The sequence below is a fragment of the Apodemus sylvaticus genome, chromosome 3 (genome assembly GCF_947179515.1).
Source record: "Apodemus sylvaticus chromosome 3, mApoSyl1.1, whole genome shotgun sequence".
Classification (NCBI taxonomy): domain Eukaryota; kingdom Metazoa; phylum Chordata; class Mammalia; order Rodentia; family Muridae; genus Apodemus; species Apodemus sylvaticus.
In genome coordinates, this window is record NC_067474.1 from 18,978,051 (window position 1) to 19,050,139 (window position 72,089).

A 72,089-nucleotide genomic window follows, 5' to 3' on the forward strand; every position below is an offset into this window, starting at 1 on the left:
AGAGCCACAAAGTATGACGCAGACAGGTGGGCATTGCTTTGTCCCAGCTGGAGGCACATGTCTATAACTTTTATACTCATTTCTGGAGTCTTTTAATTCCTAACTCTGACAAAACCTGGTATTGAGCCTTTCTTCAAAGGACTGAACCAGACCCCTTCGAAGATCACAGCTTCCACAGCTCCTCCTTGTGGAGTTTAGGGCTGACTGAGTTCATCACCACTTCCTGTCAGCTGCAGTATCAGTCTGTTGTCTGACAGAATTCACTGCTTTAAATATTTCCTTTTCTCGAGATACATAATCTGCTGAGGTTTCCAGGATGTATTTGTCTCGGGGTCCCAAACAACTGTTTGACACACTGCAGAAGTGTTTGTCGCCCCTCAAGAGAATAAAAAGTGTATTCAGTAAAGACCATATCCTGCCTGCTCCGTGCCACCTCAATGGTTGCTTTAGGCAGAATGACATCCCCCTTTAAAATATTTCTCATGACCATGTTCTCTTTAAAAACTTACATCTGGTCGTCAGCCAGCTGGAGATTTGATGTAACCAAAGATCTTAATCCAGCTAGAGAGCTAAATTCACTGAAAACAGAGGGCAAACCAGGGGCAAGGGAGATGTTTGTATTCCTGCTGTGATATAAAGGCTGACTCTGTACAGATGCGGACCGGCTCCCACCAGAGCCGTGGAACTCATGTAGCACCATAGGAAATCTGGTTTGAGGAAGAAACAGCTCGCCTTTTGGCCTGACAAGATGGAATCCTTCATTTCCGGGTATTCTCATGTTTATCCCCAAAGCAGGATTGGCTGGCAAATAATGAGTCAGGAGGAAGGCGAGCAAGCTCTGAGAGGAAATGGGGACCATGTGAGGTGCTGGCCTCCGACCGTGAGCTCACTGTGAGTCATGTTTTGTCTCCATTTGCTCCAAACTCCAAACTGCTCCAACAAAACAAATTAAAGTTGGGGAAATTACAAACGATAGAAAATCAGATACTGTTTCCAAAATACCAGGATGTATTTGGAATTCTTTTAGTAAAACTTGGATCTGTATGGAAACCATTTAGACATTCCAGAATGGTACTTCTGGTAAAAGCTACAGAACAGAGTCAAAAGGGGGAACAAAATAATCCTAGAAAATAAGACAGAGCCAACCCACCGCAATGTGCTTGTGCTTTCAAAGAACTAAACTGTGAGAAGTAATATTAAAAATAACACTCTGTATAGTAATGCTTTATTAAAATATAAAATTTCCTATTTGAAAATATATGACTTTTAAAATATAATAATGAAATGTTTTAATATCCGTGACTTCTGCACCCTTGGTTCCTACTCACAAGTCAGTCACATGTAGCTGTCCACATGCTTGAGCACCCAGAGTTTACCCTAATGACTACAATAAAGAGTTCCAGATTAAATACTACATGTTCCATGCGTCTATTTTGGTGTTGGTCTTTCCAGGGACAAGAATCAACAAATTGGAAGCTTCATGCTTTTCCTTTTGGTCTTGGAAAATAATTCAGGGAACAAACAACTGGCCAACCACTGGATAATGTATGTGAGGAAAAAATATGCCTCTTCTATAGACTTTCACATAAATTCAAATGAGTAAATAAGTATATATCAGCTGGCATATGTTGTACAGTCACAGAAAGAAATCTTATGGGGCAGAAAGATTCATGTTAGAATATGGGTGGAACATGAAAACATCTTACTGAGGAGAAAAGTCTGCTCACAAAGGGTCACATACAAAATGCAATTTATAAGAAATACTCATAGTAGGTAAATACACAAAGAAAGTAAACAGATTAGTGGCCATCCAGAGCTGAAGGATACAGTCTGGGAAGAAGTGAGAGTGACTGTTATTGGGTATAGATTCTCTAAAATAACAATCATGCTTAGAGGCAGGTGTGAAAATAGTTACATAACTTTTTGAATATTCTACCAGTCTATGGACTTGCTCATTTTAATGTAATAATTTCTCTGGCACGTGACTCATAGCTCAATAAAGCTTCTAACAGACACCTGGGAATAATGTTTAACTTGGGCCCTAAAGCCTGTGGACTTCAAAAATGAGTAAGTCTCAGCACTACCTGGATGTGTGCAAATTCAGGCTACTATATCCCACCCTGTTCATTTCTTTGTTTTTCCAGTCAGACATTTGAGAATGACACTGAAGATTTATATACTGAATTCAGGCACACTTTCCAACTACTGTTAAAAGGCTCTCTCTCTCTCTCTCATTCCACCCCTACGTGTGTGTATGTGTGTGTGTGTGTATGTGTCTGTGTGTGTGTAAGGATGGATAGGAGGCCAGAGACAACGTTGATTCCACAGGACCCACTTTCCTTGTGTGTTATTTTTTAACTTTTATTACATATTTGCTTTATTCCAAATGGTATCTCCTTTCCACATTACCCCTCTGAAAATGCCCTATCCCATACCCCCTCTCTCTGCTCATCCTAACCCCGCCCCCCCCAGCTTCCTGACTTACATTATCTTATTCTGAGGAATCAAGCCTTCACAGCACTAATGGCCTCTCCTCTCATGGATGTCTGAAATGGTGTCATCTTCTGCTAGATATGTAGCTGGAGCCATGGGTCCCTCCATGTGTACTCTTTGGTTGGTGGTTTAGTCCCTGGGAGCTCTGGGGGTACTGTTTGGTACATATTGTTGTTCCTCTTGCAGGGCTGCAAACCTCTTCAGCTCCTTGGGTCCATTCTCCTTGTGTTTTAAGTCAAGGTTGCTGCTTGTATGGGATTCATTAAGAGGGTGAGGTGGGATGGTTAAGAATGTCCAGAGCTAAGTGTGTGTCTGCCATTCTACCACTGGATTTATAAGTACAGCCTTAGCTTCTCCTGTATCTAAACTTCACATTTCTTATTACTATAGTGATAATGTGATTCTACTTCTGAAGACTTTTGCAGAGATTAAGTTTGTGTATGTCTTGAGCTTAAAACAGCACAAGTCGCACTCATTGTTGTATATCCTAGAAATGGGCTTTCTAACAAGCCCCCAAAATGGAGAGCCAGTTTACACCCACACCCTGAGCACCTGTCCAAATGTCCAGTACATAGTTCTGAGTATCTGAGGAGGTCACACATGAGCTCCAATTCTTTTCCGATTGTCACCCACTATTGTTACTCAGGACCAATAAATGTGTTTCAGCCAGCTCCAAGTATATCCTGCTTAAGGTTCCCATCTCCTCAGGGAGCTGAAGGATTGGTTCTCCATGACATGGCTTATTTACTGGAGTCGGGATCCTCTAATGTCAGATGAGCAGTGAGGATGGATTTTATTAGGATTTTTATTTATGACACTTGAAATCACCTTTGCTAGACTCGAGGATGTGAACTAATAAAGGGTACCTGCCAGACTCTTTGGGTAGCCAGACAATGAAAGCTAGAAACGAAACCATAATTAGGTTGTGGTTCACCAAAGAAAAATCTTGAAGCCTCTCCTGCAGGGTGCAGGCTGTGAGGTACATGGTACCATAGATAGTATCTTTTAGAGTCCCAGTCAGGCTTGTGCTGCTGACGGGTTTCCAGCCATCTCACTGTTACCCTTGTTTTCTATTCCTCACCCTAAATTGCTTTCCAGGATGAAGCCAGATGTGAGCTGCAGAGTCTGAGCCCCCAAGCCAGTGATGGTGTAGCAGAAACAGACTAAGAGTTTCAGCTTCTACTTCATGGAGATGAGACCTTAAACAGAGGCAGTGTGGCCCAAAGTTCTGGGAAGTTAGGAAGGGAAACAGTATCTGTACCATTGGCTGATCTTCATCCTAGCTTTCCTTTCTTTCTAAATGTTTATTTTTTATACTTATTTATTTAATTTTTTAAGACAGGTTTTTTTTTCTGGGTATCCCTGACTGTCATGTAGATTAGTCTGGCCTTGAACTCACAGATATCTGCTTGCCTCTGCCTCCCAAGTGCTAGAACTGAAGGTGTGTGCCACCATAGCCCATTATCACAACTTTTCATTACAATGACAAGAGTTTAGGAAGAAGTTTGGGTCTCTTAGCTTTTATGTGGACACAGAAGCACATCAAGACCTGGTGGATCCCAAAGCAGACAAAGGCAGAGCCCAGACCCTGGCAGACAGAGTCCACAGTGGGAGGAGATCAGGATGTTTCAGGAATGGACGCAAGGACAAAGGCCATGGCATGAGCTGCCTCAGCAGAAGTGGGCAGCACGCATGAAGGACATCTGGCACTGTCATAGTCAGGGATCCATTGCTGTGACTCAATGACAAGACAGCCCACATAAAAGAAACCATTTAATTAGGGCTTCCGTACAGTTTCAGAGGTTCAGTCCATTATAATTATGGCGGAGAGCATAGCAGCATGCAGGCAGACATGGGGCTGGAGAAGGAGCTGAGAGTTCTACATCTGGATCAGCAAGCAGCAGAAAGAGAGGCACTGGGCCCGGCTTGAGCAATTGAAATTGAAAAGCTCACCTCCAGTGTTATACATTGTCTATCAAGAGCACACCTATACATAGTGCCACTCCCGGGTAACCAAGCACTCAAATAGATGAGCCAATAGGAGCAAGCCATTCTTATGGAACTCACCACAGGCCCCAAACCAGATTTGTTTTCTCCAATAGCAAGATGTTCACAGATGTCTCTGAGTGTTTGAACGACCCCAATGTAAAGAAGAAAGCAGATAGCAGGGCGAGCTGAGCATGAAAGCAGTAGGCCCCAGGCGCCTGGGTCCTTTAACCTAAGTCAGAGTTTTATTGTTTGAATTGACTGACGCTGTGGACGTAAGTATTGATCAAACGAAAATAGGAAAGTCTGTTCATCATTGACTGTTACAGGAAAGTAGTCAGCTATCATGCCCTCAGATGGGGCAAGAAAGAACTCAAAAAAGAACAGATATAAATGGTTTATAGAGGGGAAAGGGGGAAGGTCCCAGATCGAGACTCCTTGGCCCCGAGAAACAAACAAACAAATAGAAACATGGACATCCTTGTGATGACAGGCTTGCTCTACATGGTATTGAGTTGGAAGATAAAACAAAAATTGAGGAATTTCTCACTTATTGATCAAATATTGGCCATCTGGGACTGATAGTTAACAGAACTTACTATATAACAACAGATATATTCACGGGCGATAAGCTGTGAATTTGATTTAGAAGATACCACCTCCCTGAGTTGTTTATTATAGATAAAGGCTCACTTTTCTGGGCAAGGGACTACAAGGTTGAGATACAAGTTGTTTTCACATATAGTTTCACCTACATGAAATTCATGGCCTATAATTTAGCCCCTCACCAGCTTAACTTCATTTTCATTAATTAGAAAATGATATGCTAAATTGAGCTCAGCTACAAGTAAATCTTTATTCTTACATATTAGACTTACAGTTACAAATTCTGTGTCTACTAGTTGATATTATTGATACTCTCCGTCACTTTGTAGCATGTGAAATGTCTTCTAGGTCTTAAAATTTTAGAGCTTCCTGCCTTTAGAGGCATTGCAGGTGTGACTGCTGTGTCACATATGCGTCAGTAGGTGGCAGAGAGGAGAGAGGCTATGTCTATATTAAGTGTTCTGATCTATGAACTTCTGAATGTTTCTTAGCCTAACACTCCAGGAAAAAGGGAGTCTGAAAGAACTACCAGCCTGGGTTTGCCATACCATAACTGACTCCCAGGACAGGGAAGTGAGCCAGAAGCTAAAAACAAAACAAAACAAAAAAAAGCAAACAAACAAAAATTCAAACAAACAAACAAACAAACAAAAACAAAAACCCACCTGTTTGGGGCCCCAGGCAGGAGTGATCCTAAGATAATCCTCAGCCTGCTGCCAGTCCAGCTCCATAGGGCCTAGACAGGGAGGAAACTTGAAAGGACCACCATCATTCAGGTGCCACACAGGTCTGGAGACACAGACCTTACCTGAGATGGTCCCAGTCCAGTGCCATTGAGAGGGCCCCTAAAAAATAAACACCTTAAAAATAAAAAAGTTTCAGTTTCCCAGGGAAGCAGATTGGGCTTCTCAGAGGAGCTGACAATGGGCTGTTAATCACTGATGGTTCCATAGGCTTGGAGATGAGTCCGTTCCTAAAAGTTCTCTAAGGCCTCACCAAATATAGTAAACCTAACATAACAGCCAGTCAGAAACTGGCCCACGTAACTTCCCTGGCACCCACCAATGAAGTTTCAGATCACCTAACCCTAGCTAAAGCTCTGCTAGTTTTCTATAAAAGGTTTACACGTCTTTGTCTGGGATCACCATTGGGTCTTCTTTCAGTGATTCTTGGACCCTAACACCATAATGTACAGGTGGAGCATAGAACTTTTGAGATGTTCCCAGACACTCAGAGACACAGGCTTCACTAAAAGAAAAAAAAGTAAATTGTAGAGAAATAGAAGAGAAAGAGAAAAGGGTGGATGTGGGCACATGGAAGAGGGGCAGAACTGAAGAATTAAGGGTAGGCGGGAAGAGCCTGATACGTGTAGATGGTGATGCCACTTGGGTCCATGGTGAAGCCCTGACCTGTACTGCTACCAGGAGCTATGTCTGAGTTCATGGCCCTGCAGCAGCAGGGGTCTATCATCTCCAAAGACCAGGCAGGAAAATAAAGGGAAAAGATCACCAAAGACCCTGAGCTGCTGCCTGGGACATGTTGATTTCTGAGGGTTGTACAGACTGGACCCACCTATCACCTGGGCATCATGGGAGGGTTGGCTCTCAGGAATTAACATCAGGAGAGCTGACTCCAGCCACCCCTACTGGCTGAAGCACTCATATTTTGAGATAGCTGCCCCATCCCCTCCTGAAAATCACCCAGAAAACACAGTAGAGCTGGCTCTGGTTGCAGGAGGTGTGGGCAAGCCAGCCCCACGGGGAGAGACAGCCCTGCTTCATATCTACTGTGTGCTAGTGCTGACAAGGGAATGATGCCCTCCTCTCCTCTCTTGTTCCTCACCTCCTGTGGCAGGTGGAGAACTTGCCACAGAGCCATGATAATGGGAACACTGGCCCTGTCCCTCACCTGCTGAAGCACTTGGGAGAGTAGGCCCTGCATCTCTCCTGGGCAACACTGTAGAGTCGGCCATGTTGGCATGGGCTAGGATGACCCAGCCCTGAGGGCATAAGCACAGGGAAGCTGTCTCTGCCCTTTGCTAGTTAAGGCATTGGTTGGGCCAACTGGGGCAGGGAAGGAGAGGTCACCCTGGTGGTCTGGGTGAGAGAGAGCTGGTGGTTTCAGATATCTCTCAAGCCCAGATCCAGGGCTTCGAGTTGGCCCACCCCAATATCTACCCCATCGATGAGCCCCAGGATAAAGAATCTGGTCCTACAGATCCAAAACTACGCGATCTCCATGACTCAGGGAACAATATGATATATGAGAGGAATCCCAGCGAGGTTCCAGTACTAATAGAGTAGCAGAAGCCAGAGCCCTCTGTTGGTCCTACTAGACCCAGGGGTCAATGCAATGAATGTTCGCAGCAGATAAGTGTAGACAAAAGGGAATGCTGTAGAATACCTGTGGCAGTACAGCTTCCACAACAAGATGTGCTTTTCTTTGTTGGGGATAGGTTGCAAGGATGGAGGGTGGATACGAGTGAAGGGGGAGATAAGTGGGACTGGGGTGCATGATGTGAAATTCACAAAGAACCAATAAAAGGGTTTAAAAAAAAGAGTTCAGAGTTCTTTATATTGGGTAGTCAATTATAACTGCCTAATTCTAATTCTATGGATCAGCCCTGAAGCCATAGACACACAAATGACAAAACAGATTCACTAAGTCATATTTATAGATTTATGACATATATAACAATAATAGCTAAAGAGAGACTGTCTCACCAGTGGCAGCGCTCGGGAGAGCAGGGCCTGAGCCTTGTCCAGGCAGCACAGTAGAGCTGCCCACTGTGGCAGGGGTTATGGGTGAGCTGGTCCCAAGTGCATGAGTGTGCCACTCATCTGCCAAGAGGTAGCACAGGCACAGAAGTGATGCACACACCCCTCAGAACCTCTGTCAGTCAGGAAAGCTGCCCACAGCGGCGTCATAAGCTATCCCTGATCCTTAGCAACTGCAATACTCAGGAAAACGGGCTTTACACCTCAACAGGATAGCAGAGCTGACTATGGCTGTGGGGGGACAAGTGACCCAGCCCCTGGGGGAGAGACCACAAGAGAGCTGGCCCTGCTACCTGTCTGCCGCTGTGAAGTGGCATTGGTGCTGGGGTGATGCCCTCCATTTGCCATTTGCAGTAGCTGGGAGAGCTGGCACTAATAGCACGGAAGCAGGAGTGGTAACTTTATTCCCTCACTGGCTTTAACACCAGGGAGAGGGGGCCCTGAACCTCTTCTGGGCAACATAGTGGACCTGGCCCTGATGTTGAGGGAACTGGTGAGCCCGCCCCAAGGGTGTCTGAGTGGGGAAGGATGGCCCAGCGTGCCTTGACTGGGCAGCACAGTGGCGTTGTCCGTGGAGGCATGGGTACAGGTAAGCTGGCCAGAGAGCAGGAGAGCAGGAGAGCTGACCCTGCTTCCTGCTGAAGGGGACATTGGGTGAAGTAGGCAGAGCGGTTCTGGAGAGCTCCCCCTGGTGGTGAGCATACGCGAGAGCTGGTGGGCTGACAGGCTCAGCTGCTGCCCTGGCCCAGATCCAGAGCTAGAGTAGGCCCACCCAAAAATTCTATGTTACCTGTGAATGTCTGTGACAGGTGAAAAGACCAGTCCTTCTGACCCAGAGCTGCAGGACCTCCACAGCACAGAGCAACAGCAGGATAATCAGGAGGAGGCCTGTGAGGATCCAATATCGATGCTGTCACAGAAGCCAGAGATCTCAAACCCGACCAATGACTCTTTTCAATGAACATTTGTAAGTGAAGAAGCATGGACAGAGGGACACACGCTGTCGGGTTTTTTTTTTTTTTAATTTGGGGGGGGCAGGTTGCAAGGACAAAGGATGGAAATGAGGGGATGGGGAGATGAGTGGGATTGGGGTGCATGATGTGAAAGACAATGAATCAATACATAGAAGAAGAAAGAAAGAAAGAGAAGCTTTCTATTTGAAAGTGGAAGGACGTGGGGAGAGTCAGAGCGGGCATGGGAGGAGCTGCAGGGAGGAAGGGGAGCAAAAGTGATGCCATTAGTATGTTTATTTAAAACAATGCTTCTGTTTAGTTTTTGTTTTGTTTTAAGATCTCAGAGCTCTTTGTGAGATGAGTCTGCACAGTAAAGAAGGCAGGTGAGTGGTTTTCCCAATTAAACATCAGTTCCTGCAGATACCACCCATGGTCTCTCCCTTAAAGACTCCAGCTTTTCAATTAACATTGTTACAATGTCCCTAAAGTCTGTCCTCCCCCTCTTAATTCCTAGGAAATACAAATGGAAAGTCTGTTGAGTAACCTCCCTTTTTAACATTTATTTATTTTTATTCTTTAATCCTTTTTTGCAGCCCAGACATCTTCCCCCCCTCATGGTCTGTCACCCAAACCACTCCCCATCCCACACCTTGCTCCCACATCTCCAGAGGATGTCCCCACCACACCCACACCCCACCGGGCCTCCCCCTTCCCTGGGGACTCAAGTCTCTAGAGTGTTAAGTGCAACTTCTCTCACTGAGGCCAGACCTGGCAGTCCTCTGCTGTACATGTGTTGGGGCCTTTGTATCAGCTGGTGTATGCTGCCTGGTTGGTGGTTCAGTGTCTGAGAGATCTTGCGGATCCAGGTCAGTTGAGACTGCTCGTCTTCCCATGGGGCCACCTTCCTCCTCAGCTTCTTCAAGTCTGTCCTCAATTCAACCACAGGGGTGCCTGGCTTCCATCCACTGGTTCAGTGTAAATATCTGCATCTGACTGAATAACCTGGTTTTTTTTTAATTAGATATATTTCTTCTTTACATTTCAAATGATTTCCCCTTTCCTGGCTCCCCACTCTCCGAAAGTCCCATAAGCCCTCTTCTCTCCCCCCGATCTCCCATCCACCCCTTCCCACTTCCCTGTTCTGGTATTGCCCTACACTGCTGCACTGAGCCTTTCCAGAAGCATCTTAAAAAATGTTCAACATCATTAGCCATTAGGGAAATACAAATCAAAACAACCCTGAGATTTCACCTCACACTAGTCAGAATGGCTAAGATTAAAATCTCAGGAGACAGCAGGTGTTGGCGAGGATGTAGAGAAAAAGAACACTCCTCCACTGCTGGTGGGGTTGCAAGTTGGTACAACCACTCTGGAAATCAGTGTGGCTGTTCCTCAGAAAACAGGGCACGTCACTTCCGGAGGACCCTGCTATACCAGTCCTAGGAATAACCTCCTTTTAAGGTTTCTTTATTCTTTAAATATTTTTTGTTGTTACACTTGTTTTCTCCTTCCTTGTCTCTGGAAGAAGAGAGTTTTCTTTCTTTGAAGCAACCCACATCCATCTCACGTTCGGAAGCTCCTCTTGCTCTCTCCAGTTGACTCTACTGTGGTTTCTTCTTTTCTGTGCGTGTTCCTCTCTCTCATATGTTGTTTTAGGTCAGCAGATATTTACAGAATCTTGTTCCAGAAACCAGTGATCGCTGGGAGATCACAGAAGAGCCACAAGCCTTCCTGTTCTTGGTGACCAAGTGGCCTTGTAAAGAAAGGGCAGAAAGGCTTTAAACATTCAAGAAAAAGGATTTTTTTCTATATTTTTTGTTTACATTCCAAATGCTTTCCCCTTTCCCGGTTCCCCCCTCCCCATATGTCCCATAAGTCCTCTTCTCTCCACCCATTCTCCAATCACCCCCTCCCTTTTCTCTGTCCTGGTACTCCCCTACAATGCTGGATCAAGCCTTTCCAGGACCAGGGCCCTCTCCTTCCTTCTTCATGAGAATCATTTGTTATGCTAATTGTGTCTTGGGTATTCAGAGCTTCTGGGCTAATTAATATCCACTTATCAGTGATTGCATTCCATGTGTATTCTTTTGTGACTGGGTTACCTCACTTAGGATATTTTCCAGTTCCAACCATTTGTCCAAAATTTTCATGAATTCATTGTTTTTAATTGCTGAGTAGTATTCCATTGTGCAAATATACCACATTTTCTGTATCCATTCCTCCATTGAGGGACATCTGGGTTCTTTCCAGCTTCTGGCTATTATAAATAAGGCTGCTATGAACATAGAGGAGCATGTGTCCTTATTGCATGCGGGGAATCCTCTGGGTATATATGCCCATGAGTAGTATAGCAGGGTCTTCTGGGAAGTGGCATATCCAGTTTTCTAAGGAACCTCTAGACTTATTTCCAGAGTGGTTGTACCATCTTACAGCCCCACCAGCAGTGGAGGAGTGTTTCTCGTTCTCCCCATCCTTGCCAACACCTGCTGTCTCCTGAGTTTTTAACCTTAGCCATTCTGACTGGTGTGAGGTGAAATCTCAGGGTTGTTTTTTATTTGCATTTCTCTAATGACTAATGATGTTGAACCTTTCTTAAGGTGCTTCTCGGCCATCCAAATTTCTTCAGGTGAAAATTCTTTGTTTAGCTCTGTACCCCATTTTTAGTAGGGTTATTTGGTTCCCTGGGGTCTACCTTCTTGAGTTCTTTGTATACATTGGATATTAGCCCTCTGTCAGATGAAGGGTTAGTGAAGATCTTTTCCCAGTTTGTTGGTTGCCAGTTTGTCCTTTTGACAGTGTCCTTTGCCTTACAGAAACTTTGTAATTTTTATTGTGGCCCCAGTACATTCTTGTTCACAGAACAGTCGTTCATATGCAGATAGGCCAAGCAATGGCTTCACAGTCAGATGAAAACATTCCCTTCCTACTCATGGAACCCTCTCTGACAGACACTCCTTAAATCACCTGTACTCCCCAGAGCCCTTTCTGCTTTGATCCTGTAGAATGGTCCCCCATCTCCTCCAGTGCCTCAGTGCCTTCCCCTCTGTGGAATTTCTGAATAAATCACTATGCTAATTGAACTTTTGATTTTCAAAATTTGGTGATATGGCTTTGATAGTAAAATCCCGTCACTTGACATCAAGACAAAAGCAGTCACTTCAGAAAGATTTTTTTAACCAACATCAAGTTATTTGATGCCAGGTCCTTTTAGAAGTACTTGCTAGAAACAGTGCATCAGTGTTCATTCCTAGTGACCCAACACCTCTGGCTGAACTTGAGTGGGTTCAGCATGTGAAATCAAGTGTAGTTCTAGAGAGACAGCATCCTGATAATGGAGCAATGGATAATTACCACCCTTTTGCACCCATGGAAGCAAGATCCCTGGATGGTAAAGTACTTGTTACTCTAGAAAATTTTAATAAAAACAAGGAATAAAACAGGGTAGGGGGGTGCTTCTAAGCACACTACAGGACTTAGATGAGAAAAGATAAGTTTTCCCAGGTTAAAATTCCATGGTTAGGGTCTGTATAACAGGCCTGAAAGACATGATTACTTCAAAAACCACAAGACAAAATGGAATACAGGTGATTTCTATGGTCTGTGACTTATAACTGAGCTTCTGCACAGTGACCGTCTGAACAAGTTCAGCCTTGCTGGTGGCAATTACTGCAAGACGAGCCAAGTGCTTCATTCTCCATGCTAACATCTGTCAAAGGGAAACACGTGCTGCACTAGGGTTAGAGTGTGTTCGCCACAGGCCAATGAGATAGGAGCTTTGTTCCCATCGTGGCAGTATTGAAGGGTCAAAACATTTAAGAGTCAGGGCCTCTTGCAATGGAGTTAGGTTTCTGGGAGCATTAGCCAAAATGAGGCAATAGGCTGGTGTGAAAAAGACTAAACCACATCCCCAAATCTCCCAGGCTTCCAGTCTGGCTATGTAATCTCTCCCTCTCATGTTGACTCCTACAGTGATTCACAAGTAATGCCATGGTATTGCAACATCTGTGATGCAGCACGATGACCCATGCCAGTGCCAAATCCATGCTGGTCCTGTGCTTTTGAACCTCCAGAAATATGGGCAGAATATGTCCGTATTTTGTATATAGTATAGAAAACAAACTAATATCCTTGAGAAAGACTTAGATCTAAAAAATTGGAATGGGTGTTACAGAGAGATGGTCATGAAGCTTGGGATTTATTTTTATTTTGGTTTTGTGTTTTTTTTTTTTTTTTTGGTTTTTGTTTTGTTTTGTTTTGGTCTTTTTGAGGTGGTGTTTCTCTGTGCAACTCTGGCTGTCCTAGAATTTGCTCTGTATACCAAGCCCGACTTAAACTCCCAGAGATCCTCCTGCCTCTACTTTCTAAGTGTTGATATTTAAGGTATGAATCATGACATCCTGGCACTCTGGATTCTTATAATTCAAAATGTCCCCACGCCTCTTGTTTTTAGAACACATTACCACTATTGCTGTTGGAAGACCCTGGTTTGTCTGCCCCTAACTGTTAACAATCTTTTCTGAGTTCCTGCTTCCTGAGCACTGCTGGTAATTCCCACTGTATACTTCCATCACCTCGTTCAAGACATGGTTCCTCAGAGAACCCAAAAGATAAAGAGTACAATGAGAGAGAAGCAATGCAAAAAAAAAAAAAATAGAACAATTTGTGCATTCATAATGGCATAATTCTGGGAAATGCAACAGATGGTTGAATTTAAGAATATGTGGTCAGGGTGGAGGGAATACTAGGTTTGATTAACTTGAAGTTTCTAACTTGGTCCATAGAGCAGAAATGTCAGGCTTATTGTGTTAGATTGAAGGTCTGTATTTGTCTCTACCAGTTTGGTTGGTCAACTGAAATATTGAGTCCCAAGTGACCTATGCTAAATGGGATATATGAAATGCCAGGACTTCCTTAATATGCCATACGGAAGCTTCCTGAAGGCTTAGGGATCTTAAAAGATATGAGTGGACTCTCGAGTCCACTCCTTTGCTGTGAGCCATTGAGAGTGAACAGGAAATTCTTTTCTCTGCCATTTTACGAAATAAGAGTCTGGAGAAGACCCCAGCATCTTGGATGCGTTAGTGACTCATCTCTGTGGATCTGAAATCATCTGACCTGTAAAGGATGAGTCAGCTAGAAGAAGAGGTGACTATGTCTCCGTGACCTTGGTTCTGCTTTATCTCTTCTTTCTCACCCCATAGCCACATCTTCATGAGAATTTCCTAGGACTGTTTCAGCAAAGAAAAAGAAGTTGGCCTCAGCTCACATATCCTATAGAACATGCAGGGACCACCCAAAGGTTTAGCTGTGTCACACAGACCTATATTAGATGTCTCTGAATAGAGGCAAGATGAATCCTTTCTCATGGACAGAGCTTTATGATGTGCATTTGACTGTTCATTCTGACTGAAAGAAAAGATGATCACAGACATGGGTCTGTACTGGCTACTAGGCTGGGAATAATTGTGGAATCAATGCCTTGGAAATAACCCAGCTGGAAAATCTGTGGCAAGGAGTTGAGAAGGAGTATGGAAGTAGAGCATATGTCCAAATACATATGGTGTGTGATAAAATTTGCATCTGTTGCGAGTGCTTACTAACAGATGTCAAGGTACAGTGAGGCAATGAGCCATTTGATAAGACTTAGCCAGATTCCTTGTTCATTTGTCCTTCTTTGCCCCATATGCTCAAGAAAAAAATAGCCAGGTCAGGAGTGGTAGACATTACAATATACTCAGAAATATCAACATTTACAAGGCCAACCTAGTTTGGCTATACTGCTGCTCAGTTCATATTTTTGCTGTAGGGGTCAGAGGTGGAACTGTTCTGTGCAGGAATCAGCACTATTGTAGGCTGATTACAGAGGATGAATTCCATCTGGAAAAGACAGGGTTTGATTGTCATTAAAATGGTCACATATTTTAAATGTACACATATCTTGCCTGTCCACAATGACTTTACTCACATTTATCACCCATGAATTTGTAGAATGTCTTGTGCATGGCCACAGTGTTATGTAAAGCATTGGTTTTGACAGAGGAACTTGTTTGATAGCAATGGAATCCCAGCAGTGAGCTCCGATTCACCGAGGTCACTGTCCTTACCCTGCTCCCTTCTCTGTGCAGCATCTGCCTTAGAGCAGCATTTTAGAGACTGTTATTGGTTAAGGGCAGTGCCTTGAGATCAGGAGTCTAGAATACTCTGCCAGGTGGAGTAATTTCCTGAAATTAATATTTAATGTATCATATAGCATACAGACATTACCTGCCTGAGAGTCAGGCTATGGAAATGAGAGTAACATTACCCACTACAGCCTGGTATTCACTGGGGAAATTTTTCTTCTCATTGCCCACAGATCTAATATATAACAGTATCTATTCCTTCCCAGGGATTTTGCTATGCGAGGATATGAGATGGGATGATGACTCTGTTAGCACCTTGGTCATGCACTGCTTAGCTTCTGGAACTAGAACAAAACACTCTTTAATCTACAAATGACACGGTCCAAGATATGTTGTCATATCTAGTGAATGGAGATATTTCCTTTCTCCCATTTCTCTACTGCTAAACATAAAATGTATTAGTAAAAGCTATATCACAAAACTTATTCTACAGAACCTCCAAGTCATATGGTATGGGAGATTTATATAAGCTGTGAGAAGAACAATGTGCAACACCTTGAAGTCTAAAATGCTTTTGTGGATAAGGTCATCCACTTTTATTATATTGGGATTAATTATGTCATTAGGCAGGATCAGAACTTAATGATATTGCCACCGGGAAACTAGTTTACAGAGGTGTATATGTTGCCAGGGTGTCACCAATGCACTCTGATATCCTTGTAATGTGTCAATAGGACTAGAGAGAACTGTTTTCTCCTCTCTGTATGTTTGTGATTATGTAGACTACAAGAGGTGTTTTTGAATGTTTGAAAAGTGACAGTTATTTTTCTTATTAGTTTCCGAAGGGATCCATAACTTCATTGTCCAGGACCAACTATTGGATCTACAACTACTATTCCCTCCCAGAGTCTCCTGTAGATTCCTTGGCTCTTATGCCAATTATATTCTTTGAAATCAGGAAGAAAACTAAAAGCATGACAAATACACGTGGCAGTTCAATTTGGCAAATCTAAGAGAAAGTCGTAAAGGTAAGAGTATTCTCATTCAAAAGAGATCGTAAGGATTTATTTTATTTTTAATTTTATGTATGAGTGTTTGTCTGGGCATCGGTGTGTTCACAAGTGTGCTTTCCCAGAGGCCAGAAGAGAATCGTGGATCTTCCAGAACTGGAATTACAGGCAATTGGAAGTCACTCAATATGGATGCTGTAGACTTGGTCCTCTTTAAGAGCAGCAATAAATCCAAATAGTTGATCCATACCTTTAGCCTGGAAAAAAAGTCTTTAATAAATAATTTAATGATGCACCACAAAGCCTATAAATAAAAAGGAATTTAAAATTAAAAAGTAATAGACAGAAATAAGTAAACAAGATCAGGAAAGAAATCGGTAGTGAATAAAAGAACAATAAACAGACTTTATGGAACAAAGAACTGTTTTGTTAGGGAGAAAAAGCACACCAAGAAAATCTGCTGTAAAATAAAAAAGAGAAAGAGAGAAATGGCTAAAATTAATAAAACAGAAAATGATAATCAAGCTATTCTACCAGTTTTTACCAGTGAAATCCAGGGGGTCATTAAGAACTACTTTGAGCCAGGCGGTGGTGGCACACGCCTGTAATCCCAGCACTCTGGGAGGCAAAGGCAGGCGGATTTCTGAGTTCGAGGCCAGCCTGGTCTCCAGAGTGAGTTCCAGGACAGCCAGAGCTACACAGAGAAACCCTGTCTCGAAAAATACCCCCCCCCCCCAAAAAAGAACAACTACTTTGAAAACATGCTCTTTAAACTGGAAATACCAGAAAAAACAAATACGTTTTCTAGACCTCCAAAATAGAACTTACTATGTTCTAAGACTCACTTTGTATTCCTGAATGTTCTATTTTAGAAATGGTTTCACAAGGCCAATAAAAAGAATGACTGCTGGATGGAATTATTCTGTATTTGTTAAGAGCATTTGACCTACAGTAAGTATAGTTTAACTCTGAGGTGTCTCAGTTGAGTTTCTTAGTTTTGATTTTCTATGTATAGATTAATGGAGTATTGAAACTACCCAATATAGTATCTGAATCTATCTGACCAAGTCCAGTAGTGTTTGTTTTATAAAATTAAGGTATCGTTGTTTTACTGAATTGTTTTCTTTTTGTCCCACTTAAATAGTTGTTTATTGGCAGTGGGCTGGAAGGGATGACAGACTTAGCATTCACAGACAACAATGCACACACGAGGGCAGCAAGAGTGATGAAAAAGAGCCTGAAGGCCCCTCGTCAATAACAAGTGGGTAGGCAGGGATCTGGGTGTTGGTGGAGCAGCCTTAGATCAGCTCTGGTTAATAGGCATGGTTCGAGATGAAGGGAGATTCACTGGCTGCCGCTCCAGGCTGGCCACTTGGTGTATGCTTTCCTTTACACGTGAGGCTGTTGACCAGGGCTCGCTTGATGGACTCCTCCTGGGCTGCCTTCAGGTTCTCCTTCTTCTCACCCCAGGCCTTCAGAGCAGAGAACTGCAGGGCTGGGCCATAGGAGAAAGTCAAGTCCCATGGCTTCAGCAAGGGACTCTTGTTGATAGTGTTGAGGTTGATGGATGCCTCTTCCCCACTTTGCCCCACCCCCAGACAGGAAAGTGACCCCAGGAACAGCAGGGGGCGCTGTGCCACGAAGTCTTGTGACTGTTGCCATGGCAATCTCCTCATTGGAGAACTTCTGGGTGCAAGCATGGCCGGGGTGACCATGTTTGGCTTCAGCAATGTGCCTTCCAGGTAAACATGGCGGTTGCTCAGGGCCTTGTAGACAGCCGCCAGGACCTTCTCAGTTACATACTGGCAGCGCTTCAAGTCATGGTCCCTATCAGGGAGAATTTCAGGCTCCACAATGGGTACAATGCCATTCTGCTGGCAGATGCTGGCATATCGGACCAGAACATTGGAATTTTCCATGGTGGCAAGGGAAGAAGGAGTATGTACCCCAATCTTTAGCACACACACAGCGCCACTTGGCAAAGTCAGTTCCATCCTTCTTATACCAGGCACAGCATTCAGACAGCCATCCGGCCCTTGGGTATTGGTCTCGCTATTGGTTCCTGCCAGGGGCACCACACCCATACCTACTTTAATGCTCACAACACCACCCTTGGACTTGATAACTTGGGGGAAGGGGCGTCCATCATCTGCCTTCTGGTATTGCCTCTCATGGAAGAGGAACACCCCCCCCCCCCACACACACACACACACAATGCGGGGATTCACACGGTCACCAGCAGCTGGCGGTAGAAGCGCCTGTTCACATGTTCTCCTCAGTGTTCTCGGTGTCGACTGTAGGTGCTTGACAGTGCTTCCAGTGGACTTGTTTGCAGCCAGGATACCCTTGCTTGGAGCCACAATTCGATGAGTAATGTCAGACAGCTCCTTCTTCTGCTCCGGGGTCAGTGCTGGGTATAGGTAGGGCATGGTGCCGGTGGCAGTACTTTCCTGGCACAGGACGAGGTGGATCTGCTGGGTACGCTGGTGGGTAGGCATAAGGATTAAGGAGCCATCATAGCTAGAGTCACCAGAACCTCGTTCTGCCTGTTTTATTTATTAATATATCGTGGCCTTTGCCATCTCTTTTATTTTGGTTTTGTAATCTACTTTATGTGACATCCATAGAGCTATTCCAGCTTGTTACTGGCTTCTGTTTGCTTAATAAACTGGCATCTATCCTTTGACTTGAGCCGAACCATAGCCAATGAGTTGTTTCTTGGAGGCAGCATATAGTTGGGTCTTGTTTTTTAATTCAATCAACCAGTCTGAATTTTTTAACTAAAATGTTAAGGTCATTTGAGTTTAAGGATATTACTGACATATAGGGATAATATTGTTAGACTGTAGTTTTGTTGATTGCTGTTTTAGTTAAATTATTGGTATTCTCTTCTGTCCTTGGAATTAAGGTTTTGCTAATCTTCTCTGTGTTGGCCCTAGTGGATTTTTTTCTTATTTTTTTTCTTGTTAATCTAGTCCTTTCATGAAATTTTATCCTTTGTGTGCTCTGGATTTCATGTTGTTTTGTTTTTGTGTTTTTTGTTTGTTTTTGTTTTGTTTCCTGAGACATGGTTTCTCTGTGTGAAACTCACTTTGAAGAGCAGGATGGCCTTGAACTCAGAGATCTGCTGCCTCCCAATACTTGTATTAAAGGCATGTAACCACTAAGCCTGGTTTTGTGTGCTCTTATAAGACTATCTTCCTTTTCTCTTTGAGTTGCCTATATTCCATGGTGCGGGCTTGGTGCTTACAAAATGTATTAAATTGTGTTTATTTTAAAATACTTATGTTTCCATTAATTTGAAAAGGTTTCTATGACAGATATATAACTTTGACTGGCAGCAATAAATCTCATGTTTTGAAATAAATCATTCTTCTTTCTAGGTTTTCATTTCTGGTAAGAGGTAGGCAGTTATTCCTATGTTTGCCCTTATAGATGTACTGGTATTTTTTCTTCTAGCTTTTAATATTGTTTTGTGTTACTGGCATGTTTGCTATAGCATAGAGGGGATATTCTCCAACCGTGTCTACTTAGGATTTCAGGTGCTTCTTTTGTTTGGCTATTCATTTCTTCCTCTAAATGTGAGGGGTTTTTTTTGTTATGATTTTGCTAAGTGGATATTTAATACTTGTAGTTTTTATCTCAGACTATCTTTAGGTTTGGTCTCTTAATCCTATTCCACAGTTTGTAGATATATGGTCATGTTATGCTCTCTGATAATTTTATTCATTGGTATCAAAATGTTGTACAGCTTTACCATTTGATCTTGTCTATTGATGATCATTTCCACAATTGTTCAGTTGTAGTAATAATTTTGGAGTTTTGATTTCTTTAAAAAACACAGAAATGTTATTAAAATCCGTTTTTTTTTTTAATCCCAGGTGTTGGATATGGGGATGCTTCAGATTGTCCACTGCAGCTGATTATGATTTGCCCTGTGCTATAGCAGGGGCATGACTTTGCTGGCTGTAGATAGTTTCTGCAATTGTGTGACATTTGGAATTCTGGAAACTTTTTAGATTGTAAATAAGTGCTAGGGTCCTGAAAGCCTGGTTAGTTGTTGGTTGGTGTTGGTTGTAGGTTGGTGTTGGTTGCTGGTTGGTGTTAGTTGACTGTTGGTAGGCTCTTGGTTGTCATTGGTTGTTGGTTGTTGTTGCTTGCTGGTTGTTGTTGGTGTTGGTTCAGTTGCTGGTCATGGTTTTTTAGCTAGTCATGTGTTAAGAAGAAATTAGCTATTTTGTCCAAATTTGTCTACAAGGAATTTAATGCCCTTAATCACCAGGAAATAATCTAAGGATAACAAAGCCCCCTTTCCAACCCCTGACTTTATTCAGGAATCTCTTTCCTACCATTTTTCTCTCTTATCTAGCGATAGGGGCTGGAAAGCATGGTAAAAGAAAGAAGAACCCACAAAATAGCCAAAAACAGCTTAAGGAGTGGTGAATGTGTGGAGATGCTGGTAATCCTAGCATCTTAGGCAGGATGATTGTGAGGTCCTGGCAAGTTTGGGCTACATACATGTCTTGCCTCAAAACAAAAATAAAAAAATAAATTTACTTTTCTAGATTTTATTCATTAATAAATAGAAGGAATACTTTATTAAAGCAAAAATTATTTTAAGTTCTGCTTGCTAAATAAAATTAAAACCTCTTGAATTAATGGCAGAGTTTAAAACTGTTCAGTCAAATGGAAAGATAGTTTCAATATCCATTTGGTAAATAGTAGAGGTTTCAGGTAAGAAGATAAAACAGGCCAGCAACTAAAGTTGACTTGACCAACTAAAGTTGACTTGACCAACTAAAGTTGGCTTGGAAAGACTGCTTCAGTGACAAGCACCTGAGCACCACAGTAGAGTCACCAGAGCCTGCATACGTGCTTAGTGGTCATGGGAGAACCACTTGCATTCCAGGTAGAGACAGGAAATCACCAGAGGAAACTGGCATGCCACACTAATGGTATCAGAGTTCTCTGGATTCAATCAAAAGACCCTGATTTCCTCCAATAATATGGAGACTAGAAATATTAATAAATGTTATTCCTTCACATGCATTTATACACATGTAGCCATGTACACTATATACATGCCAAAAGAAAAATGCCAGGAGGCATCAAGAAGAAGCTAAGCACTAATAGATAATATTCTTGAGATGGTTCAGCCATGGAGGGTAAATCTATGACAGTTTCATTTCTCTAAGCAAGACCAAGAAGATTACATTTTAGGAAAGATTCCTGCTATTAATAATCTTTTCCTGTTATTATTAAAATATATGTAACAGTCACTAATACCCAGCTCATACCCAGTCATGGTATTAGCTCATCTTTTTGAGTAGATCTCTGTAGAGCAAGGAAGATGTACTGTCTTCTCGTGATGCTATATAGACAAAAAGATAATATCTTAATTAATAATGAGGATTCTATAAGAATTCCTAAAATAATATTAGTAATTATTAAAATCTTTTATAATAGGACTGCTATTAAGTCATTTCTCATGTCAAAACTGCAATGAGAACTCCTGCAAGTCTTCAAGTGCCACTAGTTAATTGCTTCTGAGATAAAAGGAAGGTATGTACAACTTAGAATACATTTCAAGAATTTATAAAACAATTAACCAAATGTCTTAAAAAGGGAACTAACTTACTATAGGTACAAGGACAGAAGATAAAATAGTGACTGGGTTTTTATGTGCAAAATTTCAATGATAATATAATTATGGCCTTTGTTGAGCCTGTGACAAATAATGAACGTTTAGCCAGATAATTATTCATAATGGATATGTGTGCAAGCATTCGCTGTTGTAAAGATCTTATTCAATTTATGATTTGAATGTATGTGTAAACTTATGGTGGACATTTTACCATGTGATCATGTAATCTGAAAGATGTGTAAGTGCTAAGGACAAAGAGAGGAAACAGAACTTAGAAAAAAAAACTTTTAAAGAGAATAACCTTTTAGAGAAGAACTTTGCTTAAAGAGCTTTCATGGAAAACCTTTTACAGAAACCTTAGAAATAAAAGCTAAAATTACTTTTCAAAGTGTCCCTTTTACTTCCAGCTAGCAGGCTGGGAGTTAGAGCTGTGTAGTTCCTGTGGAGATAGAATAAATGCCAATCTACTTAAATCTCCAGCCCTTAGACTACCTGTGTTAATTGCCTAACATAGAGGTTTTTAACCCTCAGAATGTGCAAGAAAGTTTTTATGACTTTCTGGAAGTTATCAGCAAGCATTCAGTTTAATTAGGGAGCTAGAATGTCCCGACACCATCACTTTTAAAGCTACACCTGTGTCTGACTCTGTGTTCCACTTCAACCTATTCCAGGCCATGGAGACTCACAACAGAAAAATAACTTATTTTTTGGTTTAAGAGGATATAAACTGATTTTCTTAGCTGAGGAAACTACAGTGCAGTGACATACAATTACTTCAGGTCTAAACATGTTAGTTGAGAGGCATTATAGCATAGATAAATACACCCGTTTTGAAATATGGATCTAAGACATAGGAAAAAATATGTCTTATTTAAAGTGTGAGCAATACAAATATGGGATCACAAAGAGATGACAGTTGAAAATAGTCTTGAGGGAATATAACAGACATGATGAATAGAAGCCTGTAAATGAACCCCTAGAAAAACATGGAAAGAACAGGGTGCTAGTTTGAGTAGAATAATCCACACAGTCTCATATTTTTGGATACTTAGTCCTAAGCTGATAAAAACTATTTTGGAAGTATGAAAAGGTGTGGCCTTATTAGAAGAAAAGTGTCACTGGTGAACTCTAACCTTAACCCTGAAAATTATAAGGCAAATTAAACGCTTCTTTTGTTTATAAGTTACCTGGGTCACAGTGTTTAAGAACAGAAAGGTACCTGAGGCATGTGGATAGCTGCGGAGTGCACTAAAACAAAAGAAGGAAAATGAAGTCAGCATGACGTCACTGAGATAAAGAGTAGAAAGATAATTACAAGTATGCTGGGTAGCTTATGGCACCTTGATACAAGCCACAGTCAACTGAAAGGAAGAAACCTCAAATGAAGAATGTCTCTAGAAGACTGGGCAGTAGGCACGTTTCTACAGCATGTATATGATGAACAAAAGCCTGTTAATGAACCTTTAGAAATAAATGGAAAGACTGTTTCCTAAATAGTCTTTGACAGGGAGAGGGAGACCACTGTGGGTGTTATAGTTCCTCTGTTATATGAGAAGGCTTCGAAAAGCAACCCAGCCAGCAGCAGCCCTCCATGGCCTCTGCATCAGTTCCTGCCTCCAGGTTCCTGCTCCACCTGTCTTCTTACCTTCACTAGATTGAGGACATATGAGTCAAATAATTATCATTCAATAGTAACCACAACTAAGCCAAGCAGGAAGGAGTTATACACAGTGAAACTCAAGCAAGGCAAGCATTCGGACTGGGCAGTTTTAAAAGCTACTGTTTGCTATCTACCCAAAACTATTTCTAAAATAGGCTTTTTGTACTCCCATTTTATAGGGTTTTAAAAAATAAGCTTTTAGCTTGTAATATCAGAACTTGGTGAGTTCAGGCAGGAGAATCCTAAGTTTGAGGCTAGCTTGGATTATAACACCTTGTCTCAAAAACTAAAAGGTAAGACAAAAACTGGGAATACAAACTGGTACAGTTACTGTGAAATTAAGTGATGGCTGTTCCTTGGGAATCTGGGAATCAATCTACCTCAAGGCCCAGCTATACCATAAGTCTTGGGTATATACCTACAGTATTCTTCATTCTACTCTCTCGATAAGATAACTTGTTCATCCAACTCAGATGTCTATCAACTGATGAATGGATAACACAAAATAGCACATCTACACAATGAAATATTATTTAGTTGTTAAGAAAAAGGGAGATAATGAAGTTAGAAGGTAAATGGATGGAGATAGAAAAATAATTCCAAATGAGGTAACCCAGACCTACGGAAGATAAATTCTGCATGTTCTTTCTTATACATGGATGTTAGCTTTTAAGCTCTTGTTATGTGTGTTACAACCTGAATAACCGCTGAGGTTAATAATAAGAGCTTAGGTACCTAGTAAGGCACAGGGAGAAGAGAGGATCTCCAAGGAAAAGAGAGTCAGAGTTAGATATTTGTAACTGACACTTACTGGCCAAGGAAAGCAAGTATACAAAAAAAGCTTCTGCTAGTGTGGTCCCTCCATAGCTTAAAGCTGAACTTGTCTGTGTTGTCAACCTGGTGTTGCCAAGATGCAAAAGTGCGCAGATATTCAAGTTTGTTCCATGATTTCAGGGAGTTTCTGGGCCCAGAAATCTTGTGACATGGCCAAACTCCTAAGAGAGTGGCCTTTGTGGTATATGTAGCTGTGTAGGTAAAACCTAAAGCCTGGGCTGTGGAGGAGACCACCATGTACATTGTGAGACATCTACCAAGGAGAACTGAAAGAGAAATGTATGCTGCAAGTAGCAATGCTAGAGTTGTGGCTTAGTTGTGGCCATCGAAGCCCTTTGAAAGTAAAGCCTCAGACACCACATATGGAGTTATAGGATTTGGTGTTTTCCCTGAAGAGGTCTTGTTTTGGTCTGTTCCTTCCTTACTGCTCCCCATTTCTCCATTGTGGAATGATAATAGAGATTCTGTGCCTGTTCATTTTCCATAACTAATTTATTTTGCAATGAGGTTATGGTTAAGGGACTGGATGAAAATATGAAATTAAAAGAGGAGGCCATGACTGCCCATAAAGTATGGAGATTTTTATTGTAGATATAAAGGAGAGAGCAGACAGAGGAAAGGGACCAGGCTGATCATGGCCAACAGACTAAACTGGACCATGAGAGGAGAGATTGGGAGGGGGAGCAAGAGAGATGTCACTGACCAAGAGGTGGCCTGACCAGGAGATTGCTGTAGCCAAATGACTGAGGGAAGAGAATCAGTAGTCCAGTCCCTGGGAGGGAGAGATTCAGGGTAGGGGTGGAGGGAGAAGTGCTAGGAAGAGCCACTGGCACTGAATGATGCTGGGACAGCTGGCCAGAGTATGATTTGATGTTAATAAGGCACCTAAGGTTTTTTGTCCAGGGTTTGCGAGATCTAACAGAGACTGCCTTCACTCTCAGACATGACTTTGAACTTTAAAGTGTTGAGACTGTAAAAGACTCAAGCTGTCTTAGCCACTTTTAAAATTGGACCCAATACATTTTATACCATGAGGTCCCATGGTAGACTGAATAGGAATGGCTCCCATAGACCCATGTATTTGAGTGCTTGGCCATAGGGAGTGGCGCTGTGAGGAGGTGTGGCCTTGTTAAGAAAAAGTGTGTCAGCTGGGCGGTGGTGGCGCACGCCTGTAATCCCAGCACTTGGGAGGCAGAGGCAGGCGGATTTCTGAGTTCGAGGCCAGCCTGGTCTACAGAGTGAGTTCCAGGACAGCCAGGGCTATACAGAGAAACCCTGTCTCGAAAAAAACCAAATTCAAAAAATTGGAAAAAAAAAAGAAAAAAAAAAACAAGAAAAAGTGTGTCATTGTGGAAACAAGCTTTGATGTCTTAAATGCTCAAGCTATACTCGGCGTGGCTCACAATCTTCTTTTGTTGATTGCATATGAAGATGTAGAAAACACTCAACTCCTTCTGCAGCACCAAGTCTGCCTTCATAGTGCTAGGTCTCCCACCATGACTATAGATAATGGACTAAATCTCTAAAACTGTAAACTAGCCCCAATGAAATATTTTCCTTTATAACAGTCATGGTGTCTCTTCACAGTGGCTAAGACAGCTATGATAATGTGAGGCTCAGGGGTTATTAGAGCTATGAGGTGCAGCCTTAAAATGGAGGAAGTGTGTCGCTGGCTGGGGAGGGTGGTAGGCTTTGCAGGTTTATAGCCTTCTCATTTCCTATTTGCTCTCTGTTTTATGCAGGCAGAAGAAATGTTATCAGCTGGTTTCCTGCTCCTCCTGCTGGGTGCTCCCCTCCATTATGGACTCTCCATCTGGAACTTTCTTCTGCAAGTTGCTTTTGTTCATAGTATTTTATCACCGCAACAACAAAGTAATACAGTTACTTTCCTTAAGTTATGGCAGAAGTCCACTGTGGTCTCTTTTGTCCCTTTGACTGACTCAACTTCCTTCCAGGTGTGAAGCCTAAAGTTCTGTTTTAAGTTTAAATTATTATGTTTAACAGATCTATAAAACAAAAACAACAAAAAAAATTGCCTCTAACCTGCAAGGCTCTACTTGCGAAAAGGACAGATAAACCAGTAAGACCTTCTTGCTTAAGGACAGATAACTTCCTGGAATTCTGGGGGCTGTTCATTGACAATAAAAATCCATGTTTTCACTTGTATAAATGAGGTTGGTTGCCTCAACTCTACGGGATCTGCTTGATCTCAAACAGGCAGGAGGTAGGTAGGCAAGAAGTACGTCAGGATGTATGCTTTTCCCTGACTGGACACAGGCAAGAAATCTGTCGTCTTGTTTGTTTTGCCTTTCTCTGGGAATCCTAGGTATGCACCTGGCCAGTGCCCATCATCCTGACAAGTATTTAATAACGTTTGCTTCAAGTCTGGCTCAAAAGTTGTGGTAGTGAACTTATTCTCATCTGGTGTGATCAAGAGCAATACATTTCCTTTCACATAATCCACAACACAAACTTTCCCAATGCCAAGATGTCAATTCCCCTTACATGTTGATTGTGATAGAGGGCCAGAGCACACAACGTTGATTTGCTGACTGCCAAGAAACAGAATTTCTTTTTCATGCCATGATGTGTCACTGAGGTAGATCCACAAAAGTGAGTTGTGACAATCTAAGAGACTAAAATGAACTACTCAGAAAGCCCATCAGCCCTCATTGACAACAGACAAGATTTTCTGGGTAAACAATGGATTTCAAATGGATGCCAAACATTCAAATTAGCCCATTCCAGCAACAGTTCACTGCTTTCTTGGCCCTAACCCACTTCCAGTGCTGGGGATTGAACCTAGAACCTCAAAAGTGCTTGCCAGGTAAACACTACTACCATACTATGTATCCCCAACATTCTTGACACTTCTTTAAAAAAAATCTGAGGCACCGTCTTATCAAATTGCCCAGCTGGCCTCGAACTTGTGCTGCTCCTTTTGCCTCACATCTTTTAAGCAGGAGAAATTATAGGCTTGGATCACTGGGCCCAGATGACAGCTCCACCATAACATCACTAGTTCTACTTGGAGGCATTTGTCTCTCAAGTGTTCATGTAATAGAGACTTGGATTTCGATATGGTTATGTTGCAAGTGATACAAACGAGGTAGGCCCTAGCAAATCCTGAGCAAATCCTCAGGATTGCGGTAGTTCTCTTGTACCCTTGCCAGTGTTCTAGAGTTATTAAAACCTTATTTTATGATATAAGGTCTTGACTCTGACACTCCCACCATACCATCCACTACAAAGCCTTCGCCATCAGTGTTGTGTCCTTGGACCTCCAGATAGCTAAACTAAATCAACCAAGTTCCAAACTCAAACATTTCATTACAGGAATAAAAGAAAATGCAATACATTTCTACAAGTTTTTTTTTTTGTTGTTGTTGTTGTTGTTGCTTGCTTGGTTGGTTGGTTTGGTGTGTATCTGTAGGGAGCCAGACTGATTCAAGACTTTCTCAGATGCTCAGAAAGACTTTGGCTGTTTCCTCGTGCAGGAAAAGACTGAACAAGGTCAGTTTAATCTTGGAACCAGTGCTTTTGAAGAATAAGTTTGGATTTCTGGGAATCCAACTCTTGCCCCTTTGCTGCGGTTATCAGTGCCAAGAAAGCTATGTTTGAGCTAGCCTGTGCTCTTTGCCCACATTGCCTCACTTAGCTCTTTGCTTACCTTGCCCGTCTTTCTCCTGCCAATAGTATATATGATGGCGTACTTAATAAGCTTATGAAAAGCCTCCTGAACCCAGCGACTGCTTTTGTCATTTCTCGTCCCGTCTTCTTCCTCAACACCACAGTATTTGAGACCCTTATTTTCGCTGTGTCAGGACATGTATTTATGTCCCCTCTCACGTTGGTAAATGGGACAGAATTCAACTAGAAGATTTTCTTTTCTTTGTTACCCACTCTCAAATATTGCTTCTTGTGTATGCTGTTAAGAACAGAGAATCCCAGTTTCCAAGCAGATATATTTGCAGACAAAAGTTGTCACTGACTGTACAAAGGTAGAATGGGAGCTGCTATGTAATAACATTGCAGGTTGGACATGTGACTGTCCAATATTGTAGATACTCTTAATGCTACAGAATTATACATTTAACAAAGATGCAAACTGATAATAGAGAAACACCAACACTGCATACTAAATGTTTCAGACATGACTGATTTATTTGATGAATTCAAATTTCACTTGTCAAAGTATATTCAGGGACAGGATTTGGGGTAATTATTTCATTAGAAGCAATCACAATTTTTTTTTTTTACAGTTAATTGACCATGGGGTAGTATCTAGAGAAAACACAAAACTTTAAAAACAACAACAAAAACAACAGAGTGTGGGTGGGTGATAATTACAAGTATCAGCAAAGGAAACAACTAGCTTATCCTACTGAGGTATGAAGCATGCTAACACTAGTAGTGACCCTTTAGTTCAATTCAACACACAGTCTGGACTGAGTGTGCAAGACACTAGGTATTGGGGATATGGTGAAAACACACACAAGATCAAACATCCTCCATTTCCTTAGCAAGTACACTAATAGCATTTATAAAAGTGGTATTGTGAGGCATGAAGCCTGTTTCTTCACGTGACACCACTGAGATCCACTTCAATCTGCTGAAGTGGGTTGGCAGGTCAGTGCCTGCTAAGAAAATGTGGCATCTCTGCCAATGGAAAACGGCTTATTTCTTCCATGGCTTTATATATATGTGAAAAGAAAGGTAAATATTTAAATTTCTCTCACCATTGACCCATTTTAACAAGAAGAAAGGATGACAAAAATAGTTTAAAGGATCAGGGAAAGGACACAGTTCTGGCGACACAGGTACAGGCTGCTCAAGGCAGCGCTGCTAGTATGAACAAGCCCTATGAATAGGTAGTCCATCACTCTAGACATCCTGTTACACTACAAAGGCTGGTGCTGGCCACTGCAAAGACAGGACACGAGGGTCCCTCTTCAAATGACTTTCATACTAAAGGCTGAAGACAATATTGGAGACCTGAGATTGTTTTCAGGTTAAGTATCTCATGCTAACAGTGTTTCTTTCCTAGTTCTTCTTCTTCTTTTTTTTTTTTTTTTAATAGAGGAACAAATCTTTCCAGAATGACACTTGTTTTAAACCTTAAAATATTAATTAAATATATTGACAAAACATTACAACCCCTGCTTTTGCACTTTATAAGACGTATTATATAATACTTTAGGAAATGACCACAAACAATACATAATCAGTTGTCTTAGTATTATTCATCATCCTTAACTTCAGAGTTTGTCCTATTATCTCAAAGGCAAACATCTAATTTCTTCCATTAAATTAATTTACTGACCAACTGAAAAAAAAAAAAGTAAAAAACAAAAAACACCCTGTCAATGCTAAGTCAGAATACATATACCTGCTGGGCTTTGATAATGTAGTGAAAAAGAACAATTTACATGCATATCAGCACCTCATAGAACCGTGTTGCTGCTGAACTTCAGTACTGTGAAGCAGCCCTACAACTATGGCTGGTCAAGATTAGAATCCTTCCCTCATTAGGAACTCTGTTATGCAACAACACACAGTATTATTTAACAAAGAAACCACCAAAACCGTACCTCTAAAAGCTGTTTTTTAACCAAAATTACTCCAGAGAATGAGAAATATGAAGTTGTCTGAAATAATTTATTTAAAAGTAAAATTTGTAAAATGAAATCTATCCTGGTCTTACATTTAATTAAAAACCAAATGATGAAACATCATTTCAGACTTATATACATCATGATCCAGTTCTTAGAAAAATGTACTTCAACTATAAATGCTACATTATGCAAAAATAATTCATCAGTTTTATTTAATTATAATGACTTTCCCCAACTCTGATATAAAACACATTAGAAGAACTTAAAATTTAATGGGATAAAGCTACTTTTCCCACTTATTTAAAAAAAAAAGTTGTTTTATTAACATACAATGCCCTATTTAAGGCACAACTTTTTTTTTTTTGTTCTTAAGGAAAACTCCCAAAGATTAGTTTTGTTTTGTTTTGTTACACACAGTTTTAAAACACAGCCACTTTGCAGGTATATCATTAAAAATATCTTAATCGGGCATAAAATGAAAAACTACTACTGTTTCTACACAGCAGTGATATACACAGCCACCATAGGTAGTTGCAGCTAGAATAATCCCGATAGTTCATGCTTTAACCTTCCAAGTTGTCCCAGGAAGGTCATCAACTATGATCAAGAAAGTTAAAATGGTTGGCACTCAATTGCACTTCTGCCTGCATTACCAGAGCACTACCTCCAGAGCTAGAGTATCATCCTAGTTTTGAACTTAGCATCTAGGACCACGGTAAGGACAGGAACCAGGGTAAACAATGGCCTCTCACCCTCACTGCTCTCTCTGCCCCGGGGTCCACATCTTCCATCTCTTTCTCACCTCGCCCTACCTACTCTTCTGACATTATCTGAACAACAGTCCAAAAAAGCCCCAGGACAAAGACGCCCCATAACTGCCACATAAACATAAATCTCAATGCTTTTATCAGCTCGTTATTTATCACTAATACCTCACTTAGTATTTTAGTAAAACAAACAAAAAAATAAAACATAAAACTGGGAAAACTGAGTAAACCACAACGAGGACTATGACTGCTTTGTACAGCCTGTAAACTCAACTGAAGTGGAGGCTGGGGAGTTAAGAATGAAAACCAACAAAAAACAAGGTTTCGTCAAGTGGCTTACCTATCCAAGTCACTAGCATATAGTCACTAGCATGTATTCCAGGCTTATGTTCTTGAGATGGGTAGGAAGAGGTGCTTTGTAAAAATGTTAGTACTGAATCATATAACAGCGTGAAATGTTTATGCTTCCCAAGGTAATTCTATTTACATCTCACGAAACCTCGAAAATAAAGGTTAACTAACTAGACCTCTTCCAGGATTGATCGCTTTCACTGTGAGCTTCACCAAAGTCTCAATTTTACCTGCTCAGTGGCCGATATAAAGAAGAACGAGTTTATGAAAGAACTTTGGGTTAAGCATAGGTCAAGGTGGCACACTAGCTAAGAAAAAAAGCCCAAACAGAAAAGGGAAAAGGGGCAGGGGCAGCTAGGGGACCGATGTGTGGCTGAGGAGGAGACAGCTGATGTCACCTGTTGACACTGTGGATGCCTCTGCTTCAAATTAAGGGAAAACAGCCAAGTTTCTACATATAAACTTGTTTTGTTATGTTTTAGAAATTAAACAATTTAATATTAATTCTGAGAGATATTATATACTCCACAGCAGATATATTCTGGTACAGTAATACCTCATATAAATAAATACTATTTTCCTTGCAATGTATACTGGCTCTCAAACAAAATTTTCTTAAAAAATGAACTGTCTATAAAAGTACATAAAATCATTAGTAAATAGACAACAAGAACAAATTATAAAAACTACTTTCATCTCTCAGCCAGCATCTTTACTTTTGAGCCCAACACACAAAATTCTTATTCTTAGTGATAACTACTAATGAAACTCAAAACAAAAGCAATTGTGCTTATAAAATATGAACTAGTTTTACTTGTAATAAATGATAAAGTTTCTGCACATTAAAAAATACCCAATTAAATTCCGTTTTCTGCTTTGACATATTACAGTGCACACGGTATTCTGGTGAGAGTGCCTGCTTCCAGAGAAGCAGGATTAGCTGTCTTGTCGTATTGTCTAGTGATTAGATTAGTTGTCTGAAACTGTTTTAAAAACTAACAAGCCCTGTTAAATTAATACCAAGTTTTCAAATACCAAAACTTTGAATTTTCACCCCACAAAGGCCAACCTAGTGTATTTGTGAGCAGTTGTCAAATACGGGGAAGCTCTTGTACTGTATTAAGATTCAGTCCACTGCTGAGGAGTGAAAGGCTTTGGGCCCCATGGCATGCAAACCTAACGTATGCACAATATACCAGACTAGGATGCTCAATTTTAGCTCTAAAATAGGAAAATAAATAGAAATTTTCTTTAGGCTTACATTTTTAAGAAAGAAAAAAAACTGAGAAATGCCTCATTAAAGTTTACAAGGGCATCAAAGCCACATGAAAAAAAAAACATGATTGATTATTTACAATTTTCTAGACCATATTAAGAAAAACTACTTATACTAACAAATACAGCCCAGAAAACAAATTCTTAGTTATAGCAGTATGACAAATGCTACCATATCTTTTTCTAACCACATTTTGTCAACTGAGTGGAAAAAAATTTTTATCAATGAAAAAACTAGAATTGCATCAAAAGTTATTCCTTTGATAATTTGGTTATTTTAAATAAGTCTATTAATAGCTAAGAAAAAAATCTCATTCTTGGTAAGAGAATGTCTAGAGATAAACCTGATAAGGTTTCAAAAATTAACTAAAACATAATTCCTGAAAAATAGCTAAAACTATTCAATCTGTATGTCAAGTAACTTTCAACTACTACAGAATCATTTGTATTCTTATATCATCTTACAGCATATTTCATCTCTGATGAGAAAATATAGCAAATCGTGGAACTAATACTGAAACTTAAAACCAACTTTTCTGGTGAAGACTAAATCCTGGTCAGTGGAGAAAGGATGAACAACAGCCCTTTCCATGGGGAAATGAAAATCAGCAGCAAACACTCAGACAATTCCAATTATAATTCAGTCTTTTGTCTATTTTCTATCAGCTGGTGAATCTGTTAGTAAACTTTCAAAGAAAATAACCTATTTAAGCCATTTCTAGTACATCCATAGGAAGGTAGATGGACAGAGCACATGCTGCATGGTAACGGATATGAGACTTCTTGTGCTTTCCATCTCGGGAGTAAAAATCACCAATGTTTTTATTTTTAATAACATACAACCTTAAAGTTACACTAAACTCTACATAAACTACATAAAACGAAGCCTTTCTTCCTCAAATCCAATTCTATACATAAGTATCAACAGTGCAGACTCATCATTTGTTGTGTGAAAATGGTGACTCATAACAGTGTAGACTCAGCTCTAGATTTTAATTCACAAATATATATATATGTACATATATATATATGTGCCTTGTGTATGACAATTGTATGAAAATAGTCTCAAAAATAAAGACAATACTTGAGAAATGAAGCAATCTAATTTCCCTGATTTTGTATTCTATTACAGGGAAAGAAAGTCCTGATGCTTCATAAGTACTTCCAAAGTACTTGAGGACGGCCTTAACCATGCATAATCTCCACCAGTCCTTCAACACTTCCAACAGTTCAGGCCGAACAATTCACGTCTGGAAGAGCTGCACCCCGTGGTCAGGAATGCTTACTAATGTCCTGACTTTTCTAACTCGGGAATCTTTCTGACCAGAGCTTGGTGGTTCATTCTGATGCTAGCAAGGAGTCCTCCTTCAATGCCGTCAGACCCAGTATAACTGATCTCTTCACCATTCAGAGTGGTCATATGCCCACCGAGGGCTTTTAAGATGGCATTGCCAGCACATATATCCCACTTTTTGATGTATGTCACATGAATATATACATCTGCTTTTTCTTGAGTCATATCAGGCACATCCAAAAGTGCTAAGACTTTATAACCTAGAAGACAAAGAGAATTTAGATCATTACTCAAATGACTTAATAAAAAGTGTGTAATGTTTTCAAGAACATAGTTAAATGGGACAGAGTGAGGTCTTCACGAGAGTTTTACACTCCTTTTGCCAAAATCTAAAATCATTTCCCAACATAATCATGTTAACAAATAACAAACCCAATATTGTGCTTGATGTAGCAACAATGTAATCAAAATAAGCTTACTAATTAAACTATTCTCAATTTCAGCCTGGCTATCCTAACCGTACTACTCCACTTCCTTTAGTAATGAGACAGCACTTGCATAGAAGGAGGAAGAGGAAGAGGAGGAAAGGAAGAGGAAGAAAAAGAAGAGGAAGTGGAGGAGAAGGTCAAGGTGTTGAAGGCAGTGATGACAACGACATCACTACCACATCAGGAATCTAGTTCATCTTATCCCCCTGGCTATTTGGACATTTATCTTTCCTAACTAACAGGCAAGGTACCCTCTACAGAAAAACCTAAAAAAGCAGACAGATACAATTGGCAAATTAAATACACCAGGCTGGAAAGTGTCATTTCTCCCATTTCACTACTTCTGCCTTAGCACTGCTGAAAAGCAATTGCAATACAAATTTTGATCTTAATTTATTTACCAGAATTAATATTTTGACATGATAAACATTCGTCAAGTGGCCTCTTCAAGCTAAATCCACGTTATGTTCTGCTCTTATAAACATCTCATAGTAATTAAACATTTTAGAAGGTGGTTTAATCAGATGATAATATGTCAAAAACTACTTGTGGCTCACAGTATCTGATTATTTACTCCTTTCTGGTTTTAGAACTGTGGGTTCTGAAAACAGTATAAGAGCAGAGGATATATGATAAATTTGGTGAATACAAGACTTATTCATCCAAAATGTACAAGTTGAAAAGTTCAGTGATCCAGGGATTAGCCATTGTAGCAATCCGTAGGATGATAACGGACAGCTTTTTGCCACATGAAACATCAAGTCCTCCATCTCTCCTCCCAACAGGTCAATGATAAACACATAGAACAAGTATTTTGAAGTCAAGTCATATAAAAAACAACCTTGCTGGTATGCAGTGTTGGCAATATGCTTTTGTGGTGATTTAGGGAGAGTATCATTAATGTGAGACTTGGTTTCTGGCATAGGAAATGGTATGACAATCCCATTTGTTGGAGTTTGAGCCTGTCTGGAAAGGACACTGCCTCCTCATTTTGTGCGCATGCATGAGACAAATAATTTAGTTTCCTGAGAAATGATCACATATACTGGGAGCATACTATGGAACCACAAGATGAAAAAAAGCAGGAGGAACATACCAGCCCCACCAGCCGGGATAATAGAAGTCTGGTTTCCAAATGTCTGAAGAGTAACCTGTTTGACCATTCCTGCATGAGAGCGAGACACAATGATCTTTGGGGTCTTCTCATTGTAGGCAGAACGGGCCTTCACATTTGAACCACCATCTACCATTGCCCAGGCTGAAAAGCAAGCAGGATACCCATTAAGCATTAAGCTTTACAACTCCAAAGCATTACATAAATTACAATCTTCTGAGCCCAATGACTGAAAAAAGAAAAAAGTCACCTTCTTCAAATTTAAACATTAAAATGTTTTACTTTTGTAAGTGCAAACGTAAAAGTAACCTTTTTTTAATATAATAGGAGAGTATTGAAAGAAAGCTTCTAAATGTCCTGTGTCCTTCACAATCAGAATGGTTATCAAATATATGGAATAAGAATTCTGGTTCTCCAGGAATTCAAGGTCCATACCTAAACATAAAGTAATATAGAGCAAACCGGTAGCCAACATCAAATTAAATGGAGAGAAACTTGAAGCAATCCCACTAAAATCAGAGACTAGGCAAGGCTGTCCTCTCTCCATATATTTTCAATATAGTACTTTAAGTTCTAGCTAGAGCAATTACACAACTTAAGGAGGTCAAAGAGATACAAATTGGAAAGGAATAAGTAAAATTATCACTATTTGCAGATGACATGATAGTATATTTAAGTGACCTAAAAAACTCCACCAGAGAACTCCTACAGCTGATAAACAACTTTAGCAATTGGCAGGTTATAAAATCAACTCAAGCAAATCAGTTGCCTTCCTATACTCAAAGGATAAGGAGGCTGAGAAAGAAGTTAGAGAAATGACACCCTTCACAATAGCCACAAACAATATGAAGTATATTGGTGTGACTCTAACCAAACAAGTGAAAGATCTTTACAAGAACTTCAGGTCTCTGATGAAGGAAATCGAAGATGACCTCAGAAAATGGAAAAATCTGCTATGCTCGTGGACTGCCAGGATTAATATAGTTAAAATGGCCATCTTGCCAAAAGCAATATACAGATTCAATGCAATCCCCATCAAAATCCCAACTCAGTTCTTCACTGAGTTAGAAAAAGCAATTCTCAAATTTATCTGGAATAACAAAAAACTGAGGATAGCTAAAACTATTCTCAACAGTAAAAGAACTTTTGGGGTAATTAGTATCCCAGACCTCAAGCAATACTACAGAGCAATCGTGTTAAAAATGGCATGGTATTGGCACAGAGACAGGAAAGTGGACCAGTTTGAAGACCCAGAAATGAATCCACACACCTATGGTCACTTGACCTTCTACAAAGGAGCTGAAAACATCCAGTGGAAAAAAAGATAGCCTTTTCAATAAATGGTGCTGGTTCAACTGGAGGTCAGCATGCAGGAGAATGTGAATTGATCCCTTCTTATCTCCATGTACTAAGCTCAACTCCAAGTGGATCAAGGACCTCCACATAAAACCAGACACACTGAAACTAATAGAAAAGAAACTGGGGAAAACCCTTGAAGACATAGGCACAGGGGAAAAGTTCCTGAACAGAACACCAATAGCTTATGCTCTAAGATCAAGAATTGACAAATGAGATCTCATAAAATTACAAAGTTTCTGTAAGGCAAAGGACACCATCAAAAGGACAAAACGGCAACCAACAAATTGGGAAAAGATCTTCACCAACCCTACATCCGATAGAGGGCTAATATCCAAGAAATACAAAGAACTCAAGAAGTTAGACCCGAGGTAACCAAATAATCCTATTAAAAAATGGGGTACAGACCTAAACAAAGAATTTTTGCCTGAAGAAATTCAGATGGCCGAGAAGCACCTTAAGCAATGCTCAACATCATTAGCCATCAGGGAAATGCAAATCAAAACAACCCTGAGATTTCACCTTACAGCAGTCAGAATGGCTAAGATTAAAAATTCAGGAGACAGCAGGTATTGGCGAGGATCTTCCGGAAGATCCTGGGCATATACCCAGAGGATTCCCCAGCATGTAATAAGGATACATGCTCCACTATGTTCATAGCAGCCCTATTTATAATAGCCAGAAGAATGGATACCTGGAAAGAACCCAGGTATCCATCAACAGAAGAATGGATGCAAAAAATGTGGTATATATACACAATGGAGTACTATTCAGCCATTAGAAACAATGAATTCATGATATTCTTAGACAAATGGATGGAGCTGGAGAACATCATACTAAGTGAGGTAACCCAGTCTCAAAAGATTAATCATGGTATGCACTCACTAATAAGTGGATATTAGCCTAGAAAATTGGAATACCCAAAACATAATCCACACATCAAATGAGGTACAAGAAGAACGGAGGAGTGGCCTGGTTCTGGAAAGACTCAGTGTAGCAGTATAGGGCAAAACCAGAACAGGGAAGTGGGAAGGGGAGGATGGGACAACAGGGGGAAGGAAGAGGGTTTATGGGACTTTCGGGGAGTGGGGGGGGCCAGAAAAGGGGAAATTATTTGAAATGCAAATAAAAATATATTGAATAAAAAATAATAAAAGCAAAGCACCTGTAAATCTACTTCAGGAACTTAATGTAGAGAAATAAAAATACTGAAGGCAAAATATATTACTTGTAACTTAAACGATGCTGGAGGAAAAAGCTCCTGAGTATTTATCATAATTTTATATTTGTAATTACTTACAAAAAAGTTTCAAAAGATGAAGAAGAAAATCCACAAATTCTCTAAATTCTCTAATTAAGGTTTGCTAAATATTGTTTTACTAAGAAATGAACTTACAGGGCTCTAGCAGTAGGGGTCAGTATAGTATAGGATATTAGCAATTGCTAATTCAGTACTTTAAAAGGCACTTCTTAAATACACAATACATTAATTTATAGCACTTAATTGGACAACTTATTTTCAAAATATTATTTTAAACTATGTGTTATGTCTGTAAATATGAGAAGAGGTCTTAGGAGGCCAGAACAGGGTGCAGATCCCCTGGAGCAGACGCTTTGGGTGGTTCAGCGTCCGTCACCTAGTATGGATGCTGGGAACTAAGTGGGCCCCCTGCAAGAAGAGGAGTGCGCCTAACCATGGAGCCATTTCTCCAGCTCCAATGGGCATATTAAATTAGATTTAGGTCATAAGGTAAATGAGTAGCTACAGAATATGCTTATTTTATGACTGTTAAAGAAAAACAGTACAGACCAGGGAGTGGCCACTCACTATAATCTCCAAATACCTGGCACATGAAGCCCAAGCCAGAAGGACAGTTTCTTGCTCCTCAGTCTGCATTGCATTTTGCTATACAGAATGTAAATCTGATTATTGTGGTTCAGCAAGTAAGACCAAAAAGTAGGTGTGGTTCAGTGATTGAAACATTAATGCCTGCTTTTGCTTTTTCCACTTTATAAAGTACACTGGCATACATACATACATACATACACATACACACATACAAACAATATATATAAAACTCTGCAAGGAACATAAAATGGGAATTAAGTGACTCATTTGGTTAAGGCTATGAAACCTTCCCGTTCGTTTGCTGATGTTATTTATTCGAATGTTCAAGATAGGCTCTCTCCTTTATAGTAATTCTGTATCTACAGTAGGAAGGAGAAAGGAACAAAATGAATGGTGTATCCCAGCTACTGTCTATGTTAGGCAAAAATAACTTGAAGCTGTATTCATTAAATCTATCCTTCATCACCTTGCCTGAAACACATGGTCTCCAGAGGCTCTTACTTTTAAAACAAACAAACAAACAAACAAACAGTCAAGGGCCACAGTAGTTTAATGAGTGAAAACTGATGCTGAACAGGAAAGCCGACTCCCATTCTTGGGCCTTGCTTTCTACATATAGTCAAGAATTAGGAGCCTGGATTTAGGACCAGCTATACTGTATATTCCTGTTTAAAAAAAGAAACAACAAAACAAGAAAATTGATTCAAAACACACAGTAGAAAATAAATGCCACTGATAAGAGTTTGCCACATAGAATTCTGACATAATTTTAGTACCTACAAATTTCCACTAGGAACATTTATGCATTCTTTCATTAAAATATGATAAAAAAAAAACTATGTTTCTAAGAATTTCAAGCTTAATGAATTAGTTATAAGCAAGCAGCAAGAATTCTGATCAGCTTTATTCCAATTGCAACAATAATAATTCCTATGAGGAGCTTCCATTATAGTCAATTCTAGCTAATTTCTGATAACACTGACACTCTGTCAATATTAATGTATAGCATGCGATCAAAAACTGCAAAGCAACAAAACCTTCCATCTAGGAATTTACTGCAACCCAAACATAATTATGGAAGTTCTGTTTTCTGGCTGGCATGCACTTTTGCTTTAATATGATGGGTGTTAGAATATAGCTTTACCCTCGAGGCATAACATGGGCACCCGGTTCCCATGGTAGAGCAGAAGTACCTTTAGTCCTGAAGTTATGGTAACAAAATATGAACTACAAAACAGTGAGGGCTAGGTATAGTGTACTAAAGGAGTTCCATCTAGGATTTCAGCCATTACTTTTCCTGCTCCCCCAGAACACTTGTTCTTGGGTGATACTGGAATATATAGGAGGATAGGTTAACGAATAGGAGGACTCTGACTCGGTCTCTGTGATTTTTGAGTCACCTGTAAATAAACTTTCAATCTTGTTTCTCCTATAAATTACCCAATATCTAGTGTTTCCTAAGCTAGACATAACTGCAATCCTTTCTTTGGTCTTGTCAACTGCTGTCCTAACCTGGAGTATGCTATATTTGTAACTTCTTTTTTTCCAGGAAAAGTAACAGCAGAGTAAGCTAGCTGCTCACAATAGAAAAGGATACTTTATTAACTTACAAAGATACTTCGGCAAACAACTTGTTCCTACGGTAAGACTTTTGGCGTATTTACTGTTTTTAAATTACTGTTGTAATTTAAATTTAACACAAGCTAGTGTCATCTTGGAAGAGGCAATCTCATAGAGAAAATAACTTCATCAGAGTGGCCGATAGGCAAGTTCTCTGGACATGTTCTGGTCTATGTGCGTGGGCCCAGCCCTCTGAGGGCAGCTCCCTCCCTGAGAAGGTGGTTCTAGGAGGTATGGAAGCAGACTCAACTAAACAAACCATGAGGAACAATGAATAACACTTCTCCAGTACTGCTTCAGTTTCGGTCTTCCCTTGATGAACTATAATTTGTAAGTGAAACAAACCCTTTCCTCTCCAAGGTGCTTTTGATCGTCTTTTTATCATGACAATAGAACCTGATTATACAGCTTTTTAGTTTTAGGTAAACAAAAACTATGTCTTACAGTAAAAGAATGCCATCCTTCCACTGGTCTGATGGCAACAGTAAGAAACTAAAGCCCCAGCCGTTTCTGGAGGATGCTGACAAGTCTGAGCTGACTCAAGGCTATACTCCAGACTCTGCCTTCTTCACACGGTCTTATGCCACACGTGTGGCTCCTGTTTCTAATAACAGCTACTCTATAATCTCATCTGACACTTAGCTTCTTGGACTAGAATAGAATACAGAAAAAAATTATGTCTCTCTCACCTCAAAACACAGGCACTCAGAGAGGCCCTGTGATGAAAGAGACAGATTACAATGATGGTTCACCTATCAAGGACCACTGTGGGCTACTGGCAAACCTCCAGAGACAGAGAAACCCAGAGGGTAGTCTCTTATATGCTTCAGAGACAGCATATCTCTGCCAACATCTTAGCTCTTGTCTTCCAACTTACATACTATTGTTCAAGGCTGTATATACTTTCTATTTAAAAACTTTTTCAACTAAAAAGTATTTTAAACTCTTTAAAATATAATGAAACTAAGAAATATTGAAGGATCATATAACTGAAAAGTGAAAATTCTCACTCCTGCCCTTCTGCTTCTGCTTTCACCTCCTAGGAATCACTAGTTCAGGAAAATATTTGTGTTTGTTTGAGTCAGGGTTTTACATAGCCCAGGCTGAGCTTCAAATTCATACATAACTGAGGATAATCTTGCACTTTTTTATTTTTAATATATTTTCATTAATTCTTTCAGTATTTCATACATGCATAGGTTTTTATTTTATTTTATTTTATTTTTGCCTTTTTGGTTAATATGTTTTTTTTTAAATTTTTTTTATTCGATATAATTTATTTACATTTCAAATGATTTCCCCTTTTCTAGCCCCCCACTCCCCAGGTTTTTATTTTTAACTGCAACAGTCTTAGGAAACTAATACACAAATGTGAGGCTGACACTGTATTATCCACAATAACTACTGGTCATTAGGACTGTTTTCAATACTGGCATAGTATACACTGCACAATTAGGAGCCTTATCTCACCTTAGAGTACAGTGGTGCCAAGGGTCATAATATTTGCCCTAAAAATTGATGGGAATTAACTAATTAAAAGCATGACAAATTCATGCTGGCAGTCAGCAATGATATTTATTCTAACTATTCTTCCCCTATAACAGTAATAATTTGTGCTGTCATTGTAAACATGAGACTACTACCTTAGAAAATCAGAAGACCAGGCAGCCTTGCTGAGTAACTGGAGTGTAATTATCATCCCTGCATCCACTGACATCGACAGGGCTACCAGCAAAAGCCAAACCCATACTAACTAAGAGGTTCCTTGACATGGTCATCCATGAGTTCTCACAGCACAGCCATCACTGACGTGACCTGTATTTTGTAGGAAACTAACAAACATGACTGTATGAAGACCAGAGAAGGAAGGGCCCTTAGGATTTATAGACACGTGCTGAAGCTAAACACTGGACAGCTACTCTCCCACTTTTGATATTTAAATACCACTCTCCTGTATCACAATATTGAGCTCTGCATAATACAACAGATTTGCCTAGATCAACACCAGCTTTACCTCACAAGCCAGTGTAAGAATCCTAGACCTCAACTCCAACAACACCATGAAAGAACCACAACACACCTTGCTGCAGAATGTCTCTACCTAGTAGTATTTCAACAGATTTCTTTTTAGAAAGCTGTGTTCTGTCACATACTATCAGTGCCATAAAATTTTCACTATAGTCAGTGAAGTAGTGTACAAGGGTTGAGGACAGACTTCAATTTTTAAAATCCTAGAATAATAGTTGAGTATTATAGACAGACAGTTCAATACCACTCCCTCTCAAAGGTGGTCACATACTTCATACCTGTATATTCAGAAAATGGCTTATGAATAACTCCTAGGACAGGTTTGCCATTCACAGCTACACACACCATGGTAGTGACATACTTTCGAAGATCCTCTAGAAGAAAACACAAAGGCATGGTTGTTAAAGGACTGTGTTTAATTTCAGTACACAATAGGATACTTACCTCATTAGAATTTAGATGTGTAGGACATCTGTGAAAAGCAAAACTGTCCTAAGCAGAAAGACAGGAGCTACTAAGTAGTGACTCTGAGACCTGGTTACTTGGGTTATTTATTCGCCCAGTAAATCCATTTCTTGGGCCAAATTAAGTCAACTGAATTGTTACCTAATCTGTATAGTACAGATAACAATTATCCATCTTTAGATATAAATTAACTTTTAATTTTATAATCAAATTTAAAAACCAAGTTAGAAGTTTATAATAGTCCCGGACAAAGGAATATGCTAATTATTATGTATTTAGGCTAGTTTATTTCAGAAAAATTCTTTTTGCAATCAAGCTCAGTAGTCTATGTTTCTACTATTTACTCATAAATTAGCTTTACAACTTTAGTTATTAAATATATATCTTGTATCTTCTCTTTCTTTTCAATAGTAATAATCTATTGAGTACATATTATGGTTCAAGGTCAGTTTACAGAATGACAAGGTAGAAACTCCCATGTTCTGGGAGTCTTGCCATATAGTGGGACAAACTATCTAGCTTTAACATATATCAAAGTTTGAAGCAGAAATTAGATACTTCTGTGAAACAGCCTGAGGTAAGAGCACAGAGATGAAACTTGGGCGAGGCAACAATACGACGAATGCGTGGATTTGGGGATTGGTGATAATAATCTTGTTTTGCTACTTTTCACTTTCTGGCTCCACACAATTTACAACTTTGAATCCTTATATCAAATGTATATATAATAAAACCTGAATTCTCCCAATATCCAAACTAAATCCTATATTCTTTTCTAACGTTTTTTCTTAGTACTAGGTGTCTAATAGGATGCTGGTGCTACTTTTAAGTATCAAGTTGATCTCCTGATCCTGAATAATCGAATGTTATTAGAGGAATATGCTTTGGTATGGGAAAGAAGAGTGAGAATCATCCATCTGTCTAAATGGCTCACATAATACCTTAATAATCTAGTCTGCTTGTCTGGAAATCTGCCACCATGTATACCCTATATCTCTCTGCCTTGGTCTGTGTTCTCTAACATAAAATGGCAGTCTAACCTTTGAGACTCACCTGTGTACTCCTGTGTGGCATCCAGTGGGTCAATCCAGACGGTCACACTTTCTGCTGGCACCTCCTTAGGAGTAGCTACTTCCTTCAGGATGTCCTCAGGAATCTTACGGTTCCATACAATGACCTCCTTGTCAGATGCATCCACATGTTCCTCGGTATTTATCTACAGTGGAAATAGTTGTTAGACACAAAGGAGAAAACTGTTATTATTTAATAGATATATCTCTGAGAAGTCACATAAATTCTTATTAATGAAAGCCTTAAAATACTTCAAGGAATTCAATAAAGCACTATATAAAAAATTCCAATTGACATCTTATCTTCAAATACTTTCTAATCGAATATTCAAGTTTAGTGTTTTGGTTAATAAAAACAGACACCCCAAATATAGTTACTAAATACATGTACTACAGAAGGGAATCACCCAGGGCTAAATCAAAAGTACGAGTCCCAAGGGTCTGAAGCTCTGGCACAAATGTACCATCCAGTGCTAGGGATGTGTGTTCAGGCCACCTTAGGCTAATTTATAAGACTCGTTTTAAAACTAAAATTAAAACAAAACAAAAAACCCTTAAGTATGAAAATAGAAATATCTAGAATATTAGACATAAAGAACTACATATAGAGGCAAACAGAACATTAGCAATGTAGTTAAACAAGAGATGTGTCTTTAAAAATAGAGAATTTGAGTACTAAGGAATGAAATAACTGAGGAAATTGGTGGGCTAAAATGTAGCTTTGAGTGAGGAAATGGAATCCTGGAGATTATTAAGTAGATATACTAGCATTATACAAAACCTATATAAAATTGAAATAAGCAAGGGAAAAAGAAAAATAATGCCTAGTTATCTTTTAACTATATATCTAAGATATATCAAAGGGTAAGAAGGTAAAGATTTCTATCTTTTTATTCATACAAGCAAAAATGAAAACACAAAATAAATCTGATTTAGCATAAATAGTTAAAATTGTGGAGCAAGGAAAAGAATGCAGACAAATGTATTTTTAATTCATATATATGAGCTGCATGTATGTCTATGTTATCACATGTGGCTGGTATTCTGGAGGCCAGAAGCTGGTGTAGAACCCCCTTAAACTGGACTTACATGGTTTGTGAGTTGCCATGTGGATGCTGGGAACCCAATCTGGGACCTTTCTAAAGAACTTTTCTTTATTGCTGAGACATCTCTCCAGCCCTCAACAAACATTTTTAGAGCTAGTACTTTCCATAAGCCATCCTATACATGAATAGATGTAGTACTATGTATAAGAGTTCTATTAAGAAAAGGACACAGCAGAAATTTTCAACTGACAGTTCCACATTGGCACCCCGATTGCTTTTGAGTAGAGCCACCCAACTTGTTCACTGTAAGATGTTTGACCAGCCCTGGCTAGATGCCTATAAAACTTTCTTAGGTGTATTCCTCCATTTTGAGGAATGTGTTCAGATGTTACCAAATATTGGACCTCCTCCATCTTGCCCTACACAGAATAACTGCTTTAAATGGTGTGCTTATTACTATAAACATGTCAAAGCCCACCAAGGGAGCCTGTGCTGGAGGAGGACGTATTGTTATCTTTCCAAATTATGTTATCAAACTGTCTTCTCAATGCTTCTGTTTTTCTAAGTACGTGTATCACACGTGTGTCCATGCAGGCAGCTAGGCAGTTTTGAGCCACCACTGGGACCTGAATCTCGGTTGTTTGCAATAGGATTGCTCTTAACCACTGAGAAACCTTGCTGAACCCTAAATATTTTCAAGTATATTCATAGGTTAATGATGCTCCCACCTTGGTCAGAGAAGCTTTTTTACTGCAGTGCAGCAGATAGTGGTTAAAAGAGGGACATTATTGTTCAAAGTGTAGAGAAAGAGTTAATGAGTGCTCAACTATACAGGAGACACCTGTATAGCCTTGTCCCCACCAAGCCTCCAGGAACACCTAGAAAGTGAGGTAGAAAGAATGCAAGAGCTGGAGGATTGACAGGATACTGTGCAATACTGTCCTCTGTATATGATATGGTTATTGCATACATGAACTGCAGCAACACGAGCCTGACATAAGATCAATCCAGTTAAAAATACTGACACAGAGGGGAGAGGTGTACCCAAAAGCCCACACTCCTAGCACAGGAGCTACTGGTAATTGATGGTTCCTAGTCATAATGGGGTAAGGAGAGTTATGTTTTGTACAGTAGCCTATAGTATGCCTACACCCCAGTAGAGATGACCCCAGGCCATGTCATGTGCATATGGGCAATACTATTTGGACTTACTAGGTTAAAATAAATAATTACAAAGGACACAAAGTTGGAAGAGCAAAGTGATGACAGGGACCTGGAAGGAGTTGGACTGAGGTAGTGAAAGGTGGATATGATTGAGACACACTATATACATATATAAAATTTTCAGAGGATACAAAATATAAAAATAGTGGGTTTATTAACACATACTTTCAATAATGTGCCATTTGTATAAACTAATGATCAAAAATGTTTTAGAATTTCATACTTTCAGAAATTAGAATATAGACACTAAAGTAAATAACTTATTTGCACTTTAAAAGTTAGGCTAATGGGGCTAAAGAAATGGTTCAGTTGGTAAAGTGCTTGCTGTTGAAGTATTATGGCCTGAGTATGGATCCCAGCACCCATGCTGGGAAGGGATTCTGGTATCCCTGGAGCTTTGTGAAAGAAAGAAGACTTAGGGATCACAGTAGCCTAAGAGTTTGTGGAATTTTGGTCCACAATGCTAACACTAGATATAATGGTAGTTGCCTGTTGCAGGGACTAGAAATAAAAAGACTATTATAAAGAAAAAAACATTCTGAAACTGAATAATGATGATGTTCACAACTTGGCAAACCTACTAAAATTACTGGATACCAGAAGTGGACAGATTTTATGATAAACGAACTTCGATGTATTAAAGTTATTTATAAATAAACAAAAACTAGGTTAGCTAGAGAATACTGAAAGGTGGCATTTGAATTAAGACATAAAAGAGAACACAGCAGGTTCTACTAAGTGCTGAAATGAAGATCATTCCTAGTTTGTTCCCAGAGCAGTAGGGTAGTTGGGAGGCAAGCATGGATGGGGTGAAAGGCACTGGTCAGCAGTGGAAGCCATGGCTACCGGGTACAACACAATGCCAACTGCCTTCTCTTATAATGTACACTAACAACACACAGAGGAGGAAAGAGTGCGAGGGAGGGAGATAAAAAATTAGAATGCAAGAAACAAACCAAGCTTATGATTAATTCATAAGACAAAAGAACTTGAAGAAAAATTCAGGTGTAAAATACTTATTATCAAATGCATTTTGAATATTAGCAACAAATATTTAATTTTCATTGTTTCATACTGACTCCATGTACTGGCTGGTTTCGTATGTCAACTTGGCACAGGCTGGAGTTATCACAGAGAAAGGAGCTTCAGTTGGGGAAGTGCCTCCATGAGATCAGCTGTGGGGCATTTTCTCAACTAGTGATCAAGTGGGGAGAGCCCCTTGTGGGTGGCACCATCTCTGGGCTGGTGCTCTTGGGTTCTATAAGAGAGCAGGCTGAGCAAGCCAGGGGAAGCAAGCCAGTAAGGAACATCCCTCCATGGCCTCTGCATCAGCTCCTGCTTCCTGACCTCCTTTGGTGATAAACAGCAATTTGGAAGAGAAGGCAGAATAAACCCTTTCCTCCCCAACTTCTTGGTCATGATGTTTGTGCAGGAATAGAAACCCTGACTAAGACACTCCTGTAAAGTTTGTGCAGTGTGAAGTCAGGGATGCCATCTCCACCTGAGTAGGGGACTCAGAAAACCCTTCCGGCTCTCATGGATTATAGCCTAGGCCTATTTCCACTGTCAACTTTCCACAGGTTGTTAAGTGAGTCTCGAAGATTCCACCTCCCAAATTTAAGTCACCACGTGTATCCAGAAACTCCTTGTTTAACTACTATGATCATGTCCTCGCTTGTTTCTTGTAGTAGCCTTTATATTTTTCTCATGTTCTCTACTATATTCACTCACTTGTTCAATAAACATTTAGTTTGTTGTATGCTAAGCTATTTTGGCTACCATGAATAAGACCAACCAAAGTCACTTCCTCTACAAAGCTTCCCTTCTTTCTTATTTTTATTTTTTAAAGTTTATTCTTCTCTCATACATTACATCCAACCAGTTTCCCTCCCTCCACTCCTCCAAGCTCTCCCTAATCCCCTTCTTCCCCAGATCCATTGCTCCTCCATTTCCTTTAAGAAAAGAGCAGAACTCCTAGGGATTTAAACCAAGAATGGCTTAACAAGATGTAGAAGTAATTTTTATTTGCCATATGTAATTGTTGTCATGGAGGTTTACTGCTAAATAAATTCATCCTTTCTAGCTCTGTTTGAATTCTGACTGGTTCAGCTCAGCTATTCTGGCTCAAAGTCTTCTCCCAGCTGACAGATTCAATCTAGCATCTCTCAGCGTCTCACTAAATTGTTCTGCTTGGCCTCAAACTAACTCTGGCAACTGTTAAGGCCTAGGTAACTATTGCATATCTAGCCAGGCATTCTGTGCTGTTACTAAGAAACTTTCTCTTGAGTTGATTGCATATTGTGTTCTGTTCTTTGGTGTTCTTGGAAACCAATCACAATGGAAGTCACTTAGAACTGCTTTGTGCAGTTAACCACAATAAATAAGCTTGTACCCATTCCAACCATCTGGCAGCAATTCTTACACCTGTGTATGGGCTTTTATGGATTTTGCATATATAAGCTGCTGCTGGGCTGGACTCAACCTAAGAGAGACACCTGCTCCAGTGTAAGTTTCCATGTTCTCAGGACCTCCCTGGGAATTGACATCCTAAGTAGCAGAAAGAGTCATAAACATGGGTAATTGACATCCTGATTGGCAAATTAAGACATGAATGTTAGGCAAGTCTCCCACCACAGCTGAATACCTGAAACAATGGAAACAGAGTAAGTATAAAACAAGGACTTTGTTCCTAAGGAAATGCCCTATCCCTAAATCCTGAGTGGTGGAATAACTTGGCATAGATGTTTGTGGATTTCAGGCTTAAAAGCTTAGAATTCTAGCTAGGGGTAACAGTTCAGCTCCAGAGTCTGGACTGTGTCCTTTTTGATCAGTCTTGGGGTGTACGTTCAATAAACTAGCCCTGTTTGGCTGAGATAGGTGTCTGAGTCGTTTGTGTGGCGATTCTCAGACCCCAACAACAATCTGTTCTATCTTCTAGCTCCTTCTCCTTCTCTGTTCTATTTTCACCTGCAACCTGTCTCTGTAAACCTGTTCTAGTAAAACTGCCTCCTTCCACTCCCACCTCTCTCTCTGTGTACTGGTCTCTAAAGTTGCCTCTTTTCTATCTGTTCTCATGGGAGCTGGGTGTGTACTAAGGGTGTGTCTTACTCTAGCCAGAGGGAACAGAGATGTGTGGTCTGCTGCAATATAGCCAGATCGAAGAGACCTAGAAGGTCTTGGGATGCAATCCCCTGCCAGAACTATGTTTCTGGATTAAAACTCCCCTACAAGATCAAATGAGACTAGGCACAAACCCTCCTATCAAGCTGAAAGACGTGAAAGACGCAGTGGAGTAAGGGGAAAGGGTCTCAAGAGCAGGCAGGTCAGAGACACCACTACACCCACTGTTTGGAGTCCTACAACATTACCCAGCTACAGTCATAACACATGCAGAGAGGACTTAGCTCAGACCCAGATAGGCTCCTTGATGGGTGATTCATCTCTGTGAGCCCCTATGTGCCCTGGTTAGTTGATTCTGTGGCCTGTGTTCTCATGGTGTTCTTGATCCCTCTAGCTCCTATTCACACCTCTTCTGTGAGGTTCCCTAAGACCCACCTAATGTTTATCTGTGGGTCTCTACATCTGCTCTCAAGAGTTTCTGGATAAAGCTTCCCATTGATGATCTATGTCCATGGGATTAAACCAGGAACTAAGTATAACAAAATCACAAAAAGCCTTTGACTTCCTATAAACAGCACTACCACTCCTTCTTACCGCAGGCTGGCTACTCTCAAAGAAGTCATTTATGATAGGAATAGAAATCCAAAAGTTTTCAGAGAAGGTATGATTTTAGTAGGTGATACAAAATGTTTCTAGAAACCAGAAAATTGCAAGCTGCCCATACAGGCTATGCCTGTAAATGATATCTTAGTATTGCAGTTTCTACCAATTCTTGGCAACTGCTTATCTGACATAGTTGCTTACTAGCCTTAAGTATTATTAAGCACAGATTTCTTTAGTCCAGCTGTTCTTTTATATAAGTCTGTCAAGTGCTCACAAAATCCAGTTATCATTTCCATCCTGGGCATATGAGAGTTCACAGTTTACATCTCTCTTATAGTAAGAAACCCATTAGATATTGTAGCCAGTGAAATATGACATATCTAACTTCTTGACTGATAAAAAGTTTAGTTTTCCTCTTTTTCCTGACATGTTGACATGGCAGAACTGCATGTGAACAACACCAACTGGATCAGAGTCACAGCATAAAGGACAGCTACCTTAGACAGCATGCCTAGTTAGTATTTCCTAATGAATGTGTTGTTATCTTATCTAATATGCTAAGCAATTGAAAAGGCAGGATAAAGTCTTACATTATGATTTAATTTAGTTTCTCTTCTAAATCTCAACTGGAAGAACAATGGAAGGAAAAAATTTTAGGTGGATTGAGAGGTAGGAGTAATATGAGATAAATAGGAAATAACACAATGAAATGGTAGATCTGGATATAAGACATAAAAAGCTTAAGGGAGAATATGATTTTAGATACACTATAACGAATGATAGGGTGCCCAGATTTTTGTGATATATATAAGGCAGCTATAAAATAGAATTGACCTATAACTTTTTAAATGGAAAATGTTAATTTGTACAACCAAGACAGGGATAAGCAATAATGTATTTATTAAATATAAACATTGTTAAGCTAGTACATAATACATAAGTACATGTATATATAACACATGCATACAATTTATACAAGTATTCTAGCTAACTTGGGCTTCAGAAAGGAGAAACAAACTATTCCTCACAAGTACTATGAACGCTCAAGGCCCCCAAGCACAACTGATGAAGTTATGATATATCACTTAATGTGGGGTTAAAGGGATTTTGGCCTTTAGAAGAAAACCATCTATTTATCCATAAATTATTTATCCATAAATTTATCCATAAATTATTATATAGTTAATATGGTATTAGATATAACACCTCACACATAATTTTGTATACGCATTCTAATGGATGAGAGGGTACCCAGATTTTTTGACTAAACATTACTTCTGGGTGTAGCTTGAGTCTTCTGTAATCTATTTAGCACTTGGAGGAGCAGCTGCAGTAAGGTTAACCGTCTTACTCATCCTGGGAAAACCTGAATAAACAAAAGGGAAAGGAAGAGGACATGTGCCCCTTCTGCATGAGTGCTGGAGCTGAGACAGGACTCCTCTGTGCTCCAGCTAAGACTGTCACAATGGGGTCCACGGTTTGTATGCCTTTGAGTTTTAGCAGAACCACACCAGCAAGTTCCTGGGCCTCCAGTGTGCAGCCGAAGACTGGGTAATTTCTCAGCCATGTAAAGAGCCAAGTCTTTCTACTAAGTATCCATCAGGTGTTTCTCTGAAGAATGATTACTTACAAAATATAAAAATAAATGTCTCCCATACCTGTCCCATCTGCCTCTCATATACAACATTGTAACAATTACTATTACTCTATGGAGTAATAGTAATTACTCCATACAAACAAACAAAACTGGCTTTTTCTCAGCCCCATCTAACACCTGAGCCAGCTCCTCAGAGGCCCAGCTTCCTAAGCTCCCATCCATTATGCACTGCCTCTGTTCCCTCACCTTTTCAGCATGAGCCTACACCGTTACCAAAGACACTGCACCAAGGATAATAATCGAGTGTACAAAGGACTACCAATAAAGACTGTGTTCAAGGACAGCAATATAGCTGAGGATTTAAGCAACTGCCAAGTTAGTGTAAAGCTCTAAGTTCAATTCCCAGCACTGCAAAAATAAATAAGAAATTAATTAAATTTATAAGAGATCAGTTCTCAGTACTAAAGTTCAACAGCTCACAAATACTTTTAACTCCAGCTCCAAGAGGACCCAACTCCTCTGGTTTCATGTGTACATACCAACACCCACACATAATCCAAACAAATAGTTTTTTTTAAAAAAAAAATGCTTCCTTTAAAAGAAGAGATTTTTTTCAAGTCATTTCTCGTGTAGGACTGAGAACTGAATCCAGTGTTTCCCACAGCTGTCAATGCTCTACCAGAGGCTATAGGAGCTATAGGTCCAGTTTTGTCATGTTTATGCAACCCTAAAGACTCATCCTCTCTTTTTCTATCACCTACAACCTCAACCCACATATACAAACCTCTTGATTTCCTTCCAGCACTAAGTTCCTTGTTTCTCTGAGCATCTAACTTTATGCTCTTCCCTTTGTCCAAAGCACTGTAGTTAAGACTAGAGTTTGCTATATTACCTATATTGCTTTTACCTAGGTAAGATGGCGCTCAGTGATTACTGCTTTGGGGTAGTGAAACTGCTTAGGGGTAGAGCAGCTGCCCCTAAGACTGTAGATCCATGGTCTGAGCACAACTGATAACAAAAGGAAATGTAGCAATGGAAGGGTGAACTTGTGTTTGACTGGGCAGGATGCACTTCTCGGGATGCCATCAGTCTGAGCATGAGCCCACGAATTAAGCCGGATATGGAGGGCTGTTGGGGGCATTAAAGGTTGTTTATTCTATCGACTTGATGATTGCATTCTACCCCTGGGTATGGCAACCTAAAATGTCACTGGCCTCTCTTGGGGAACAACTCCACCACCACCACCACCCCAAGTGCTCTAGAGTGATTGACTCTGTACTGTATTAAGGTGAGAACACAAAACAGGCAATCTCATACTTCAAACTTCAGACAGGGAAGTTGTGTGAAAAAAAGAAACCATGGCTCTTTCATTTTGAAAGGCAGCAAGATTTAAAAGGGAGAGGAGAACCTTGTAAATGGTTATTCTGCGTTAGGAAATGAACTCAGTGGAGAACATGAAGTAAGTTTCTCAAAGTAAATAAATGTATACATGAAATGGGATGAGGCTTAAAAAATAACCAGCATTGAGGATAGTGCTTAGACATTGGAATAGAAGAGAAAAGGAAACAAAGAAGCAAACCAAAACCCCAAGGCTGGGTCTCTACATTTTAAATGGCTCCATTATACTTCTCCGCTAATGAATCGAAGTCAGTATTACACACCCTAAGTCCACCAATGTACATAAATGATACAACATTCTGTTACACCGATCAATACCTAACCTAAACACCGAAGGCAGACAAACAAAGATTCAACCACAAGAAAAGTCATTTTCTATCAAGGCACTAAGTTAACATCTGACGTCCAAGAGCTGAGTGTTGTTTTAATAAACATTTAATAAAAATAAAATGTCCTGTGCCACCCTTGGTAGCTATTCTTTTTGTTTGCTAATATATGAAAACTTGAGTACTTACGTTTACACACACACACACACACAGAGAGAGAGAGAGAGAGAGAGAGAGAGAGAGAGAGACAGAGACAGAGACAGAGACAGAGAGGTTTTAAAACTTACTATGTTGCTGACTTTATCTTAGATAAAGCAGCTGTGCTTGCTACATTTTACCGTCACTAAAATAATAATTGTATATTTTTCATACAAGAGGAGCTCACATAAGCTGTGGAGTGTCATAAGCCAGGTCACCCATTTTCCAAATGGGCACAAATGAAACCTACTTTATTTAGTTTAAATAAAATGTTATGTGACCAGTATCTGAGCAGGTAGCTAGAATACATCAAGTGTATTCATTACAGTACCATATAAAGATCACATATCAATCCCCAAGTTCCTATTTCTTCCATTAACTTTTAGGGAAGTACACATATTTTGAGAAGACCAAGGTATTTCACAAGTATACCTCACATCTAGAAGCAAACAGAGGTGTTCTTCATCACAGTAATAAAAGGGTAAGGTACATGAAATGTGTAAACATTCAGTGTTTTGTCTGGGAAGGCTTTTGAAAAAAAAAAAAAAACCCTCCAGTAATGTCAATTACATCTGGTACTCAGCAGCTTAACAGCTGACATCCAATGTTTCGTGGAGGAAAAAAGGGGGTCACAGTGACAACAAAAGCAGTAATGAAAACCGAACCAGTAATGTCAGAAAGGAAGGAGCATTACCTAGATGTGAAATTCTTCAAAGACAATACCAATTCTTTGAAGAACAGCAGGTCTTTGGATGCCTAAAAATTAAACCTGGGTATAATTTTTACTTTCCATATAATCGATAAAACTATCGGAAGCAGCCTTTGTCTCTATAAGTCAAAAACCTATCTACTCTTAGATGATACATTTAAGATTCTATTACACTATGTTGTGAGCCCTTCCCCCAGAAATAAAATAAACTGGAAAAGGCCCACTGCAAAGTCGGAGGTTGTTGCAGATAGCTGTAATTCCAACTCAGCACTCAAGAGGCTGAGGCCTTGGATCTTGAATTCAAGTTGAAGCTTCTAAGTTCCAGGTCTTCCTGGACTACTTAAAAGAACCCACAAGAAACCAAGTATGTAACACATATGAATAAGCAAACGCAGCCGTAGAGAAAGGATTCCAAGAAGGAAAAAAAAAAAATGCTTAGATTAAGACAATGTCAACTCCGATCCAAGAACCATACAACAAGAAAAGGTTGAAGTACTAATCTTGAGTGCGAGGATACACCGAAGTGAAATTGTGAGAAAGCAAGTCTCCCAATGCTTCCTTGAAATGTAGCCCAAACTACACAGCATTTATAAACAGGGTCTCGCCACAACTACAGCTTCAGCCATTCATAAGCACAGCCCCTTCCTCTCTTCGCTCTGCCATCCTAAAGATTTCTACAGACCTTGCCCTTCTAAGTGGCCGGATTGCCTTCCAGATAACATGAACACAACAGCCACGATCCACCTCAAGGCATAAAATCAATCCTATGAGAACACAAAGGTCCAAGAGGTTCAATTCCTTCACTTAGAAAGCAGCCTGCTAGTGAGACATGCGGTTCACTTTGCCAGCATCCCGACATCAAAGCCCACAGCTCTCCCCCTCGCGGACAAACACCCGCCCTCGCACAACCAGGGAGAGGAGGAGGAGCGTGGCCCCGAGTGGAAAAGCCACAAGCTCCCCCAGCTCTCGCGTGCATGACCTTGCACACATTACCTCGGGGTCTCCGAGCCCCGCTCAGCAGCTCAGACCTCGCTCCGGGCCCGCAGCCCAGCACCTACCTGCACGTTGGGGAAGGCCGTCTTGAGCAGGTAAAACATCTTGCGGTTGGACAGCACGTCGCCGCTGGTCATCTTATCCTCCGCGCCCTCGCGCGTCTTCCCCTTGGACTTCTCGTGGAGGACATTGCTCTCGCGGACCCGCCTCACCTCGTCGCCGCCGCGCTCCGCAGCCAGCACGGCCACCGCCAGCATCTCGCGCAGGTCCACCGTGCCCCCGTCGGGCGCCACCTCGGCCTCCCCGCCCGCCGGCTCGCTGCCCAGGCCGAAGAGGCTGAAGCGGCCGGCCAGGAAGCCCGAGTAGAGGTGGTAGAGCACCCCGAGCCCCAGCAGGAAAAAGACGGCCACCCCCAGCGGGGACAGGCGGATGCCCATGGGGGCCATGGCGCGCGCGACCGGAGCTAAGGCCGCTGCAGGCCCGCCGCTGAGTCCGCTACAACGGTGCCCGATTCCTGGCGCCCTCGCGCGCCATCACCGTTCCGGGAAAGCCGCGCCGCCGCCGCCGCCGCCCCCTACGCCCCGTACCCCACGCCGCTGCCTTGCAGCAGCCAGCAGCTGGCAGATCGGCCTTCCGCGTAGGCCAACGGTCGGCGGCGAGGTGAAAGGGGAGCAAGAATGTATATCCGGGTTAGGAGAGGGAAAGGAGGGGAGAGAGGGCGGAGACTATCCAAACAGGCCCCTCCCTGGGGCGGGCCCATAGTTGGGGGCGGGGCCTGGGCGTAGTGGCTGGTGTGGGTTCTAGGAGCTGGTGAAGAGTGTGGCATTTTGAGGCAAGCCTGTCTTTGTGCCACTCCATGTGTTGGAAATAGAGCCACAGTGACAGTGCCTTTCTATCACTCTGATTATTCAAAAGAGAACAGCATTTTGAAACTAGCCAACGTGAGCCTCCCCATGACCCCAGAGTACTGTGGTCTTGAAGCTTTAAATCACCTTTACTTTGGCTTCAAAGCTGGGAGAAGTGGATGCTGAAGGAGGAAGTCAAGTGGTTCTTCCTAGCTCTGGCCTTGTGATGGATGGTGTCAGCTAGCACTTCTCAACTTGTGGGTTGAGACCTCTTTGGCTTTGGACAAACAGTAGAATAGCAGCAAAATTACAGTTATGAAATAGAAACAAATAATTTTATGGTTGGGAGTCACAATATGAGGAACAGTATTAGAAGAACGCAGTATTTAAAAGGCTGAGGACCACTGGTCTAAACGGTTATGTGTTGCAGTGTAGACTATTACTTGTCTAAACTTGCCATGCTCTATGAAGCTGAGAAGCTGCGTTAACTGATTCTGAGTTTTACTAGGAAAATCACTTCAAGGATCCTCTCCTTTTCGTGGAGATTTTAGCCCTGCACCCTGTGCAGAGGTTAAGGGGGAAGAATTGGGGGACCAGGACCACTTGTCTTAAAGCATGACTAGATTACATCATTGTGAGGCAATAAATGTCTAGCAAATGTGTATTGCAGATGCACTGGAGATTAAATAGCTAGCATCTACAATACTACCGATTATTGGTAATAAAAAATTCTAAATTTTAGTAAGTACTCAGCATTCAGACGTTTCTCTTCATTTTTAAAAGCACATATGATGTTATACTAACTAGCCAGATATAATAACTCATAAATATTACATTCAGGAAACTAAGGCAGAATGACTGCTATGAGTTTGAGGCTAGCCCAAGCCACATTAAAGTTCTAGGCCAGCCTGGATTAAAGACTGAAATTCAGTCTCAAAACCAAACAAATACATGAGAAAAACACAACTCCTAAATGTTGAAGTATTTACATAAAATCAATAAAAAAAACCGTTTTGTCACTCAGATTAAAAGCATTGGTATAAAGTATATTTTAATATTAATCACTGTAAAAACTATCTAAAGGTGTAGGTATCCATTGCTGGTTGATAAGTACTATGAAGTTTGTGTACTGATCAGGTACCTCTAGAATTTACCTATACTCAGATTGCACTTTTTCCTTGCCTGCTAATGATAACTAGCTTAAAAGTTAAGGCCATCTGAAAATCAACCGTCCCATCCAGGTGACCCAATAAGAAGATGGTCCCTCAAGCCTCAACAGCAGCAGAGGCAAAGGAACCAGCATGAAGCCACACCGTTAAGTCACTTACTTTTAAAACAGGTCTGGAAGTTGATGTGTTTATAAAAAGATAAAGATGTGTAAGATGTGTTCTTTGGGGGTGTGGTGAGGTATGGGGGAAGGAGGTGTCTTAGTGGGAATGGGGATGGGGGAAGGGGGAGGGGAGCTAGAGAGAGAGGCAAGAGAGGGAGGAGCAAGCAGCTTCTTTTATAGTGGGCCAGGCCTACCTGGCTGTGGCCAGCTAACTGTGGGGAGGAGCTTAGACAGAATGCTAACAGAAGTAAGGCCATAAAGTGTACCCGCCCCAGCATGAAGATGAAGCCTGAGCTCAGGTCTACAGGCTAGACCACCTCAAGGTGAGATCAAAACCAACAAAAAACAAAGAACCCCCCCCCCCAGATGTGTAGTAATCAAGAAAAACTCAAAAACAGGATGTCTGGTGATGTGAGGCAGAATCAAGTGAATGGTCCTTTGCATGGATTTTAGAAAGAATTTAGGGATGTATTCACTGGAGCACTATCTATTGGTGACTGGGAGAGGCAACAAGAGGTGCTTGAGTACCTCTGCTCCAGGAAAGATATTTATGACCCAAGGAAGAAGCAAAGACCAAGGCACAGAAAATAAATTTAAAACCCTTGCTCTAAGAGGTACTTCAGAAAGTGGCAATAACTGATAATAGAACAAGAGAAAGGACGAGTGGAAGGAAACATTTATTTAACTACATATGCATCGTTGGGGGTGGTGTGCTAAGGATGGAACTCACAGTACCCAAGGCATGCAGTCCATCATGGCGCTATGTCCCTCGCCCAAGAATTTTAAAAGCCTTTGTAAAAAATATGATTAAATAAAGTGTTCCGTTTTAGTAACAAGTTATCAGAAGTTTCAAACACGATATGAAGGGGGATGTCAATTAGTAGGCACAGGATCCATGGCAAGCAAGCCTTTACCCTGAGTGTTAAGGATGAGGGGGATCACCAGAAAGCTGTGTGTGGGTTCTGAGAGCAATGAGAACAGAAATGCAGGGCCACCAGCTCACGGATGGCACCCACAATGGACAACGGGCTGCACCTCCTCCACGGATCACTCATTTACAAAATGCCCCACAGTTGGGTTTCGTGCGGCATTCTTTAAACTGAGGTTCCCACCTTTCAGATGACACTAGCTTGTATGTTGACATCAAACGAGCCAGCACAATTGACCCCTTGTGAATTTGACACACACACATCACTGTTAAACCATATCAGAATCTTTCCTTTCTTGTTTATCCAAGGTCAGACATTAATAAAAACATTACAACATTAACATTCTAAATTTTAAGTCCCATTCTTTAAAAATTCAAACAACTAAAAACTCAGTCTCTATAAAATAGTCTTTTTTTTAAAATTCATTGTCTTTTAAACTTCAAAATCTCTCAAATTCTGATTCCTATAAAATCAGAAATAAATTGTTTTTTACTTGAAGAGAGAAGAAACAGGGCACAGCCACAATCAAATCAAAGCAAAATCAAACCCTCAAATGTATAACTAACCCCACATCTAGTGATTGGGATTCACTGATGATTTTCTGGACTCTGCTAAAGGGTTTAGATCAGTCTCTGGATCCCCACTTTGCAGCACATACTGAGTGTCTTCTAGGCCAGGCCAGCTCCACTCCAACTTTACTGCTATTCTTGGTGGCCATTCTCATAGCACTGGCATATACAGCTTCTGGGATGTGTTTTTGTATCCAATATATCCAGGCTTACTTAAGGGACTCTAGCACTGTATCACACAGTGCCAAGCCTCAGATGTTCTCCATAACTCCTTCATGTTCTCAAAATGACTGTTATGTAAGAGTCACCTGAATGACTCTAACACTGTCAAGTTTGGCAGCCAACATTGGCCGCTTCTCAAACATAGCTTCTGTTCACAGGTCCTAAGTAAACTCTTCCCAGAAGACTTCACCTTGATAATGCTGGTGTCTTCTTAATCACACCTGATTCTTAAGCCCCAGCTAACCCCCATTGTCCTAGAAAAGTAATGGGTTTACTTTAGTAGTTCTGGTATTTTAATAACAGCCAAGTATTCAATACCAGGTAACTAGAATCACAGATTCTTAACTCAAATGGCCCAGTAGAGTCTTTTCTTCCCTCTGAAACGTTACAAACCCAGGTCTCCTTCATCTGCATTGCTACCAACATTCTTATTAACCAAGCTCCAGGAGACCAGATCAAGCAGCTCTTCAAACCCAATGGCTTTCCTATCCCAAATTTCCAAAGTTCTTCCACAATCCTCCCCCAAAACAACATGGTCAGTTCTCTCACAGGAATATGCCACTCCTGATACTAATTTGTCTTAGTTAGAGTTACTATTGCTGTGGTGAAACACCATGGCCAAGAAGCAACTTGAGGAAAAAAGGGTTCATTTGGCTTATATTTTTACAACATTGTTCATCGTTGAAAGAAGTGAAGACAGGAATCCTAACAGGGAAAAAACCTAGAGGCAAGAGCTGCCGCAGAGGCCATGGAAGAGTATTGCATGCCGCTTACCAGCTTGCTCCTCATGCTTGTTCAGCCTCCTTTGTTACAGAACTGAGTACCATCAGCCAAAGGTGGGGAAGGCTAACCTACCAAAGGTGGGTAGGCAGTGCCACCCCTGGGCACAGGTCCTGGTGCTGTAAGAATGCAGCAGAGAAACCATGAAGAGCAAAACTGTAAGTGTTGCTCCTCCATTGCTTCAGCATCAGTTTTTGCCTCCAGGTTCCTGCCCTATTTGAGTACCTTCACAGATTTCTGACTTCTTTCAGTGATGTACTGTAATGTGGAATTTTAAGACAAAATAAATTGCTTCCTCCCCAGGTTGCTTTGGTCACAGTGTCTAATCATCAAGAGAATCCTTAGCTAAGATATTAGGAAAAAGTGGTGTACTGCAATGACTCTGGGAGACATTCCCAGTTAGGGAGACATGCCATTTTATGATTGTTGAGTAGTTATTTGACTCCATACATTTATCAAAATTCATCAGATTGAGCACTTTAAAATTGGTAAACATTGTTATATAAATTATATCAGAAATATTAAAATAGTTTTTTAATTTTATGTATATGTGTCTGAGTGATTATATGTGTACTTCTGTGTTATGCACAGAAGCCATAAGACGTCAACCTATTATCTAGAGCTGTAGTTAGCAGCATTTGTGAGCAGCTATTTGTAAGTGCCTAAGTAGATGGTGGGAACCAAACGTGGGTCTACTACAAGAGTAGCCACGTTCTCTGAACACTAAGAAATTTCCAGCCCAGACCTAGTTTGTTTTTTTAAGATTTATTTATTTTAATGTGTGTGGATGTTGCATGCATGTCTATGTGCCTCACATGTACCCACGGAAGCCAGAAAAGGGCACTGGATTCCCTGGGACTAAAGTTACAGTTGGCTATGAGCTGTCATGTGGGTGCTGTGAGATAACCCCTGGCCCTCTGGAAGAGTAGGCTGTGCTCATACCTACTGTGTCATATTTCTCAAACTCATTTTTAAAAGAAAGGAAGAAGGCATTGCTTAATTGTATATTCTTAATTTGTAGCTTGCAGTTTTCTTTAAGTCCCTTAGCATGGAGGAAAGGAAGAAGGGACAACAGAAAAAGGGGGAAAGGGAGCCAGGTGAAACACAAAACTTGTCTTGGTGTGGTGGCATACAGCTGTATTCACAGCACTAGGGCTGAGGCAGGAGAATCAGGAGTTTGTGGCCAGTTGATGGTATATAAGTGAGTTCCAAGCCAACCTGGCCTGCATAAGACTCTGTTGGGAAAAAAAAGAAAATAAACACATCTTGCATGTGACTTTTAATATACTACTACTGTATATAAAACAAGTTGGGGTGACATCTTCATTTTTGTCACAAACTTTGAAATATCCCCAACAAGACAGCCCTTGTGCAATGTTTTAAGGAGGTAAAAAGCATCTTTAAAAGCATGGCATGATCTGCAATCCATTCTTTTCATTGACTCTGAAGGGAGGAAGAAATGTTGAGCAAAAAGTGGAATGAGGGTGGGTAGGAAGTGTGTCCTAGGAGATGGGTAGACCCTTAGTCTTCTCATAGGTCACAGATTCTGAAGATGAATAATGCCCTGGTCAATTTGTGATCTTTGGTCCTTCTAAATTGACCTGGGTAGGAAACCCTAGAGGAAAGTGTAATATGGACACCGTGAATGTTGCAGGAGTGAAAAATGCTCAAGAAAGACTCACAGAAGGCCTGCTGGTGGCTTCTGCACTGGAGCCCTTACTGCCAACTCTAGCCCAAATCACAGTGTCTAGGGAAGGGCTCCTGATGCTGAGCCTAAAGAGAGATTAGAGATGTGAAAGTGAAATGCTGATTTTCCCTACATGGTCTGGATTTTCGACAATGGCTATTGCTTGTAGCTACAGGCACAATTTTCTTCTCATCATACACTCTCCCCACTCTTCTTTCCTAGCCAAATCCACACAGGCTCTGAATCCCATGAATCTGGCTTCCTTCCCATTCCAGCCTCCCCTTCTCAGGCCATTATCTTTCTGTTGTGCTCATAATCTTTGCTGCTCCACTTACCACTTTATCACCTCCCTAGCTATTTATGCCTAACACCCATGACTCTAAAGACGACCCACTTGCATACAACCAAAGCAAAAAGGTCCATCCACCAAAAGGCTTGGACCATCCTGTCAATCATTTGCCTTTCTCTTATGCTCCTAAAGTTGTACTTTTCTCTTTTATCCATATTCCTCAACTGTGTTCACGCGCTATGGCTGTACATCATTGACTAAGGAATTCACTTGTCTGAATCTTTGGACATGGAGTAGCCCGTGGTGATCTTGTAGTCACTGGACAGACAGACATCTAGCTGGTGAGGTGTTGACAGAAATGTAAGAAGCAACACTATCCTGAGATGAATTCAGCTACTCTGTGCCCCATCAGGCTGGCCAGCTATGCACTTCTTATCTCGTGGAGACTCCCTGACTCAAAGCTCCAAAATCTCTCCACCCCCAGCTCGCTATGTTCTAATGTCTAGTCACTACCATGCCAGACCCATGCTTCAAAACTCCCATGGCCTTTCGTGGGGCACATCAGGCAAACCCACGTTTTACTGCTGTACCTTTCTCTCTGAAATGAACAACCATGTGAAGGAAAACACAATACAAACTTAATTCAGAAACAACAGTAACTCAATTGCTGGGTGCAGCAACTAGAATCCTAATCTTGTAAGCCTTATTAAATTTAAATCCTCTGATGGTGAATTCTGTTGGATCCACCACTGAAACTGGGAGACACTAGTACAAAATCTTGTCCTCTCACTATCCCTTTCCAAAAGCCCCTATCTCTCTCCTGCTTCTTCTTTTCCCCTATCCAACCCTCAAGTCCTGCCTACTCGCCCAGTGATTGGCTCCTTTATTCATTAGGGGATGGTTCACAAGAAGTCACCAGAGTATGTGGCTCTTTCCTGGTTCCAGACAGGCCCTCCTGGGAAATCAAAATTAACATCAAAATACAAACAACACCAGACTATCCACAGTACTTCCCCCTTTCTGTCCACGTAAAACCTCTGTGGCATCATCTTCCTGCCCCTTTAAGAACATTGGCATTTGGGGGACAGTACCCATATCCTTGTTGTTCTGTGGTTGGCCTTCACTATCATTAGGTTGTGCAGGCTGGCATGAATCTGTGGACTTAATGTGTTTAAAGAAGAGCCAGTTATTTAGTTTATCACAGTGCTTGGTTCCCGAGGGCTATAATCTAGTCTTCCTTCACAACTTCCTTGCTATCTGGCACATGCCTCACTAGATAATCTTGTGCACTGAATACATGATGCAATGAACCACTGTGGTTGGAAAAGAAAGAGAATCCACACGGATTACCACATGCAGCAACATTTTATATAGTTTTATTTGCTTCTACTGTCTTAAATTGTAGCAGCTTTTCACAAGTTAAAGAGTGCCTACTGTTAGCTCTCCACATAGATATAACAGGGAAAGCAATTGTGGACTACCATTGAAAACATTGCATACTTTTTAAACATTGAATACTTTGCAAACTTTGTAAGCACTCAAGGCAGGAAGTATCCAGGCCCTGCCTGAGAAGCTTATTAAACTGTCATAATGGCATTTCCAGTATCTGTAATTGTCACAAAGGTCATCTCCAGCCCCTCATTAGGACCCTTCCCAGATTAAGCTAATCTTAAATGAAAGGTCTGAACAAAACCCCACAATCCTTGAGCTTGCCGCAGAAATGTATAAATCCCTGAGCATGAACTCCCATCTATCCCTGAACATTAAAACACACCAATCTCTGAGCACTGCCAAGCATAGGACTTGAAATTGCACCAGTCCCCCCCTTGAATGCACCACCTTGAAATTCTCTGCCCCCTATGAATTTCTATATAAAGGCTGTGCCTGCTCAGTTCCCTATTGTGGCATAGAGGCAACCACCCCTGGGTTAATCTTTCCATACCCTGAACCTTCCTAATAAACCTCTTTGTGAGATTTTCACCTGGTGTGACCCTCTCATTGGAAGAAGCCAAGACACAATGAAGAGAGAGAAGAAGGGAAGTAGAACCAGGCCGAGGCTCTTGAGTTGCCTCAACTCATCTGGGAATACCTCTCTCTGGGAGCTGCAATGCCCCCGCTAAGGCATCCTCTCAAAGCTGTGTGGTTGCTGATCTTCTGAGTCCCAGGATAACTTTCTGTCTGAGCAGACAGTCCAACACCCACATTCTCAAGAAATATAGATACCATATATTATCATGGAAGAGTATGGATGTCTTTAAACAGAGTTGCTAGGTGGTGTGTTTACTGCTATCAAAACCTTTCTCTTGCAACTATCTTTACCTCTTCCTGAATAAGAAAAGATTGGATAGACCCACACTAAGAAAAAATTCTTAGGCTCATGGAAATAAAAAAGAACTGGGAGTGATTGTATATGCTCACAATCCCAGCACGGTGGAGCCTGAGGCAGGGAAGCCCAGTGAGTTTGAGGCTAGCCTGGTTTGCATAGTAAGTTCAAGGCCAGCCAGGAATACAAAGAAAAATCCTTTTAGAAGAAGAGGAAGAGATAGAGAAAAAAAGAGAAGGAAGAGGAGAAGAAGGAGAGAAGAAAGGAAAGAAGGAAGGAAGAAAGGGAACAAGGAAGAAAGGAAGGAAGGAAGGGAAGATCAGTTGGCTCTTGATAAAGCTAAGCCAAGAGAAAAGCCTTCTCAGAGCAACAGCAGCTCTTAGAGCCTGGAGTGGAGGGTGAGTCAACTGAGATCTCTGACTTCCTATCCCTACAATGACCCTAAGGAGCACAAAATAAAGCCTTATTGTCACAGTTGCTGCTGCTGTCCCCTCCAGAGGGAACTTCAGTTGTCTTGCCTCCCTCAGATCGACCTGTGGGCGTGCCTAAGAGGCATTTTTTTAAAAATCGCTAGTTGATGCAGCAGAGTATGTCCCACCATGCCGGCTAGGTGGGACATGGAAGGATTAAAAGGCCGAGTACGCCATGGGGAACAACCCAGAAAGCAACGCTACTGTGTGGCCTTGCTTCAATTCCTGACTCCACTGGCTCCCCTTGATGATGGATGGTAGTCTACCTCAACCTATGTGTCTTGTGTCTTGGAACCCTGACTAGGAGAAGCAAGGGAATGAAGAAAGGACAACATAGATTCACACCTACAAGGAAGCTTGGGGCAGGTAGTATGGTGAGCAATTTTCTAAAAACATCTAAGAGACTGGAATTTCTGCTAGGCTTGACATCCAGAGTTAATAACACACCTTGGGGTCATTGATGACTAGAGACTGCCCTCCTACTGTGCACTTAGCCTGTTTGTTTAACCTGCCTTTAAGAGAAAAATATTGCCATCAACCTTGCTTGCCTTGGTTTTCCCATGTAATCAACTTTCACAACCTCAGTCAGTGCCTAGCTGTAATCTTTAGTCATGTATATGTGGTGGTTTGATGGGAATAGCCTTCATAGGCTATATGTTTGAATATTTGGTCCCCAATTATGGAACTGTTTAGTTTGGATTAGGTGTGGCCTTGTTGGAAGAGGTGTGTCACTGGAGGTGGGCTTTGAGGTATCAAAAACTCATGCCAGGCCCAGCCTCTGTCTCCTGCCTGTTGTCCTGGGTATAAGCTGTTAGCTGTTGCTCCAGCACCATGCCAACCTGCCTGCCACTCTACCTCTCACCATTTTGGTGATACTGGACTAACCCTCTGAAACTGTAAGCAAGCCCCCAATTAAATGCCTTCCTTTATAAACTGCCTTGGTCATAGTGTTTCATACGAGGAATAGAATAGTAACTAAGGCAGCAAGTACTGCTGAAAGCAGCAGATACAGAAGTTTCAACCACAAAGGTTGAAAGCAGCCATTTATGGTCATTGGGTTATTCACTGGGACAGTTAGGATCAGTTGAAAGCAGTGACATAATCCCTTGTAAAGCTCTGTTAAAGATCTCTATCTAGTATCCATTCCTGCCCCTATGTGATGCTTTCTGTGTTGTTCAACAAAGACAGAGCAAAGCCCTTTGTTAAGGATAAATGCAGATGGTCACACTATTTGCAGACAGACAGATACGGTGCTCTCACACAACTGGTGAAACAGCAGACTCACATAAGGATAAACACACGACGAAGACACAGAAACAAACAGATTCACAAGACAGTCTTCAGTAGGGCACAGATTCAGACACATGCAACAGAAAATGTATGGAAGACACAGAGCACATGAAGTAGACAATTCAAATCTGGACTTACTCTTGGTTAAGTGACTCTAAGCGGAAGTGATTTTAGTTCTTTCCTTAATACAGCACAGATGCATTGTTGGCAACTTGGGCTTAATTATTAATGTTACATTCTGCATAATATGTTACCTCTGATAGAAGGCACCTACTGCCACTGGCAACATGGAACCTCAAGAGATTTACTAAGTATAGCACACAGGGAGAGGCTAGCTAGTTTTAGTAGGAATTTTTTGTAGGCAAATAATCTCAGGCTGTAAAAGTCCAGGAGGAGGAGGAAACATTAGTTGCTAATTTTTATACACACTGATTGATCATGCTATGTATGATTGATCATACATAAACATTGGACCAGAGGAAAATATGTGAAACACTGCCTTTCCACATCTGACCTGTAAATAGAACCAGCTTTGCCAGGTTCCCATGGTGCCAAGTCCTTAGAATCCTCAATATGGTGATCCCTATGTTTACAATACACCTTCACTCAGGACTTCTATCACTCAGGGCTTCCTGTGTTCCCCACAATAACCCATACAATGAAACAAATCTCTTTCCCCCAAGTTACGTTTTACTCATGCTTTGTGTTTATTTCAACAACACAAATCAATCTGGCATAGAAATTGTTACTGGAAGTGGGACATTGCTGTGACAGACCAGACTGTGTTGTTTGGGTGAGTGAGTAAAACCGTTGAGTTAACTTAGAATTTAGTGGGTTGCTCTGTGGGAGCTTGGAAGACAATGCTGAGATAAGTACAGACAAGGGAGGCCCAGCTTGTGAGCTTTCAGAGAAAAGCAGGCTCTACCAAGGCTGTGGCTGTTTGTGTAACAGGTTCAAATTTGTGGACATGAAACCTTTTGTGCTGTACTAGGGTAATGGATGCTGGTTTTCTGGGGCTGGAACATCTGCTGTGACTTAGGAGACTGGAATCATTGAGGTAAACTCTTAGGGAAGTACATCCTCAGTGTCAGCCCACATAAGCTATGGTATGGTCCATCCAGGCCAGGGTTTTGGCTCAGGCTGGCAGATGAGTTTGTATTGGGTTTGATGGCATTAAAGCTTGTAGGACTAGTCATGGAGTCCTTGGAAGGAGGCCAGGAGGAGCCACTGATGAAGGTGCAGCCTCAGTTGCAGTGGAGACTCCAGGATACTCAGAAAAGCATCAAGGGCAGTAGCAGGTATGGAATGGAGTCAGCCAGAGTCTACAAGGCAAGCTGTGTTTATTACGGATTGCAGAGCTTAGATAGTAGGACAATCCAAGCTGTGTAGAACCCAGAAGATGATAAATGAGTTCCAGACATTGAAGGCTGAGCTACAGGAGTTGATTTACACTGTTTAATTTAGGTTTTGCTTTAATTCAATTAGAATTATGCCCCAATTCTCCCCTCTTAAAAGACGAAAATACGTAGCACTGTGGAATTTACAGGGTTTCCATAGTGAAGAGACTTCAGATTTTTAAAGAGAATTTGGACTTTTAAATTGTCAAAAAAAATTGAAGAGGATTAACTTTTAAATTGTACTGCATTAAATTAAAGGATGATGTTAACATGAGCTCTTGAGAAGAACCAATAAAGGAAAGATTATGTTTTAAAGTGAATTGCTTATATGTCAATATTATCAAGGTGTGGAATATCATGTGTATGTTAGTATACATATGAGTATGTGTGTATCATGTATGTTTATATGCTATATGTTGATAACATTTATATAAAATCTTTGGAGAGTAGAAAGCAAATCAAAATGATAAGGAAGAGAAACAATTATAGAGAGGCCATATAAGTTCTGGTCAAATGGTTGTGAGTTCAGCTACAGCTAGAGGCTCAGTATTCTTTCAAACCACACTCCTCAGTAGGTGAATTCAACAGTTATGATAGAAGTTAGGGATGATTGACACAACTTTTACCAAAGTGAGTCACTATTTAGAGACCATGATTTTGTGATTTTTTTGAATACACCTGTTTTAATGAATCTAAATATTTCTCCTTCAGACATCTTAAAGGCAAACTAAATAGCAACTTGTGTGCTACAAGGATGCTGTAAGAGAAGTGTCCCATTCCGTGGTTGGAAGGAGATGGAGAAGCAAAAACAGGCAAGGAGACAAGACAGAGCCAGGTCATCGATAGGGGAAGGTTTCCTTCAACCTTTAAAAGCCGTGCAGAAACACGTCTTTGTCTTTTGGCTAAGATCAAATACACAAGTGTAAAGCAGAGTTCAAATGCCAGGTTGTTGCTTTAGTAGTTCACTATTAATCTTGATGACAAATGACAATATAAACAACAATGGAAAGTAAATATATGGGACATGCTTATAGGAAGATTTCCAGGACTGATAATAAATCCCGAAAGGGGTCAGAGAGGGGAGAGGGTAGGCAAGAGGCTGAAGCAAAACACACAGCTGGTACACAGGCACCCTCTGCCCAAACTACAGCAGGTCTACCCCACCGAACACACGGAGGGGACGGCCATGATTTTCCCTTTGATTTTTTTTCATAGAAGAGCATTTGTTTGATGCCCTATTTGTTCTGGTAAATGGCTTCTTTCTTTGCAAGTACTTTGTGGACTTTAAGAAGGCTGAGGATCCTTAGAAATAAATCAACATTGAAACAAACTAGAACTCTAGTGCTGGGGGTGTGATACAAACATGTAGGCCACAGGAAATTGCCAGCTTTAGGAACCAGAGTTTATGTGCAAGCGTCTGAGTTTTGAGTTGTAGAAACTAGTCCCACGTGTACTCTCAGGCTCTGTGGCAGCTGGTGTAGAAAGTTCTACAGCCCAACACTGTGGACTCTCAGATCCCAACACTCTGCAGCCTTCTACAGTTCTTGGTTGCTGTGCTAAGAACACACTCTTTGCTTTTTCCACGACCAGAGTTTTGCTTACAATGGAAGTGTGGCAAGTGTGGCCAGGGAGAACAGGCCTGCAACAAGGGTGAGGGGAGATGCTTCTAAAACCCCAGAAGGCTCATCTTGAGACCAAACTCTGGAGACCAGCAGTGGTAAGGATAGATCCCTCCCTGTTCGCTGCCTCTAGGCCCTGCATTCTGTAGCCCCCAGGACCCCCACAACTCCCACATGCACCCTTCTTGAGGTAGTTACATAGTGTCTTGGACAAATTATAGGTTTAAGCACCTGGGATCACTCTTCATGCCAATAAAGCATTCCCAGCACCTCAGCCCCAGCCAATACTGTACACTTGCCTTGAAAACCCCTACCCACTCCCCAAGGTCTATATGCCCTTGTGCAATCTCAATAAAAGGACGGCTGTTTCACAGAAGACCTGTGTCATTTTCCCTATAAAGAAGAGCTGTAACACTGAACACTCTCAGAGAAGGCCTTCTTTCACAGGCACACACTCTACTGGACCAAGGACCAGCAACCCAGCAACACAAGCTTCTTTCTTTCATTCCAACCAGGCTAATCAAGGCATTTGAATACCTCAATGACAGAAGCAGCATTGGGCATACAGATGGTATTTTGTCCTTAATACCTAATTGCATTTGACATTGGCGAGTAATTCTGAGATTCAGCATCCTAAACTCTCACTACTCAATAGTTCATTAAGAAATATAAAGATGCCATCCTTTTAGATTTTTTATTTGGTGTGTGTGTGTGCATATCACAGCACATATGAGAAGGAAAATTAAGTGCGAGAGCTCTCTGCTTCTACCATGTTTTTCCCAGGCTTGGAGGTAAATATATTATTTGCTGAGCCATATCACTGGACCAATAAAAATGACTTTTTTGCATATTACCTACTCAGGAAGAATAAGTAATATTTCATTACAATCTTTTCCTCTCAGTAAAATGAAACCTCCAAACCATATAATATAAACATAAAACTGGGAACAAATATGTTAAGTAGCAAAAAAAAAAAAGAAAAAGGCTTTTCAGTTCTTATTTCTTTTCAGAAAGAGACTACTCAGAGGAAGGAAAGAACACAGAATCCAGGGCTGCTATGAATGACAAATAAATTACTTATTTTCCTGGAATCATGATGTTTTATTGGGAACCATGAAATAAAACTGGGTTGTTTTCAGGTTAATGAAATAGTGAATATAAACTGCTTAACATACTATTTAGCTATTAGAAGTCTATAGCTGTGCAAAATTGGTTTTGAGAAGGGTGACCCTTATCCTAAGGTCAATAAAAATTGTCTGTCTGGCAGATCTTCAGGATAAGAACGCAGAGATTTTGCCAGCTGGACTGTGCAGGTCATACTCTGGGTTATATAACCAGCTGTAGAGTCTGCAACATCAAATCGAATGTCTCTTCCAATGGACAAATTTACATTTGGAAATCCACATGTGGCATTAAACCATTCTCATACATGGTTTGGAGTGGTAGATGATAATCTAGCTGATGAAAAGGAAAGTAGAAGTGGAACCTCAACTTAGTACACACACACTGTCTGACTCCATTGATTATTTTTACTTCTAATGCTGACAGACAGCTGTTTCTTTCCCTAGGATCAACCACTCACCCTTTGGTGCTGCACCAAACTGTCTCTGTCCTGCAGTCTCTTTTTGTTTTCCTTACTGGCAGATCCCTGTTTCTGTGAGCAAGGTAGGTATGTGTCTAGTATGTAGATGGTTACTGAGAGAATCATAGTCAGCATGTGCCTTCAGCTTCTTTGAAGTTCGAGAATGGCTATGTAACCCAGTTACGGTCGGAGATCCTGAAGGAAAGATCACTGCAGAGCAAACTGGAGCATGGCGGCTAACATCCTAAAGAAAACTAAGAGGAAAGAGATAAGAGGGAAGGAGGGAGGGAGGGATGGAGAATGGGAAGAAGGAAGGTATGGAAAGGAGAGAGACGTAGGGAGGGAGAGAGAATAGAAGAACAGAGAGGAGATGAGAGAGGAGAGAGAGAGAGAGAGAGAGAGAGAGAGAGAGAGAGAGAGAGAGAGAGAGAGAGAGAGAGAGAGACCCTCCAATCATTTAATACTTCAGAAACCAGGAATGCTTAATGTCCTTTACATTTTTTTCTTTTTTATTCTTTTTTTTATTAGATAGATTCTTTATTTACATTTCAAATTTTGTCCCCTTTCCTGGTTCCTCCTTTCTCTGAAAATCCCGTAAGCCATCTTGCCTTTCCTAATCAACCCTCTGCTGCTTCTCTGTCCTGGCACTCCTCCACACTACAGCATCAAGTCTTTCCAGGACCAAGGGTCTCTCCTCCCTTTGATGTCTAACAAGACCATCCTCTGCTGCCTATGCATCTAGAGCCATGGGTAACTGCTTGTGCACTCTCTGGTTGATGGATTTGTCCCTGGGAGCTGTGGGAGTACTGGGTGACACATATTCTAGTTCTTCCTGTGGTGCTGCAAACCCCTTCAGCTCCATGGGTCCTTTCTCTAGTTCCCCCATTGGGGACCCTGTGCAGAGTTCAATGGCTGGCTGAGAGTAACCCCCTCTGTATTTGTCATGCACTAGGAGAGCCTCCCAGGTGATAGCCATATCCGGCTTTGGTCAGCCAGCAATTCAATGGGTCCATTGTGGAAAGGGGAAAAAAAAACACAGAAGGAGATAAAATTTCTTTAAAACATTTTTTCTTTGACTATGTCCCATGGTAATGGCATAGTCAAATTACTGTGTCCTAAAACCATGTTTTAATACATCAACCCACAATGTGGCACACAGGTATGTTTATTTACATATATATATATATATATATATATTCCCGTTCCATACATCTATACCTATATATATTCTTGTTTACATGTACAAATATATTGTTTCATATTTATACACATATATAAATATATATTCTTATCCATATATGCACATTTATGATCATGTATACACACATGTATATATATTCTTGCTCATGTATACTTACTATACTCAGATTAGCAGCTAGAAATGTTCTTATGGTGGAAGAGTTCTATCTCTTTCTTATAGTGGAATAAATACCTCCTCGGGTACAAGTTAAAACATTGTCAAAGAGGAGAAAGCATATAGCAGGTAATTTATTTTCTTGGTGTATTGTCAATAATTAATTAATCAACTTTCCAGTAATTAAATGGCATTTTACATTATCATCTTTGCCTGAAATTATTCTAAGTAAATTGTCTGAAAGTTCATCATTCACTCCATGAACCACATACCCCCTTCTAACATTACATGATTAGATGTCGGATGATTGGTGATCCCAAAATCCATCCCTAGAGTTGTTGCAGTGTTTTGACACAAGGCTTCTGTGGAAGGAGAGGGCGCTTTTTATTTCTCATGTCGTGCAGAGCTCTTGAAAGATTATGCTGGAATGGCTATGGTGACAATTCAAATGGTTTTTAAGTTACGTTAACAGAGAAAGGAAGAATATTGAATGGAATAAACAATCAGCAAGGAGGCTTGTAGAAACCACAATAAACAACTTTATAATTAAACTGAATCCGAGTGGAAAACATTAGCAAGTGCATTGTAATCAGTCTTGATGACTAAAACTTCTTGACAAAGAATAAAGGAGATTAAGAAATCATTTATGACAAGAAATTCAGAAGAATGTAACAGAGCTTGAAAGGTTCATGTCAAAGACCATGGTTCTCTGGTGCCACCATAGAACACAAAATTAGTCCAATAATAACTAAATATGACTCTCCTGTGGGATAACCTTTCATTCCGTTTTTCTAACATACAGAAGAGGCGTC

The 72,089-nt window shown here is 40.8% G+C and overlaps 1 protein-coding gene, 1 non-coding gene and 1 pseudogene across 2 annotated transcripts; 1 reads left to right on the forward strand and 2 right to left on the reverse strand.

The window, feature by feature from the left end:
- Positions 1-5,453: 5,453 nt before the first annotated feature.
- LOC127681922 (small nucleolar RNA SNORA17) lies at positions 5,454-5,585 on the forward strand. Its single transcript, XR_007977261.1, has one exon. It is a non-coding gene; the product is annotated as a small nucleolar RNA SNORA17 (small nucleolar RNA).
- Positions 5,586-17,260: 11,675 nt separating this feature from the next.
- On the reverse strand, positions 17,261-18,475 carry LOC127679808 (fructose-bisphosphate aldolase A-like; annotated as a pseudogene).
- A 10,666-nt stretch (positions 18,476-29,141) lies between these two features.
- On the reverse strand, positions 29,142-55,277 carry Bpnt2 (3'(2'), 5'-bisphosphate nucleotidase 2). Its single transcript, XM_052176031.1, has 5 exons — positions 54,657-55,277; positions 43,361-43,523; positions 42,121-42,216; positions 34,972-35,133; positions 29,142-33,647 (listed from the first exon to the last, which is right to left on the reverse strand). Exons 1-5 carry the CDS (start codon positions 55,035-55,037, stop codon positions 33,379-33,381), a joined length of 1,071 nt encoding a protein of 356 aa, XP_052031991.1. The 5' UTR covers positions 55,038-55,277; the 3' UTR covers positions 29,142-33,378.
- Positions 55,278-72,089: the final 16,812 nt, after the last annotated feature.

Coding starts and splice junctions, on each gene's coding strand:
- Bpnt2 (XM_052176031.1), bottom strand. CDS start 55,037: ATGGCCCCCATGGGCATCCGCCTGTCCCCGCTGGGGGTGGCCGTCTTT. Junction 43,524..54,656: donor CGGCCTTCCCCAACGTGCAG/GTAGGTGCTGGG, acceptor TTTCCACTGTAG/ATAAATACCGAGGAACATGT. Junction 33,648..34,971: donor TATCCCGGCTGGTGGGGCTG/GTATGTTCCTCC, acceptor TTTGTCTTCTAG/GTTATAAAGTCTTAGCACTT.